The 60,948-nt window shown below is 37.3% G+C and overlaps 2 protein-coding genes across 3 annotated transcripts; one reads left to right on the top strand and one right to left on the bottom strand.

The window, feature by feature from the left end:
• Nucleotides 1-2,120: 2,120 nt before the first annotated feature.
• On the bottom strand, nt 2,121-5,507 carry Dnaaf6 (Dynein axonemal assembly factor 6). Its single transcript, XM_071585860.1, has 4 exons — nt 5,408-5,507; nt 5,064-5,263; nt 2,560-2,693; nt 2,121-2,244 (listed from the first exon to the last, which is right to left on the bottom strand). Exons 1-4 carry the CDS (start codon nt 5,505-5,507, stop codon nt 2,121-2,123), a joined length of 558 nt encoding a protein of 185 aa, XP_071441961.1.
• Nucleotides 5,508-5,837: 330 nt separating this feature from the next.
• On the top strand, nt 5,838-23,061 carry LysRS (Lysyl-tRNA synthetase). Of its 2 annotated transcripts, XM_071589421.1 has the most exons (11): nt 5,841-5,930; nt 6,228-6,426; nt 6,622-6,760; nt 7,088-7,268; nt 12,540-12,820; nt 14,723-14,968; nt 15,052-15,214; nt 16,404-16,699; nt 18,088-18,300; nt 20,210-20,353; nt 22,141-23,061. In XM_071589421.1, the coding sequence occupies exons 2-11, from the start codon at nt 6,296-6,298 to the stop codon at nt 22,276-22,278; spliced, it is 1,932 nt and encodes a 643-aa protein (XP_071445522.1). In that variant the 5' UTR covers nt 5,841-5,930; nt 6,228-6,295; the 3' UTR covers nt 22,279-23,061. The 2 variants fall into 2 exon arrangements, with proteins under 2 accessions (XP_071445530.1, XP_071445522.1); XM_071589429.1 differs by lacking the exon at nt 6,228-6,426 and having other exon boundaries at nt 5,838-5,930.
• Nucleotides 23,062-60,948: the final 37,887 nt, after the last annotated feature.

The following is a 60,948-nucleotide window of genomic DNA, read 5'->3' as shown; positions in this document are numbered from 1 at the left end:
TAAAGAATATTCCTCACCATTCGATTCAACACCAAAGACAAGAATAACAGCTCATTCGCCCGAGGCGGGAGTAAAACTGGGGCTAGGTAGATAATCTCGGTGTGAAGCCATATCGCTGAAAAATTTAAGTCCAGAGCTCTCAAGAGGCCGGAAGAGCCTAAGGCCTAGGGATACCATGGATCACTTGAGCCTTGCCGGCCGAGTCCTGGGTCGCCTTGGTCAAATTTCATAAAATTCTGGTCCCTACTTTTGAAGGATTTATATAATTGGTTTTGAATTTTGGAATTGCAAATACATGTCATGAGGGTCATTTTTTATTTTACGGGTAGTGACCTAACACCCCCTGCCACACGCCCCAGCGGCAGCATGCGGGGTATAATGTAAGATGTAGGGGCTTCAAGAGGAGGTAGAGGAGATCACGGGACGTCGGGAAAACCTTTAATTTTGATTATATTTTTCCGAGAAACACCCCGCTTTTTCCAGCCGCTCGCGCACCCGGCAGAAAATAATCTGGGCAAATTTCAGAAAAATTTTACAAAAGTTTAGGATTCCCTTCTACCTCCTGTTGAAGTTCCTATTGTTGCTCATAGGGGTATTAACATAACGTAAAAATTAGTGCACCATATGGCCAACAGATGGCAAAGGTATTCACTTGCTTGTCACTGTGAGACCACGTACTTTCGTTCCTTCAACAGTTCGAATGCCAAAATCCAACTTACTGTTATTTTATCACGCCTCTCACCGTTACGCATGCAAAGTGCCATGATTTTCACAAAACCCTTTCCTCACTGAAGAGGCAGTACTCAAGCTCAGATCGAGATGCAACTTTGAGTTCTGATAAAGATGTCACTCGTCTCTTGAAGGTTATCAGTGATCGCAGTACATGTAGAGATAGATCTCAAATATGTCTGGTTATGTTTATTAAAAATGTAACAATATGGGTGGTGGCAGTTCCTCTGGATGTTTAGATTTTATCTTTTTACGACCATATTCTTATAAGAACCGTAATTATTCCCTAAAAATCAATTCAGTGCATTTGCCATTAAAATTTGGCATTTTTAGTAGTTATTCCCAGTGAGCATATGAATACAATGGACATGGTTCCAGGGTTTTGTGAAACGATGAAAGAAGTAAAATGACTTTCTGTTCATTGAAGTGATTTTCTTTACTTCCCTCTTCATGAGTATCCTCAAATCAAATTCAGCTGTTTCACTTACGTATTGCAATCTATAATTTAAAATGGTAAGGAGAGTGCGAATGAGTAATCTTGAAACTGTATTGGAAGTAAAAGGGAAGGAGTACCAAGAAAACATAATAAATATCTAAATGGAGATAGAGAATGAGAAAGTTGATTTGAGCTTAAAAATGTGATAGAAAGAACAGCAAAGGAAATAAGAGGAATGTTTACACTCAGAGAATGAAGAAGCCATGGATAATATTTATACTCCCTGAGGTAATGTGATATTTTCCCCAAAATACATTAACTTTCACAATTGCCATGACTTCCTTTCCCAGGTTTTCCTGTTAAGCTTTTATTTCCTCATCTTGAGAGGAAAAGAAGTTATCTTCTGAATGCCTAAAGCCAAAAACAGGGATATATCTTCACTGGTGTCACTCAGTTCAAAAACTTAATCACTGGAGAAACGTCATATCTTACCAACGTCTGAGGATAGCATCATTGGCATTTTTCTGTAAATGAGTAGTAGGCATAGCTCATTCAATGTTAGAGCTTTGGCATGTGAAATTCAAGGAAAGGGAACAAGTTACTTTCCATCTGCCTTTTGCTGTTTCCAATACATATCAAATATCTAGAAAATGACAATTTTGATTTTTCTCTGGGAAAAGTATGCGAAGGCATCACCATGAATCCTTCATGGATCACCCAGGACCCTTCAGTACATAGGCAAAGCTCTACTGATAAGGTTATTATTTAGATATGCTGCTCACAAGGTAATTATTTCTATGGTATTTCATTGCATAAGGAAATTAAATCTTATTTTCACTTTGAATTCTCATATTAACTACAGTATACATTTAGTTAGGTGCTTAATGAAAATAATGAAGTATGCATCAGGATACAGCTGCTGAGATTGTTCACCAAAGCAACATACATCACTGCTTCAGAAATTAATGAAATCAAGTTCCCGGATGATCCTTAGTGTAATAGTGAGCATGGATTTCTCTTCATCCCACTTTGCACTTCCAGAATTTGGATCCACTTCATGAGGCAAAGGAAGGGCCAATCTGGAAACAGAATATTTAATAATTAAAGTCTTTAAAAAATCAGCTGCAATATTGTATGAGAAACAATGTGTAATTATATTTCTATGAAAATTCATTTTATCTGTACAACATACTGTTTGAATGCCTTACTGATATAATTTTTAATTTTCAGATATTCTATGACTCACATCTCAATAGTTTTATGGTGTTCATGGAAATGAAATGGATTTTTGGGAGGATTTTGATAAGCATTGCTGAAACTAAACGAAAATGCGAGCTCATCTGTCTGTGATGTCTTGGTTAACCAGTTAAGTAAAAAGAACTGGAGAGACTAACCTGTATAATGGAGATCGGATATCTATGCTAGTCGGCTGAACATTTAGAACAATTCTGTCACTTGATTCTCCTTTTAAGTCAACAGTCACAACCATGTCTTCACAGCTTGAGGACAGAGGGGTTTTGAACCCAACCTGTTAAAGTGACAAGCTTGTTTAAATATGAAACCCAAACAGTGACACTCAGTCATTGGTTCATTTTAGTTAGGTATTTACTTGTTCTAAAACACTAAACTCCCAGTAAAATCTTGATAATAGGTACATAGTATTTCAAAATTATGGTTGTCATTATTCTTACTTAACAATGGAAATATTTTGTGCATTTTTTTATCATGCACGTTGTCAACCTCTTTTTAATGATATAGGGAATATGAACTGTACCTTATGTGGATGTGTATAAGAAAACATCAAACCAATGGCGGCAAAAGGACCAACATCAATGCACACAAAATTGTTTAACAATCTACCTAACCATTTAAGTGAGATAAGAATTTCACTGTATATGAAGAATCTATATGCATATCTGGTGGATGAGTGCTATTATAGTATAAAAGAATATTAATGTGAAATTTAAGTGTATAATAGTTTCCTGTCATAACTCTATTTGGGAATAATGTGATCTATATCCCATTGATGTGTCCTAGGACACGTCAATGGGATATAGATCCTGTACCTATACCTGTCATGCATTCTCAGTACTGCACACTGAGTTTACTGAACAAATAACTACATTATATTATTTATAAAATCTAACTCTGTGCCACAAGTAAAAGAGTTTTCAAAGGAAGCAGATTAACATTTCATGAATATGGTATCAATAAGAATTTTAGAACATGAAAAAATATATTAGATTACCTACCTAACTACATGGTATAAATAATTAATATATGCAGTTTTGTTAAAAACAATGGAAAAAGTAAAGTTTGGTTAATTCCTATTGCCAATAAAATGAAGTTTAAAGGCTCCTATAATGTTATTTTGGTCAGCCAGAGATCATCAGAGAGACATGAGAGATTTTGAACCACTTTAATAATTAAGTCTAAGTTTGATAGGACAAGCCAGTAGATTATTGTTGTCTTGTGTAAACATTAAGGTTTCACATATTATGATAGGTATGATGTAAGAGACAGAGCTTATCATCCAAAATCATTTGTTTTAGTTGATGATCTATGATAGCAATAGGTAAAATACAGTTGCATATAGTCTTCAAGTGGCAAACACAAAGAAGGCACATTTACGGAAGGACTATGACTCAATGATGATGACAATAATAATAATGCTATTTATTTTTGGGTCTAGTTTCAAGATAACAAGGATGTACATTATATATTGTGTTACAGTTACAGCTGCTAATGGCTTAAATAGATGAAATATGTCTCACAAATTAAAAAAAAACAGAAAATAGAGCATTAATTCTAGTATTTTTTTAATGATGTAAGCAAGAGAAAAAACAAATATTTTATGACAAAATTATCACTACAATATTTAGAAACATAAAAAGATAAGTTAAACCAAAAGAGGAAGAGGTTAATTTTTTGTATTTATTATTTTCATTAGGCTTGGTAGTTTCCAATGTTTAAACTAACTTCAAATCCTACCAATGCAGTCATTTTGATACTTAAATTTACAAAATGTTAGGATTTCTAAAGAAATAAGTTTTTTAATGGCAAAAGCAAAAATAAATGATTTTTATTCAAATGCAAAGAATGTTGACATTGATATTGAATGAAAATATTCTGTAATGGGAATGCCCAAATGCATGTTTTGTTTTGTCCTGCCTTTTCAACATATTAGCTCAAAAATCATAAATATTACTATACTTTATATTGAGCATAAAAGTCTAAAGCAGTATACTACTCTGCAAGGAAGACAGGAATTTTAAAAACCAAATAAAGCAGGGCAATAAATAAAAATATATACTAAGTTGCCCTGTTATGCTCATTTCCAAGTTTTTAGTCAGTTTACTTGACTATTCAGAGATGTCATTAGGGAAGGCAGGGTTAGGAGACTGTCTCCCTTTTCCTGAGTTTATTTTTGCACTAGAAATGTATACTTATGTCATATTAACATCAAGTAGGGGCATTGAAATTACGATAAGAAGAAAAAACTATGCATTGAAACTGGATATGTATTACAAATTGTAATGTTCAGCTTTCAGAGGGATAGAGAGATGTGCCTAGCAATATACTAATTAATACCTTCCCTAAAATATATTTATCCTCACTCCTCATGCAAAAACCGAAATGACTCCTGTCAATTATAACTACTTTTACGAAATATGGAAACTTTTACATCAGATTAAAAACTCATTTTTTATGTGAAGGAATGGTGCATTTGATGAGGGTTGGAAAGCAGCATTCACATAGGCTCACCAAATTGACTTTTTTGTATTAAAAAAGGCATCGGCACGTACATATATCCTATATGCCATCTCAGGAATGTATCAATAAAGAAAAGCTCTAATATATTTTGGTACATAACTAAAATATCAACTCAATTGCTTACCTGAAGGTAAATATCCTCTGGGGTCACAGACTGTCGATATTTTATATCATATTCTGGTTTTTTGCGATGGTCATTATGTTCATCATATTGCATTTCAGCTACTTCTTCATCATCCCATATTTCTTTTGGATCTCTTTTTCTGTCTTTTTCTAATTCTTCTTCATTATTTGTTCTCTTGACCGGCCCAATATGGCCAGGACCTAAATTTAAATATTAGGTAAGTTATGTACCCATCTCATACCAAAAATAATTTGCAATATGATCAACTGTACTCTATATAATTTAGCATGTAGCCATAGCAATTTGCATTATATGCCATGAAATAGTTTCTAAGTATAACTTGCCAATTCTTGAATGACCAGCGGCTAGCAGCTCATCTTCACTGTCTGACTCATCTTCGGTTTTCAGTAGTTTTGTTAAACTTTTTATGGAATCGTAATCCATTCTCTATTTCCAAGGCCTGTCGTAATAAATACAAAATCTCTTACTTACTACTCGAAATAAGTATCTATGACAACTTATTGCACGTTGATGCGGCAGCACTAAGGTTACCATAGCGACCTCATTTTGAATTCACCCGCCAAGATTATTGCCAATTTTCACACATGTAGTTAACGTCTATAAATGAGAATAAAATAAAAATAAATAAATACATTTTAACATTTAATGTTATCAACCGCAAAAAAATATTATCTTCGGGGCTGAAATATTAAGTGTAAAAAGTGTAAATAAACATGAAGTGTCTTACTGCCAGCCTTTCCAACATTGCCTCAGCTAATTGTAGGGTGCACCACAAGTACGCCACGGAAACAAGATAGCCGGAGTGGATACGATGTCTGAAGTAGCGGGTGAGAAGTTATCGAAAAAGTATGTATATTTGATTTGTCCGAGTGCTAAATTTCTAAGACCAAGGCAGTATTTAAAATTGTTTGTTGTTAGCAGTGATCGTGCATGCACGGGCTACCATGTGGCAACTTCATGCTTGATCACACTTATTGAAGCGTATTGATTTTAGAATTTTTAAGAAGTTGCATTCCCAAGTTATTCAACAGATCCATTCTATACCTTTACACTTTCTTTCATCGAAATATGCTATTGGATTATTATCGGTCATGGTAGTTATTCCTGTGCCTGCCATTGCTCTGAGTAATGGCATGATTGCAGATCATTTTAGCCTTCTGAGGATGGCCGAGTGAGAAGTATGTGAAATTTCCTTCATATTGAAGGACATCATGCTGTCAATAGTGCGTGTAGTTGGCCAAAGTCATTTGTTGAAGTCTGTGCACTTAGCTCCATTCCTCAACGAAGGCTATGCTTTTGGATTTCGCTCCTATCGGCTCTCGGCCACCCTCCAAGGCAAGAGGTTCGTCTTTGTAGTGGAAATAAGTAGTATTATAGAATTGTAATAGATGACGTTAAATGTAAGAAGGCCATTATTTGTCCTACTTATTTCATAACTGAAGAACCCAAATGTTTGATAGAAAGTTATCACGAAAGCCATGGCCTTTATCTAATTATAATCTCAACTTCATTGAAATGGGTATTATGCCTCTTGCAGTGAGCTCAAGCGGCGGATGAAAGCTGAGCAGAAAGCCAAAGAAAAGGCTGAAAAAGAAAAGCAGGAAGGTGCTAAAAAAGAGTCAACGTCTTCGAAAAAGAAAAGTGATGTGGTCCAAGAAGAGGAAATTAGTCCCAATGTATGTTCCTTCTGTTTTTAGTCTGTAGTAGTATTTTTCCCCCACCGCCAAGATATTTTCAGATCGATTAAGTTTTGGAAACTTGAAAAATTTATTAACTCAGAAATGCATACTCCTAAGAGTTTTATTCACAAAAATTCATATCATATAAAAGCATCATCAATTTTAGTTTATGGTAGTTGTGCTTAAAGTAATATACTTCGATTTGAAAACCATCCTCTTTGATAGGATTAGCTTAACATGGTGCATATGGCAAAGTAAAAATTCTTTTCTAAAGTGGCAATTCCTATTGACGTCATGAAGTAAGCATTCACTTTATTACTACAGGAATATTTTAGGTTACGTACCCAAGCAATTACTCAGATGAAAAGTGTTGCGGGAAGTGAAGTGAACCCCCAGCCATATCCACACAAGTTCCATGTATCCATTTCTCTAGAAGACTTCATTGAAAGGTATAAAAGTTTACCCGAGGGGCAGATTATAGACGATGAAGAGGAGAGTATTGCAGGCAAGTATTAATAATACCAGACTTTTATTTTTCAGAAGTATATTGCTCTGTTAAGGCAGGCTTGAATATAGTCCTGGTCAATATCCTGTTAAAAGTGCAGTTATTTCCAAATTGTTACCATTTTGAGAGGAAACATATGTTTTGATAATTTAAAGGAATATATGGTGGTTTTCTTTGGTCATGTTTATTTTCCGTAATGAAATTAGTGGTGTATGCTGGAAATGCTTTAAATATGACCATACACCCATTATGAACTATTCTTAACTGGAACACCAAAGGTTCCTCCAAGATTATGGGACTGCGTACATGCCTAGCGATGAACTTGCTGTTCGTAATTTTACTTGAAAGTTACACTTTTTAATTTCAAACTGAACTGTTTATATCGATGGAATACATGTATTGTGCTAGTAAATTGTTGGTCGGGAATATAAACATCAATTCAGTATAACTTCTAAAGGAGACTTAGATAATTATCTGATTTGTGTAAGATATATCATGTTCATTTAACATGTATACTCTTGGTGTTGCTCCCCTTCAGGAAAGTTGAACCCAGAAAAAGCCCGATTTTAGGTTACTCCAGGAACATTACTCCTGTACTAAGTTCTCCATTTTCATTCTACACATAAACGCTTCCTCTGTCACTATTGTATGCCATGTCATATTTTCTCTTCTGTTCCTTAGACCTCTAATAAACCTTGTCCTGATTCTCTATAGCCATTCAGCCATGTCTTTATTGGTCTAAATTTTCTTTATTTATTTTGTTTGTTTTGCATCAGTCTGAAAACCAAACTTGGGCCTTTTAAGTCAAACTTTGAACAATTGTATAAAAATTTGATATGGTAACAAGGCTCTCTTGTATATGGTTTTGTATAAAAAGTATCAGGAAAAGTTGTGGAAAACTAGATTGATTTCAGATTTTGCTACAATGCCTCAAAATTCTCGATCCCTACTTGAGGTGCTTTATGGAGGGCACTTAAGCAGTGAGTACGCCATCCGTCGAATGGTACATTAAGCTGCGGACACCTTGCGCCTTTAGTGAGGAGTAGGCTAATGCCAGCATCAGGTTTCTCTCCACCCTTCATCCTTTCCTGTCCATTCCTAATGGTGCAAATGACCTCAGCTGTCTGTCGCCTCCCCTAGATACTACTACTACTCAAAATTCTTCAAAGTACATCCCCGGAGTGTCAAAGCACTTTGGCCAACAGCTTTTCCAGGACTCCTCATCCAAGGCTTCCTGATAGGTGGATCCCAGGAGGTCCTTATGTGTAAGCATACAAGCTCTTTGATGGCACCTTGGGTCCCATGGTGTTGTCCTTGGAGGAAGGATTTAACTTTTGGAAACAGGAAATATTCTGCTGGTGCAGAATTGGGACTGAAAGAGGGTTAGGGAATCGTTGTGGTGCCATTGCAGGTCTTTGCTTTTAGACACCTGACTCTGGTTTTGCTCGTCCATCCAGACCTTCGGGATGAATTAAGCGCAGATCTTTTGCATCGTCAAATTTTCTGTGATAATAGTGTGAACTGTCATCTTGTCAATGCCAATACAATCTGCGATCATGTGCCCACTCAACCGACCATTTGAATACAGCACTTCATGCACATGTCAGGAAACAATTGTTACTGATACTTTTTATGCAAACCTTGTACAACATTTGTTTTAATTATACAATTAGAATAGTGTTATCTCAATAGTTTTCATTATTTTTTACATCACTGTGAACATTAGCCCACCTTTGAAAGAAGCTCCTCAGTTAGGAAATCGACATATTAGTTAGGGCAAGGCAACAGTTAGTATCATATTACTTTGTTCCATTATTTCAGGACAGCAATATAACAGGAATTTTCTGGATTTTAAATTTACTCGAATGTGATTTTTCAATTGGAGAAATAACAAGACATTTCTCTGAATTCTGGCACTATTCAATTTTGAAATTTTGTTGTCAATTTCCATATTTTATATACTACCATTTTTCAATTGGGTAATTCTAAAATATTTTCAAGCAACTTCAATGTCCAAGATTATTTGTATTTTCTCCAGTCTATAACTACTGTGAAATTTCAAGGTATCAAATCCATGAAATTGAAAAAGTTATTTTGTTGATGTTTATGGCACAATTTCCTCTTATCTTTAATTGCAATTATAAATGACTAGTTCTTTTATATATTAGGGCATTTTATATCCATATAAGCTGAATAGATTCTACCCAAAGTAAATCAATAATCAATTAGACAATCAGAGAGCTTTTATTTTCCAATTTTTAGTGTTCACTATCTTTTCAACATTAATCAAGGAAATAATGTTTAACCTTATTCAATGAAAATGAAAAAAATTCATTTTAATCGAAGCTACTGTTTTGTATGGTTTGTTTACAGTTTTGATAGGAGTACATATAGTGTATGCACGCAGTTCTTTCAAACAGTATCTAACATGGAAATCACAAATGTTAAAACCGCCATAATATCATTGGCTTGTTATCTACTTGATGGTATTAAAACATTCCTCGATTTTACTAGATGCTCATCTGGACCTGCCCCCAAAATCAAGGGACACACAAGAATATCTGGCAATCTTTTAGAATGTTTTGTAGCAGTGATTATGTGTTCTAGTTTATTTACCTATAAATTAACTGTAACATGTCTTATTCTGTGTTTGAATAACCTGCTGGCAATGTTCAGGCTAGTACTTTTAAGTTCCCTCAATTCATAGTTTTTCCTTGTATTTCTCATAATAGAAAGAAACTTTCCTCAATTTAAAAAGGCATTCTGCTTTTTCTTATGAAGAAAGTGGTTCTCAGTATGAAGAAGACTATTTTAAAGAGGCTTACATACTACCTTGATCAAAAATTTCCCGGAATTTATTCAGAAAATTAAAAATACAAGTTTATTCATCTAAATCTATATTGTCCCCTTCAAAGTAATCCCCATCGACTGCAACACACTTATGCCAGCGCTTGATCCAATCCTCGAAACATTTTTTATATTCGGTTTTCGGTATGTCCATCAGTGCTTCCTGCGATTTTTCCATTACTTCCTCTCGGCTGCTAAAACGCGTTCCCCGTAATGGTTTTTTAACTCGATTGAACAGAAAGAAGTCACAGGGAGCCAAATCAGGTGAATTCGGTGGCTGTTGGATGGTATTTGTTGCATTTTTCGTCAAAAAATTACGAATAATGATAGCACTGCGCGACGGTGCGTTATCATGGTGCAAAATCCACGAGTTTTCTGCCCACATTTCTGGTCTCTTTCGGCGAATTGCTTCACGCAAACGTCTCATAACGCCCAAATAATACTCTTTGTTTACTGTCTGGCCTTCTGGCAAAAATTCATGATGCACTACACCGTTGTAATCCATGAAAACCGTCAGCATTGCCTTCTTTTTTGACTGAAAACGACGTGGTTTTTTTGGTCTCGGCTCATTTGGTGAACGCCATTCACTTGCCTGATGTCTGGATTGCGTGTCGTACTCATAAACCCACGTCTCGTCTCCAGTAATTATCCTTTTGATGAATGTGGGATCGGATTCAGTCTCGCAAATCATGTCTTTTGCGACGTCAACACGGTCTCTTTTTTGCATGAAATTGAGGTCTTTTGGCACCAACTTTGCTGCTACACGACGGAAACCCAAATCATTAACCACAATGTCTTGGGCGGATCCATAGGCAATGTTCAAGTCCTCCGCTATTTCTCTGATGGTTAATTTGCGGTTATTGACCAACATTTCTTTTACTTTATCAATTTTTTCACCGACTTTCGATGTCGATGGTCTGCCACTGCGTTCATCATCTTCGATTGACTCACGACCACTTCTGAACCGCTCGTGCCACTGGTAAACGAGCGTTTTTTTTAGAGAATCGTTGCCGAAACACTTTTCCAACATTTCCAACGTCCGTGCGCCACTAAATCCGTTTTTTACGCAAAATTTAATACAAGTTCGTTGTTGCAAATTTAAATCCATTTCTGCAATTGTAAAAAATCGCCAACACACACAGAGATAGATGTACTCTTGGCTACGTAACTTTTGCAAATGTCAAGTTATGACACTAAGATTTAAAGGGAATATCAACAACAGATGTACCAATTTAACAAAAAAAAACAGAACTCAAATCGGAACGATGGGAGCGCCACACGGTGGTTATTCCGGGAACTTTTTGATCAAGGTAGTATTTATTTTAGTTTCAATGAACTTATGGGCTATTTTAGTGTTCGTATATAAAAAAATAATCTAGAAAGATTTCAGATTTGCTTTGAAAAACCTGGAGATGTCGTGGCTTTTGTTCTGGAGTTGTATGTGAATGATTTTAATTTCCATTTATTCAATGGCAGATTTCGGTAGACATTTCTGGTGTTTTAACATCTAGTGCATCATGTAATGCTTTTAAAAAGTGATACACAAATTACTATAGTAGATAGAGGTTTTTGAATTGTGGCTGTGAAGGATGAAAAAGGTGAAATAGAAATGAAAACAAACAAGGAAAGAACAAGGGTTGGCAGAAATCGAAAGGGGGCAGGAAGTGTAGATGCAGAGCTTTCTGATTGGCGATGAGATACTGAAGGCTGATACACAGGGAACATCAGGCAGGCAAGAAAGGGGTAGAAGTAGGATAGGCATGTTGATGGAATTAAGGGAGAAATAAGTATGTGGAATTGAAGGAAGGCTTATTGTAGTGTCAGATGTCGGGTTAGGTTTTGTTATGAGAAGCAGGGAATGTATCATTTTTCAGTTTTGTGTCATCCAAAACCTATGTTACTTGATAGAAAACCAAGAACAAATGGACTATCTTGCCATCTATCAATAATCCACCTGCGAATTTTTTCATTTGAAACCCTTTTCTTATGAAAAATTTGCTAGCGTTTAATGCAAGTCCTCATTCACAACTCTAAACTAGAATGTAATATTGAATTGAGATGTATATTAATGGATGAATGAAGCAGCTGAATTTATTTGTCAAACTAACATAATGGCCAATTTTGAATGCTTCCTTTTGCAAACGTTGAATCACATTGTCATGATTTTTATACAAAATTTGGTGTGCATGAAGAAGCCCAGATTTGGTTCCCAATTTGACAAATGGATGTGCTGAGGCTATAGATATATAAGAAAATGGATTGTAATTTGTAATTTTATCAAATAGGTGGGGAATATTCACCCCTTTGCTTGTCCAAGACAGTACTATTGTCACTCATACTCCCCAAATCAACCTGACGCTCTCTTCACAATTTACTTCTCCATGCTTTTTATTTGGTTTATTGACATGACAATTCCATTTTTAGGTCGCATTCATGCCATCCGGGAGTCAGGATCAAAGCTAATCTTCCTTGATGTTCGTGGGGAAGGTGTGAAACTGCAAGTGATGGCTAATGCACGATTATATGAATCAGAGGAGCTGTTTATATCTGATCTGGGCAGGCTACGACGGGGGGATGTAATTGGAGCTGTTGGGAGACCAGGAAAAACTCAAAAAGGAGAACTTTCAATCATTCCAACCAGGGTGGTCATGCTTTCTCCTTGTTTGCGCATGCTACCCCATCTACACTTTGGACTAAAGGATAAGGTTAGTATTTTAATATGCCACTCATCATTACAGGAGTCAACAAGGAAAGATTTAATCTCAAATTTTAGTTCATGCTGGAAATTTAGTCAAAGTATGTGGTCTAATGTGTGCTTTATGTATACATTCTGTTCTCACATTCTCCCAGCAGATCCTCATTTGCCTTGCTTGTTTTCTTATTTAGTAAACAAGGCTGCGATATTGATTTACCACTCTAGTCTTAAATTGTATAGGCAGTGTACAGTTGGTAGCAGTGAGGAATTATATTAATACAGTTTATTCAATTTTCATTGCACTAGATAGGCCTTTCTGTCAAAATAATACTTGCATGTATATACACTTTCCCAAACCCTCTACCTTCTTAAGTCATCAGTGCATTCGCCTGGAAAAATCGCTCAATGTGCATATGTATCGGTGATTTTTACATTATATATATATTTGGAAACCTCTTGTGTTGGTCAGGGGTGTCACAGTCATTACTGTAATAATAATATATCAAATTAAAAATTGGCAATATTATCCTCCTAAATAAAATTTATTAATTGGCATTAATAAATTTTATTTTGTGGAAAATATTGCCAATTTAAGTATGATATTCCACCATATCACGCCTGAAACATCTTGTATAGGACACTTCAGTGGGATAGAGATCTCGTTGAATGTAAATACAGTGGAACCTCGCTTAATGAACACCTTGCATAGTGAGTAATTTGGATAATTCTCGAAAAAAACTTGCTTAACATGAGACTCCGCTTAATAATTGGCGAGGAGAGGGGAATTCCTTGATTCATTGTACTCTTGCTACTGCATTTTATCCCTAGTGCTCTTTCTGCCAAAATCTTTGGGTTGTTAGTGGTTACACAATTTTCCAAACTTGTGTTCTTACATATTATTAGTAATTTTTTGTCCAAAGTTAAATAATATTTTGTGCATAGTTATAAAATTGATCCTGAAGAAAAATTCATAAAAAGAAAGACATAAAGAGAATTAAAAAAACTAACAATGGAAAGAAATCATTTTAGTCCACTTTTATTGAACTGAGTATTTATTTTAATGATCTTGTTTCAAAATGAAAAATCTAAAGTTTCACGATTTGGAAAATAATGGTTAATAAGCATAAATAATGAAATTCTTGTGGCATATATGAGGTGAAATACTTGGACAAAATAAAGGAAGCAAATATTTGCTGAATAATCCTTTGATAGAAATTTTAACCCATTTATACAATTAATCCAAAATATAAGCTTAAAAGTTTTGCCTTGGTGTATATGATTCACAGGCATGCTCAAACCAGTATATAGTAGTTTATCTTTAATGACAATACTAATATTTTGAAAAAATCTCATTCATATAAAACTTATATTTGTTGCAGGGAATGTTTGGAAAATTAATAGGTCCGGAGACCAAAAAGTTTTATGTAGTTGTTATTGAATTTAAGGATGTCTTGTACTTTAGTTAGATTATGAATCTAATGCACATTGTGTCTAGCTAGTTGTTCCTGACAATTGCTTACTGATAATCTAAATACCCCGATGATGATCATTGCAATTGTCTCATTTAATTAGCAAGTTTGCACATTATTTGTGTCACTTAAGAACCAGGTACTAAATGACAAAGGACAAGTGGTAGTTTTTTAAAATATTTGTTAGTCCCATTATTATTTTTACAATTGTCTTATAGAAACTTCTCCAAATGACCAAATAAGAGCACTTTTCCAATAGAAAAATTTTATTACTGACCAGATCAAAGTTCTACAGCATTTCCAGGTTATTACGAGGAGATTATGTAGCACATCAAAACATGGATCATTTATATGCTCCACTTCAACAAATTTATGCCTAAATGTTAAACAGTGGTGCTCCATAGGTGGTGAATTTTAGCTCATTAGAATTTTTTTCCTTGCAGGAGACCAGATTTCGACAGCGATACCTTGATTTAATGCTGAATGAGAAGGTCAGAAAGACTTTTGAAATTCGGTCCCGGGTTGTTTCTTATGTGCGGCAGTTTTTTGATAAGCTGGGGTTCTTGGAAGTGGAGACTCCAATGATGAATACTATTGCCGGAGGAGCTACAGCTAAACCTTTTATTACCCACCATCATGAGCTGGGAATGGATTTATTCATGCGTATTGCTCCAGAACTGTATCTGAAGGTAATTTAATTTCGTTTGTATGTAGTTTTTGGTTAAATTATGCTGTGGGGACCAGTATGAAACATGTTTAATTTCCATTACAGATGCTTGTTGTTGGTGGGCTTGACCGAGTGTATGAAATCGGAAGGCAGTTTAGGAACGAGGGAATTGATCTAACCCACAATCCAGAGTTCACGACGTGTGAGTTCTACATGGCTTATGCTGATTACAATGATCTTATCAAGCTTACAGAGACCATGTTATCAGGTAACTAATTGCCAAATCTTACTTAAAGGTATATGGAAGGTGGCATATCATTCAAATTTTTAAAATTTCTGAAAAAAATCCAATAAGAAGCTGGCAAAAATTTTGAATGAATCAAATTTTATAACTTTTGGGCTAACAATTCTTGAGCAATCTTCAATGTCTTTCACTGTTTTGTTTATTTCACTTATTGACTTGTATTACCTGGCATTTTAATCCCATCAAGCGGGTGTAATGTGATCCTTTCCATTCATGAAACCCATAATTTTCTTCTATATCTTGTTCAACTCAAAAGTTAAGATTCTTAAGTGCAGATTCCTAAATACTCTACCCGAATTCAAGGTAAGGTTTGAAATAATGTGAAACGTCAACACCCCTTAATGTTTATTTTAAATACATTCCCACCATTATTTTTGCGGACTCGAATTTTCTTGAATGGAGGTCCTTAGTTGCTCCTCATGTAAATTGCTCCCATGGTTGCATTTGATGTCAGTGTCTCCAAAGCACTTTTCTTGTAATGGCACACTTTCAAACTGGTGATAAACCTTAATATTTTTTCTGACGGTATGAATAAATCATTCCCTATTTAGGGTTAGAGTATACGTTCATGCAACTTTTTTAAAATGATTTTTTAGCGTCACAAAGCGTTAACTCAGGCAGTGGGATTCATAGTCTTCTTTAAGCAGCAATGAAGTGTATAACATAAATTTTCAACATCAGCATAAACCTCTTCTATCAGGAAAATGCAGATTGAATAAGTTGTAATTGCGTGAGGATTGGACACTGAACCCTGACTCACTCGTACATCTTCACAGAAGAGAAGATGCAACCTTATGGTGACAATTACCATCAGCTTTTACTGTGACATTATTTGTTGGATTGTAATGAGAGGTCAGGATAGATGCAAAGAACTGTAATTAGAATATGCTCTACCAAATGACCTTGATTATCTAAACAAATGAATAGAGGTCTTAAATGCAACTGGACTACTGGGGTATATAGCTGCCACAGTTTGAAATTTAGTTGGTTGATTTGATGATGATGATATTAAGACCATATTATTTATTCCATAATTAACATAATTAGGATTAAAGTTCGAGTGGTGCAAAATCATTGTATTTGATGCCCCCTTAAAAGTTGACCCTACTATTACTATAATCTCAGTCATCCATTTGGTTTTTCTTCATATTAGGAATGGTTTGGAGTTTATTTGGCACATATAAGATTGAGTATCACCCAGATGGACCTGAAGGGAAGGCAGTTGAAATTGATTTCACCCCTCCTTTCCGAAGAATTTCGATGTTTCCTGCTCTGGAACAGGCACTGGCTAAGGCTAGTGGTGGCAGCAGTAATGGGAAGGAATTGCTTCCCAGCCCATCCAAATTGACCTCAGATCCTGCCGGCTCAGTGAAAATATTATCTGCTCTCTGTGAAAAGCATGGCATAGAATGTCCACCTCCTAGGACCCCTGCCAGGCTTTTGGACAAGGTAAATAATCTTACGGCATCATTGGTACAGTATCAAATAGCTATATATTTCATTAAAGTACATTTACAAATGTTCTCATTGAAGGATTATTTAGGCACTCTAACTCAGTTTAATTTAATTTCAACGTAAAGATATTGGTTGCTTTAACTTGTTTAATTGTCATATGTACCTGTATTTCATCTGACAGATGTAAAAAAAATTTTCGTCATGATAAAATTCAATAGTCGTGTTCAATTAAAACGTGAACATCCATGTTTTCATAATAACCTGCATGCTGATTGGGTAATGTACTGAGGGCTGACTCCTTGACGTGTATGCATTTTGATATTTGCTCTATGCATATAACTAATTTATTCTTTCAGTGTAGCTTAGGAAATGTCAGTTATATTAAATGCCCTTTCACAAGTAATTACAAAAATGGTGTTTGGCTACGGCTAGGATGCTGATACTTATATTATATTATTCTTTGATGCCATGTTTACTTAAAGGCAGGACTAATTGCCATGAAACAAGCAATTTTGAAAATTTAAATAATTCATTGACCTATAGAATGTTAAGGCCTAATTTAGGATGCAATTTCTTATTCTAAGCCTGCTTTGATTTGTGTACCCCCCAGTACCTTCCTATGGCCATTCATTGTAAATCTTATGAAATTTTATGAAATCGAGAGGGTATGATTTTTGGAGAGGTAAAAGTCAGGTCTGACCATATTTCAAATTCTTAATCTTTGACAATAAGCATAGCCAAGTAGGTGTGAGGAAGTGCTTAAAAGGTCTACCATTCTAAGTCATATCTAGATAATATTTGATGTGCTAAATTCTGTGCGTGTGTGCCAAAACTCCAATTGGAAAAATGATTTTTGAAATTTGTTTCCATTATTTGTCTGTCTATTTTACCCCTAATTTTCCTGAATTAATACCCAATACATTGTTTTATGGCATTAATAATGCTCATTCATATACTGTAAATAATTTCTTGAAAGCTGATCTTTTTGCTCTAGAAAACCTTACAAATTTTGGCATTCCGCTTAGTGTTAATGTGGCAACATTAATTTCATCTTTTTTTGGGTGCTCCTGAGAAAATCTGTTATCATCTTACTATTAATCTAAATTTAATATCAATTTCGCAATGGTACTAGTTATAAAATGTTTTATTTTATGAATTTAAAGGGAATAATTGAAATTTTTGACTCGGTAATGTTTTCATTACAAATATTTCCAGTAGATAAATTTAATATATGCTTAACTATGGAACAATTCATGATTGGATTGGGCAAAAATTTTGAAAAACTGGCTGAAACAAAACTGTTTCTCATTAAAATCACTTGCAAGTGACTAGTTATGATTTTTTGTTTGGTGTCCTCGTGAATAAGTCATTGTCTATTACAGCTGGTGGGACACTTTCTTGAAGAAAAATGCATCAGTCCAACATTTATCTGTGATCACCCGCAAGCTATGAGCCCTCTGGCTAAGTGGCATCGGTCCATACCTGGTCTCACAGAGAGATTTGAACTCTTTGTTATGTGCAGAGAAGTTGCCAATGCTTATACGGAATTGAATGACCCGGTTGAGCAGAGGAGGCGTTTTGAACAGCAAGCTAAGGTTAGTATCATCTGATGATGATGATGCTGGTCCATGTGCATCAATTTATTTCTCTGTTTCAGCCATAAGATAATAATGATGGATGACACCACAAGTCGGTGAACAAGAAGTTTCATTTGTTTGGCCTTTACATATTATGGAAAATATTTTGTTGTAAGATTAGTATTCCTTGGTGGTTTTTCCACTCTTTCATAATTGCTGCAAGATATCACAGCAAAGGTTTTATGTATGTTTAATTTAAAAAATCTATGTTCAAAAAGGGAAAGTATGTGTAAGACTGCTTTTGTAATGCAGTAAATAGTCATTTATTTTCTGTTTTTACTTAAATGAATATAGAGTTGAGTAATGAATTGTCGCATGAGATGTGTATATTAACCCAAAATAATTTGCTACTTAGAGGTATGTGTGCAATGATATTTTACTTACTTCAGATTAGCAATTCAAGAAAAATAATAATTTATGGTGAATTATATGATGGAACAGCTGTTGGAATTTAATAAGTTGGTATTACTGTCTGCATTATTTGATCTTATTAGTTTCATTTCCTTGGTGCCATTTTCAAGTATATTTACATGTTCAACCAGGTATGGATCACAATTGCTATTGCCACAGGGCAGAATGACCTACTGATAGGTCCTATTGTCCTTATATTCATGTTTGATGTTTGAATGGAGCCATTCTGTTAGATGAAATGACTTTTCCCCCTCCAGTTAGGTAGTTAAATTTTTGTATTTCTATTTCAATTATAAGATAATTGCATTATTGATCTAGATATTATGAAATGAGGATGGGTGAAATTCATTAAATTTTGGGTTGTGTGCGTCTTTTATAGGGTAAAAATAGTATTGCAGTAAAATTATTGCATAATTTTTATCCAAATTCATATTGTAATGGAATCATAATTCTAACTATGTGTTTTCTGAATACATTCTAATCGAAATTGTTGTTTCTTGCAATCTGGGCAGTATGGTGCATCTTTTTTGCATTACTCTGGAATTTGCATCAATCTGCATTGTCATTTTTCTCCTTATAATGTTTGATAGATTTCATTATTAGGCCATTTCTTCATTTAAAATAATTTGTAGGCTATAAGATAGTAAAGGATATTAGGAAAATATTTTAAAAAATAAAATTTTTATAACTATTAGACTGCTACCTGAAACACGGCACAACCCTTTTTTGCCATTATGCTGTTTCCTAAGGCGTGTAAAAGACAATTGCATGCCTGGTTGAATGTGCTACTTTTTTGTAGGTTATTTGTCATCCCCTTCACACAGTGAAGATAGCTCTGATTTCTGATTTTGATTGCATTTGATTTGTAAGTTACTGACATAAACATATGATGAAGAACTGTTGATTGGTCATGTCACTGTCATTTGAAAGGCTAGCACATGTAAATATTTTGGGAGCTAATGTTATTACCATGATTAGGTAGATTTTTCTAAAATATTACATACTGCTTGATGATTTAAAGTTTAACCTACAGTTTAAACATGTGCCTGTGAAAATGTTGTCACGTTTTCGTTTAAATATTATTTAATTACATTAAAGGGATACAATCAAATGCACTTTGATTTTCTGTGTGTGTGTATAACTTAGCATAAGCTATTGATATAATTTTTCTTAATCATATTAAATTTTAGCAAAGTTGGCTTTGTTTTTTTAAGGTCTTTTTCAGCATTTGTCTACCTTATAAGTGTTTACTGTAATTCACTTGCCTTGATGAACAGGATTGAAAAAAGTATCTCTGGTGTCTAAATTTCTAGAATGTCTTGAAATCCTTTTGAAAGGTTCAATGCTCTTATATTTTTGCTCCCTCTTTATCTACATGTTTGTGTTTACTTTTAATTTTAGACTGCATGCACTCAGTAGACTTGTAAAATAACCTAAATATTTGTATTTTTTACAGGACAAAGCTGCTGGGGATGATGAAGCTCAAGTAGTTGATGAGAACTTTGTCACAGCTCTTGAGTATGGATTGCCTCCAACTGCAGGATGGGGAATGGGAATCGATAGGCTGACTATGCTCTTAACGGACACAAACAACATTAAGGTCTGTATGGGCTATGAATATTTGAGAAGTGGAATAATGTTTTGATTTAAGAATTTTTTTAGTTTAAATAATGGGATAAAGTTGTATAAAATTTATAATAGTGTTGATATTGTAATTCATGGGATAATATCTGGTTGATGTAGTGGCTGAAATTTCCAGAGGTATCGTAATCCCAATTTTGGCAAAATGGGGAAATAACTTTGAGTAGGCTTATTCTGACAATATTTCTCTCCACCCTTCCCCCATTCTCAGAAAATCTGCAGCCACCTCCTCTGTTGACAATTGCTGAAATTCAAAGACCTTAAAAGAAATCACATAAATTAGTAGTATGTTAAATCTATGGCTGAAAAGTGAGCTACTCGTTCTTCACCATTAGGTGTATAACCAAAGTTGTTGGAAAAGAGTTGAGAGAAAGTGAGATCCATCTGTTGTGCTTTTATTCTATAGACATTGGATGGTTCAGAAAACAATGGGAATTTTTTGGAGACATCAGGACAGGATGATTATATTGATAATAATAATCTATGAAACCACTCCTGGTTTAATAGTTTATTCACAGCTATCATACTGAAGATTGCTGATGTCCTTTCAGCTCTGCCCATCTTATTTCACCACCTGTTTTTCTATGAGCCATAAATATTGTTAAATACCTTGAACAGGATACATGTAATATCACATTGCAGCCATAACTTCATTGAGACCTTAATTAGATTATTATCGGTATTCTACTTTAGAAGGTAGGTTTTGGATGAGCACAGCTGGAAAAACAATAAATTTCATGGTCTCTCATAAAACACCAAAATTTGGCAACTGATACTATGATAAAAAACCCTTCCAAAATTCCATACCTCCTTCTTCCCTTCATTCCATCCAACTTGCCTATCCTGTTCTTACCCTCTCTACCATCTTCCTCACTTGCTTAATGTTCTCCCATCTTTCGCAGTCTTCAACATTTCCATTGCCAATCAAAATTCTGTGAATTTGTTTTTCTTGCATCCTTTGCATTTCTGCCAACAATCGTCTCTCCTCTACCATGCATAGCACAGCTCGTTTGTGTTACTTTCTGTCCTTTTCACCTTCTCCATCCTTCGTCACACATGTTTTTAAAGCCTCCAAACTATCCTTATGAACCTGTTTCTAAACCTTATAAAACCATACTCCATCTCAAAGTTTTAAAATGTCTTCTTCACTAAAACATCCTTACCCAATGTTTCTGTCATTTAAGTAAGATATTGAATGATCATTTTTTTTACCCATAATTGTGTTTGGAAGAGTTTCTTGTTCAAGCTAGCTGCAATGTTGGTATTCCTACAGTGAATAGTTTTATGCCAGCATTTGAATATTATGTATCATGTTTGGGCGGTGGTAATTGCATTGCAATTGAATCATTTTTGCACCGAAATTTTTAATAAGTGTCTTGTACATCTTTTGGAAGAAAATTCACTTCAAATTATCTGTAACTCTCCTCAGAAACATAAATGACATTAACTGTAAGGAAGACCCCAAGTTCCTTTTTGATACAATTTTGAGCTGCATCTTCTTTCCGGTTTATTTGCCATTATTGTTTTACTTCTAGTCAAAATGTTAGGAAATAAGTGTGTGGTATAAAAAAATGCACCCCTAAATGATGAAATACTTGTTCATTTTAAGAGTGTATTCAATGCAGAAAAAAATGCTCTCCTTTAAAAAGTATTTTTAATAAATAAATGTAAATAACAAAATGTATAAAGGAATGAACAACTGTGTTACTTCCTGTTTCTTTCTATACTTCCTATTTGATGTTCTAGGAGGTGCTGTTGTTCCCTGCCATGAAACCAGAAGATGGTCATAAGCCAAAGGATGATACTAAAGAATCTGAGGTCGCTACAGAAAATCCTAAAGAAGTTTCAGCTGAAATAAATGGATCAGCATCTCCTCCCAAGTAAAAGCCAACTCCTGATGTTGATAGCCAAGTGCACCATCAATGTTTGTGCTTTGTTACAAACATTGAATGGAGTGTGTGATTTTTTTCTAGATGGAAGGGGGGTACTTTCTCATGAGTCGGATGAGTGATAATGATTTCCAGTGTTGTTTGTGAGGTTGATTAATTTATAACACTAGTGGAATATGATAGAATATTTTGTACTGAAGTTGGTGCATGGAATTCCCCAAATTTGCAGAGCTCAAGGAAAATATATGCATCATGCTGTTCATTTATCTCATGTAACCTTTTTTGAGATGGCCCTTACATTTGAAAAAAGCAAAGAATGGTTATATGCTAATTGGTTCAGAGAGACCGAACAAATTTGTATAGTGGAGCAGTGATGGACTGAAGGTGCAGGAGGGACTATTGAATTGTGCATTAAACATTACTACAAATTTTGGCAGAGATGCATATGAAAATATGAAATTTATTTGCGGAGTTGTGTGTTGGCTCAAGTTTAAATGGCAGTTTTTACCTATGGACTATTTAAATGATTAAATATTACCACTGGTATCAATTTAATAGTTATTTAAAATTTCCTACTGGTTTTATTAAAATCAGGACTGTGAAAATGTTTTACGGAAACCATTTAACAAGAGAACTAGTAACCATTTACCATTATGATTTATTTAAAAGAATATGTATTGAAATTTGATCTATTTTATGAACATTTCATGTTCAGTAAAATGCAATCGTGAGAGTGATTAATTATTGAAAAACATCAATAAAGATGAATGCTGGCTCATACACCATGAAATTGGTTCTTTCTTGCTTCCTGACTAAAGTACATTAATTCTTGGATTTTAATTCTGTAATGGTGGTAGAGAAAAAGTAGGCTGATAATGAAAGTGTAATTTGGGTGCAATTTTTTTTTAGGTTTCACATGTTGAATTTCTATTGATTATACTTTAACTGTGAGTTGCGGTAGTCCAGGGGGCAGAGCATTGGACTGCTGACCGTAGGGGCCTGGGTTCGATTCCGGCAAGGCACTCTGGGCACCTGCAGCTCCACCCAAGCTATGTGATTTTTGGGTACCAGATCTTCCTGGGAAACCATAACCGGCACAGGGAAAGGAGCTGGCCCCCCTACCCTGATGTGTGAATTTCACACGCCGTCGGGCTTAGTACTGGGTGAACTCTACCATCACCTACCAAACCAACCTTCGGGTTGATTACTGTGTTTATGGTTATGGTTTATACTTGAACTGTGACTCAGTTGAAAATAGCTTGACATTTTCAAAGGTTTTCTGAAAAGCTATTGGCCTCACCCATAGGTGGCATCAGTATTAGCATGATTTTTTTTCTCATTTTGGCACAACTGTGAGTACACACTGTGAAATTGCAAGCCAGCCATTCCATCCAGCAGTTTGCTGTAGGCGGTCGTTTGAATCACCCCTGTGTTGTTAGAAATGAAAAGAATAGAATATCTTGCTGTGATAATTGGAATTGAAGTTAGGTCACACCCTTACAAATATTAAAGAAATCTTAAATTAATAGTGATGGGGATCTATCGTATCAGTAGTGCAAAAATATTTGTGAAAACTAAGATTAAATATATAACTAGTGCATTATTTTATTTTTAATAAATAGGAGGTGAATATAAATAGTGTGTAAGCTCGTATAGTCTGGCTGATAATTAATGGTGATGGGTAACAAGCATCCTATTATCACTGTGATGATGTGATATCATTTTCCCCTCATATTGTTTTAATTGCTTATATTGTGCCTACCTTCATATTTTTTATGAGGCTGCCTACCCTATTGTGTGCCTCCCAGTTGACATTTTATGATTTACTTCCTTTCATGCATCCATTTGTTTGTCCAGTGCTTAGTGAAGTATGAACATGATCCACATATCCCTGATCAGGAGTTAGACCACAGTGTGCTCCTCCAGTTTCCACCAAAGTTGTTATCTTTCAATAACACATGGAGTAAGCTCTCTTCCGATACACTCAAAAGGCCAATTCCTTCAATTATTATATCCCATCTTACTTCCTCTTATGCAAAGGTACAATTATTTTATGTTTCCCATAAGTTGGGACAGCTAAAATTTGCAAACATAAATTACACAGTTCATAGAAGTAAGTCTGTAATTTGTATCCACGTTTCAGGATTTTTCATCAGTGATTTTGGGCCAGATTCTTGTTGGCTCCGCATCTGAGGAATCTCCCATCAGAGGAATTGGAAAGCTATGCTTGAGTTTTCCTGGGAGCACACAAACTGATGTATCATACCTTACTGAAAGGGTCCCTCCCACTAGCAGGCAAAGTGTGCCGTATAGGTTGCCAGTTAACACCTATCATTTTCATTACCAAACAGACGGTTTGAGCTGCGTGGAGGTATGAGTTTCTGGAGAGAATTCAGCAAAGCTTTTGCTTTTTTGACCTGAGGCCCTGAGGAAAAAAATTGGGAAGAAGTCAAAATGTAAATATAAGATTTTGAGTGTTTTTTTTTCTGTATTGACTTATTTTCAACTGATCAAGAGTGGTGGATTTGTTAGCTTAATAGGCGGAGATTTCAGCAATTTATTGAGGAGAGGGTTCAAATACTAAGTGATGACCATGAGTATTTTCATTTAAATCAAAGTTTTCTGGTACCTACTACAACTTTTTGATAAACCGGAGGGTTGGTAACATCCAAGTCATGTTATTTTTTACCACAAATTTCTGCTAAATCAAAGTCATTGCAAGGAAAGGAATTGCCCTTCTGTCATCAGTTTGATTATCGCACCCCTTGAGGCCTGGTGGTTTGACGTAAACACTGCCTGCAATTTTTCTAAACAATTTCAAGGTTGATTGCTGTGAAAGCAGGCGGGTGACTATGTATGATGTCGCAGGTTGCCAAGGACTCGGCCTCGAGGTCACACAACCAACCACACTTGAAGAGTGCGCAAACCATCATTCTTTGGATCAGCCAGGAATTGCCTTTATGGCTGCAGTGACCCAAGCGGAATTAATGATATCTTATCAGTTACGAGAGGAATTTTAGTCAAAAAGATGGTTCCTAAATATTTATCAGTATTGTGTACCCCAGTTAAATCATATTCTTAGACTTTGAGGGAATAGTAATGATTTAATTTTAAATATCACGCCAGTGATATTACATATGACATATAGTATTCACAATCTATTCGCTCATACATAGGCTGAAATAAGTTGTTGATCAATGAATGGAATATCATCCATTGCTAGGCCTTGAATGTCTCAAAAAATTAAACACACTGACAAAGTCACTGATTGAATGAAATTGTTGCCGGAAATTCATTCAAACTGCAATTTGGTTTTTCGACATAAGTATCTCAGGGGCCGGTGTTCGAAGCTTAAGATTGGAGGGGAGCCTTCGCGTGGTTAGGGCGAGCTGTCGGAATTCGACAGCTCGGCTTCGATGGAACTATATTTGTCTCAATAGTAAGCTATAAAATCAAGACAGGAAAGCGAAACTACATTGTGTTCCCTTTTAGCCTGCGACGATTTAATATCTGTTATAGATGCTATGTGGAAATGAATTGTATTTTACTGGCATTATGCTTTCCAAATGACGGAATTGCGCTTTTATTCAATCAAAATAAGAATGCAACTCCCAAAAAATGATAATTTAGATACATGCTATATAGAATAGATACTTAAGAGAAAATTCGTCAGTGGGATAAGTTGAATCGCAGCATACTACCGTTCATGGAAACGAATAAGCTTATGATTCATGAAACATTTGTTGTGCACAATTTTTGCCCATCATATCATTAATTTGAGCCTGAAAAAAACATCGAAATATGGGAGTTGCGAGAAGAAAAATTATATATAAGCGGCAAAAGTTTATATACTAATTATTTATATGAATCCTAGAGGACATGGTCATAATGTGTGTTGTGGGTCAATTCTGTGCAAATGCGAACGTTGCCTCTAAAGTTCTATCTCTCCCCTCCAGACGTTCCGCAAAATGAATCTCCCCGTTCACCCCAGCCACTTCCCCATATTATAAATCCAACCAGCGGCCGAAGAGAGCAGAATTACGGCCCATACACTTGTGAGGTGGAGGAAAATGCGCACGCTTCCTAGAGCGTGATCTCGGACCAACTTCGTTGAGGGTTTGCGACAGTAGACTGGGGTAAACATCTCGGCAAGTTCACCGATTCCGAGAAGAGAAAGTGAAGCAGAGGGACGATCACGATAGCGTGTTACCATTTTATATAAATGTGCATATTTGTGAAAGCCGGCAACATGCGATATCGAGCAGGGAAATTTACCATGGTGCGCAAGGTTGCGAATTCCCACGGCTTGTTAATTGTGAGACGAATTATTTGCCTAAGGTCCTTCCCATGTGTCATTTGAGAGACTTTCTTTGTCTGTTTGCTGGCCAACTTCTGATGCTTAAAGTATCCATATACGTCCATACCAGGTGTATGAATATAGCAGTAAATACGGTTACTGGTGACAGTGAATTTTGCCGTATTTTATGAAAAAAAATTGAGTCTCGGGCGTCACTTCGAGGACTTAATTGATGTTATGACGCGAGGAACACGATTTGTAAATTGAACAGGATTTGACTTGTTTTGTTCTTACAATATCGTAAGAAATAAAATCTGCCAGGACGTTAGCATTGATAGGAAGGTGAATTCCTAAAAAATACCGCTGGTAGATTTTTATTAACATAGTTATTTTTAATATAGGTAATTTATTATTTAATCTTCACACAATTTTCGGAAATTTTTATAAGATTTGAACGTAGTATAGAAGTTATGTTTAGAAAGATGTTATGCACTGCAATATATTTAAAGGTTTTCTTTTATCTAATTAATAAATGATAAGTAATTTTAAATTTCCTGCTTTGTACATCTGTGCACGTGAGTGGATATTTTAAACAAAAGTGGCGCCGTGCGAATAACACTTATTCCCACTGTCAATGTATGAACCTTCGTACACACACTCGCGCGTTCCCACGAGACGTTTATCTCGTTCGTAATCACTCCAATCATCACACTCACTTGAGTGGCTCATTTAATTGAACGCAGGATCAAGCTCCCGAAGAGATAAACCACGATCAGAACAAGAGAATTAGTTTAAAAAAATGTCTAGCCTCTTGCCTATTGTTATCCGTTCGATTCAACACGCCTAAATTTGTCATTTGTTCGTTATTTTCTTTTAACACCCTATGTGATCTTATTCAGTGGATAGTGGAGAGGAAAACTGCACCGAATATTGTTAATTCTACTGCGTTGGCGATGATGGCTTTTTGATTAGCCATTGATTCGATGCGTGAAAAAGTAAACACTTCTAAGAGTTTGAGAACTTTTTAATCCATGATTTCGGGACATGGTTGAGTTTGAAGTAATTTCTCTTTATGTTATAATCAAAGGATTGTTAACATCTACGCGGCTGTTTAAAGGTTTGCCGACGTTTATGTTTATCTTATCTCTTGAAACGGACTTCTACTATGGTTGACATTTAATATTTGTAGATAGTCCACGATAGTGATGTGCAAATGTTACAGAAGACTACAGTTAAGAAACACATTTTTGCAAAGGGATCATTAAGTCAGTGACAACTTTCCTTCCTAAATGCGTCTTAATTTTACCTTCAAGTTGATGGTTTCAACAAGTACCATTTTATTTTACTTCAAATTCGAAAATGTAGAAAATTATTTTTCTCAAGTTAAATTCAGGCAGAAGTACTGTCATCATTACAAAAATGAGTAAACTTTTATTGGCTAGGGTTTAACTAATATAACTGCTAGTTAAATATCTTTAGTATCAATTAATCAATATTGGTTCTCTAAATAAAAATCAGTTCCTGGGCCATGTAGACATTTTATAAGGAAACAGTATATTGTAAATCAGTAAATAAAAGATAAAAATGTAAATGCATTTGTTGCACAGTAGCTTTGATGCTGAAGTTAATTCTCTTTAACCTATTTTTTTGAAATTATGATGATTTTTTAATCACCATAGGCCATTGCAGCATGGTTTCGTCACAAAGCAAAAAAATGTACATAAAATTTCTTGTTATACATAACATGATAAAACTTTATTTACCTTGCATAGGGATATTTAACGAAACCACAGTTTGACTTTTCTTTACAAAAAGCACACAACAATCCACTGAGTTCAAAGGATTAATAAAAAGGTATGCTTTAAGAATAGACTTGAAAGTATTTAAGGGATTCTTTCAAATTTGGAGGAAGCAGGTTAAAAAATTGACTCCTTGAAGGTATGGTCCCACACCACTCAAATTAGACGATCTTGACTCAATGTGTATGGCAAGCTTAGTACTTGTATCATGATGATGGATATTTAGGATTTGTTTGTTTACATGCATGTTATCCTAAACAAATAAGATAAGATCGTCTATATAAAGAGCAGCCAGTGTCAAAAATTTGCAGATGATGAAACTGGGGCCCGGAGGAGTGTCTGGAAGGTAAGTTTAAGATAGCTCTAAGGACCTGTTTCTGAACTTGACAAATATTTTGGCTATAACTTGAGCCACCCCAGAAATTAACGCCATGTGATAATCGACATTGAAAATTGGAATGATAAAGAAAATTTAGGATATTTAAGCTAGTACTAATAAACAAATATCTTAGCTGAAAGAGAGTTTTATAAAGTTTAGATTTTAAGTTAACTATATATTTATTCATGTATTTTGCATTAGTCCGAAAACAGCTCTTTGGCCTTTATATCAGACTTAAAACAATGATATAACAATATTATAAGGGCCACGTTAAGGATAATTCAATTTGAACACCCTAGGAATTAATGCTGTTGGTGATGCTGGTGCTTAAAATACCATATTTTTTTAATTTCCCTAGCAAAATTTCATTATTTACAGTGTCAAAAGCCTCATGATCAAGGCATATCCCCTGGGGTAGTACATTTGTAATGAATTCATGGAGTGCTGTAGACATTGATTTACCTTTCTTAAAACCATGTATTTGATTGGAAAAAATTGTTTTTCTAGGAAATTTACTACACGTTTTAGCATAACCTTCACAAGAATTTTAGAAGAAACCGGAATTAAACGTACTGGTCTGTAGTTACCGACATTGTTTACATCGCCCTTTTTGTCTAGTGGTATAACTTTGCTTTACTTCAGGCATGATGGAGAAATACCTTCTCACAAAGACATTGCGGATATACACATGGGGTTTAGCAATTTAAAGGATAGAAAATGTAATTACTTCTTCAGGTAAGTCATCTCTCCCTGAACAAAACTTATTGCAAAGAGTATGGCCTATTAATAGTGGACCATTTATTAAAACATTACCTTTAAGATAATTTCCTATATATATATTGTAGTTTTTACAAATTTTATGTATTTTCTAAATTCTTATAAGAATGAATTAGACTTTTTATGCGATAACATTTTGGAATCTAGCCTCTTAGTAGTAGTAGTATTTAGTGGAGGCGACCGACAGCCGAGGTCATTTGTGCCATAGGGGATGGACAGGAAAGGATGAAGGGAGGAGTGAAACCCGGGGTCGGCATTAGCCTACTCTTTGTGGAAGGCACCAAGGGGTCCGCAGCTTAACGTCCCATCCGACGGATGGTGTACTCACTCAAAGTGCCCTCCACAAAGCACCTCAAGTAGGGATCAAGATACCTCTGAAAAATATTCAACATCGCCGGAATTTGAACCTGGGCCCTCTGCGTGGGAAGCCAGTACGTTAGCCCTTGCACCATCTCGATCCCCTCTAGCCTCTTCTTAATACATCATTGTGTATATTTATACATTATGTCATCTATAAAACTATAAGTATACTTTCTTAATGCACTCCTAGCTTTATGACCTGAGCATTCTCCTAGGGTAGGAATTATATTGTGTGAATTTTTGGAGCAGTTACATATAAAATTTGGTCAAAAGTTGCATTTTAATTGCCATTCTTCTGAAATAAGTAGTGGCAGAGGGTAGGACAACTTGAAGCTTCTAATTGGCCCATGATAAATAATCCCAATGCACATTTTTATATTGGCTCAATATAAAATATCATAAAAAATCTGATCATACTGTTATAGAAGTTCAAAAATGAATTTTCCCTTGTAATTTATTTATGTATCCTGCAAGCCACTGCTAGCATGTCTGGCAGAAGGTGAATAAACGCTAGACTAATTTTGACCCTTATTTAACCCGAATATGACTCAACCATGGTCAGATGATGTTACTCTGATCCCTTATTGTTTATGGAATAATGACATCTTAAATCTATCCGTTCTACCCTTAATCTCTCTTAATTTTATTGACATGGAATCTCCTACCATAGCATAATACATTTTCAATATCACTGCTACAGAGACTTCCTTACAATTTATGCATAGGATTTAATCTGTAATTTAACCTTCTCTCCGTGAGTGATTCCTGGCCTAGCTCCTCTAATATTTTGGATACACTACTAAGTTTATCATAACAACGTGTTACAAAGCTAGCTCCTCTTCGCTGCATGCAATCCAATTCGGCAATCAATTCAACTTCATAAGGATCCCATGTACCAGTACCATATTCTAAATGAGGCTTAACCACTGAAATATAATATTTCTCTTTGGACTTTTCATCACATTTACCTCGAACTTTTCTAATAAATTCTAATTTTTTGTTAGCTCGTCCAGATATTCCCCATATGTGTTTCACCTAGCAGAGGTCGTGAGTCAGGGTAAAGCCTATGTATTTTATTAAGTACACATTCAATTTTGGTGTTCCCAATACAGTAGGTATTCCGGAGGGAATTGCAGTTTTTCCAAAAATTCATCACAATGCACTTTTTTAAAGTTTAATTCTAATTGACAAAGGTTGCACCAGCATTGCATAGCATTTAGGTCATCTGATAAAGCTGCTGTTTCCTCAGGATTACGGATATCACAGTAAACAATTGCATCATCTGCAAATAAACATAACTTGTGACTACTGAGTCAGTTGTTAGCATAAAGTAGGAATAAAAGAGGTCCAATGGCACTTGTCTGGGGAGCACCTGAAGTTCCTTCTATAGCAATTGAACTAACTCTGTCTATCACTACTTTTTGTACCTGATCATTCTAAAAGTCTTTTATCCAACCCCTTCATATTTTTATCAAAGTCGTATGTTTCTAGCTTTGTAAGTTTACTGTGAGGTACTTTGTCGAAGGCTTCCTAAAAATCTAGAAAAATGGCATCCACTGCAACATTGCTCTCTCCCAGAGTAAGAATATCATGAACAAAAAGTGCTAGTTAAATCTTGGGGGATCTACTCTTTCGGAAACCATGCTGATTTTTCATTAATAACTTCTGATTATTGAGGTGTCACATGACCAAACTGGCAACTATATGATGCATATATTTATGATACCTACTCTATTTTCTTTAAAGTATAACATTTAAGATAATTTTATGAAGACTAGTATGTGCTTTTGCCTTTTCCAGACTACCTGCCAAATGCAAGAAGAAATAAAGTCATGACTGATGGTGGCTTGCTGACTAATTTACACATGTGAAATGAGCCAGCATAAGAAAAGCAATCTCCTTATTTGGATTTCTGAGGTAATCTTTGCCCTTTTATGCTGAGTGGAAACATTTCCAAGGAGGAAGGCTGTCACCAAATGGTGGGTAAAACATTGAATTGTGATTCTAAAAACGCTACTACGAAAGGCTAGATGGCATGTGAATCATGTTGTAAATTATTAGTCTGGTAATTTCAAAAATTTATATTTACCAGTAATTAACCAACCCGACTTGAAGACCGTAACAGTCTTTCTCAATGTCCAATAGGAAGTGCAACAAAATATGGTCATCTAAAAGGATGAACTTATTACAGTTGCAGGAATATTGTATTCCTATAAAACACTAAAAAATTCTCTTTGTAAAAGTTTGCCTTGGTAACTGAACTAATGCACCGCCAGATTTTGATGAATCTGAGAATGAATCTTGGTGAAAACATGATTTTTTACCTTGTGAAATTTCTGCATTTCAGATAACACCATTGGAAAACTCGATTTAAGAATCAGTTATCCCTTAGCATTTCAAATTCTCCGTAGATGGGCAAATAATTCTTCTGAAAGATCTTATGAAAACATTATTCATTAAAAATACAATTTTCAGTTAATTTCAGGCTTTGGATTTATATGTTCAAAATCATTATATGGTTATCTGGGGAAAATTCAAAGAGGGTTTATGAAGAGCTTGTTTTAACAAAAAGGCACATGCATAGGTTTTAAGTCAAATATATGATTTCAAAAAAGGCTTATAGAAGAGAATCTGAAAGAAGGAATATAGGAAAAGTATATTGATGAAGGGGTAGAGCGTTGGACTACTGACTGAGGGCCTGGGTTCAATTCCCAGGCAAGCCTCTCTGGGTCTATTTTTTCAGCAGCTAAACCCAAGGTCTGATTTTTTCAGGTACCAAATCTTCCTGGAAAACCATGACTGGTGCAGGGAAAATAACTCGCCCTCCTACCCTGATGTGCGAATTTTGCCTGCTGTTGGGTTTAGTACTGGGTGAACTCTACCATCACCTACCAAACCGACCTTCGGGTTGATTTCTATTTATGGTTATCAATGAAGGAATATATTATTAGAATTTATAACGAGGCACAAATGAAGAGAATTTCAAAGGAGTATATGAAGAGAATATTAAAGAAGATATACAAGAGCGGAATTACAAAGAAGGCATATATGAAGAGGATTTCACAGAAGACATATATGAAGAGGATTTCACAGAAGACATATATGAAGAGGATTTCACAGAAGGCATATATGAAGAGGAATTTGAAGAAGGTATATGTGAAGAGGAATTTAAAGAAGGCATATATGAAGAGGATTCCACAGAAGGCATATATGAAGAGGATTTCACTGAAGGCATATACGAAGAGGATTTCACTGAAGGCATATATGAAGAGGAATTTAAAGAAGGCATATATGAAGAGGATTCCACAGAAGGCATATATGAAGAGGATTTCACAGAAGACATATATGAAGAGGATTTCACTGAAGGCATATATGAAGAGGATTTCACTGAAGGCATATATGAAGAGGAATTTAAAGAAGGCATATATGAAGAGGATTCCACAGAAGGCATATATGAAGAGGATTTCACAGAAGACATATATGAAGAGGATTTCACTGAAGGCATATATGAAGAGGATTTCACTGAAGGCATATATGAAGAGGAATTTAAAGAAGGCATATATGAAGAGGATTCCACAGAAGGCATATATGAAGAGGATTTCACAGAAGACATATATGAAGAGGATTTCACTGAAGGCATATATGAAGAGGATTTCACTGAAGGCATATATGAAGAGGAATTTAAAGAAGGCATATATGAAGAGGATTTCACTGAAGGCAAACATGAAGAGGATTACAATGAAAATATGTGTGAATTGTTTGTAAAATAATGGGACAAATGAAGAGGATCTCTAAGAATGCACCATGCTAAAGTATCTCTATATGGAGGGTTTTTAAGGAAGCTATGTTTGAAGAGTAATTCAATGATTGCATATCTGAAATGTCATCTTGAGAAAATCCCTTCTAAGACTTCATTTGCATATGTATATTCTTAATTTTTGCATGTATAGTATATATATATACACACACACATATATAGTATACATATGTATATTCTTAGTTTATCGCAGTAGCAAGTTTTTGAGATTTTAATTTTATGTTCATGTGATTCATTTACTTGGCTCTGTGATGGTCTTTGATATATACTTGCCTAATATTGAACATTGTTTGGTATCATTCAAAGTGAGGTTGGAAAAACATTTGTTGTAATTGGAAGCCGAACTAATTTTTATATCAATCTAAGAAACAAGTGTTTCTATATCTCCTGCAATATCCTGTGGCTGTAAGTTTCTAATTATTTTCTCATACTTACATATTGTTCATAATGTTAATAATGTTCCAATGATTTACCTCAGTGTAAACATTGTCAATGACATTTCTGTATGGTTTAATAATATATTTTTGTAAGTATATCTGAGCTAATTTTATCACTTATATTATGTCATGGTACTTGTTAAAAATTGATTTCAGATAAAAATCTGATTTATTAATGCTTTTCTGCCATTATACGAGTATTTGCCTTCCTAAAATGTTAAGATATGAGGTAATGTGTTATGTTCATGTAAAGTTAATTTTTATTCCATTTATTACAAAAGTTTTTCTGATTTAAATAAGGTGAGAAATAAGTGATTACTTACATACATACACATATGCCTAACTCTTAATATTGCACTTAATGGAATGACATAATGCTTAGATCTCCAAAATGATGTGTTTAATGTAATTTTCAAATGAACTAGTATTGTAATATCTGTTGTGTACTGCTTACTTACTGTAAAATCTACATCTAGTAATGTGGAGGAAATTAGCTGCATCAACCTACAAGAGTTTATGGCAGTCATCAGAAATTAAACAAAACTTAAATTTGTATGTTTGACTTTATGGTGAACTTATTATATTATGACCTACTGTCTCCAACTTTTCCTTGAAGTGTAATTGTTTAATATCAACCTCTGTAATAATTCAATCTTTTGTTCAACCACTGAATGCATTACATTACAATGCCACCAAATAAATACTGTGTACACCAAATATGTTTTACTCGGTAAAGGGTTTAGTCTTGCTTGCCAGATAATTTAGTAGTTGTGAAGTGTGTGCTTTTGTATATTTTTTGGCAATTTTCATGAACTGAGAAACTTTTCTATCTATTTTGTTCAAATACTATATCATTGCTCTCAGGGATGGGTTATAAATACAACTGCACATTGTGAGATGAATTTAATGAGAAATAGAATAATTCTTACCCTCTTTCATCTATATATTTTCTAACTAATTGCCTTAAAAGTATATGCTAGCTTATTCATAGCTGGACCACATGTGCTGCATATCATCTGCAAGGTAAGCCTGATTTGATTGAAGACATCAGAACACCAATAGACTCATCTCCTCCATCATTGTAAGTATTTCATTGCAAGTTTGCTTATGTTACTCACTCACTCGCTCTTTGTTAATTATATAATATCAATTGGTACCACTTTTGATGTTTTTCTAAAATAATGGCCTAATGAAATTTACTGTCAATGTTCTATTGTAATGGGACTTGTGTATTTTGATTTGAAAAATTGAACGAAAACAAAAGAGAACATTAAAAAAGATAAATTAGAATAATGAAATTATAAAACATTATGCAGAGTAGTCTTAAGTGGCACAGACTTTAATAACATTTGGAAAGAATATTTTCTAGGATAAGGTAAATAGTTGTCTTAATAGATATTATCATCTTTGTGAACATCCATTTCAGCACGGAGTTCATTTTTCTTATTGAATTTGTTATTACTTATTCAATCTGAATTTAAATTCTTACAAGCACATAAACAGTGCAGTGTCGCTCACATTTCTCTCATTTTCTGATTGTCATAGTCTTGTTCCCCAATCCTTTTACAGGTAATTAAGGTATGTATTTGTCATAAGACTGTCTCTCAAATGTTTACATTATTGTGAGTAGTGCTATGCAATAGCTGCAATTCAGGTAGGTGATTCTGGATGGAAATGATAAAAAATGAATAAGTAGCTACGTTAAGTGATCCAATTCTTACCCACAAGGAAATACCATGTACTTCCTGTATTTGATAGTGTGTTACCTGCACCTTTTTTCCAGAATTCATCATCATCTTCAAAAGGCTGAGCCTTGTCATTGTAGCCATTGGTCTCTCTCCATTGTTGTTCTTTTCTGTACATAGTATGTTGTTACTCTCATATTACTTTTTATGTCATCCATAAATTTCTTTCTTGCCTTTCTTCTTCCTTTTTTTCCTATTATTTTCCCCTCCATTATATTTTCCAGGAGTTTATGTCTGAGAACATGCCAAAATTTAATTTTCCTCTTCTCCACCTCTTTTATTAAATTCCTTTCATCTTTACTTTATCTCCATACTTCTATGTAGCTTTTCTTGTCAGTCCATTTTGTTCTTGTTATTCCTCTCCAATTCTTCATTTCCATTGTTTCGAACCAAGCTTTTCCCTATTTCCCAACATCAAAGTTTTGCATCCATATAAATACTCCAAATAAACATATTTCCAAAGGTTTTTCTAATTTCCAATTTCATGTGTTTGTTTCCTAATAGATTCTTTTATTTTCATATGCCTTCTTCACCAAGGCTATCCTGTTTTCACTGCAGAGGTGCATCCATGTTCTCTTTTAATTACACTCCCATGGTAGCAGTCGCAGCACTATTCTAATTGGCTCATCAGTGATTCCCCTATCATTAAATTTACAGGAGGTTCTGTCCTGTCTCTATAATATATCATAGGTTTGGTTTTCTTCGCATTTATTTTTAGTTTCCATGTTTTCAAAGCTGTGGATAGGGTTTTGAGCATTCTATTCCTATCTTTGACTGATTCTGCCAGGGTCACAATATCTTCTGGAAACCTAATGTAGTGTATCTTCCTTCCATTTATATTAATACCATTTGTTTTCTCCTTGATTGTCTTATAGCCTCTTCAATATATGAGTTAAATAGATATGGCAAAAGTGGACATCCTTGTCTTACTCCTTTTCTAATCTTTGCTTCTATCTCACATCCTTTTACTTCTACAAAAGTGTTTTCCTTATAGTAGAGCTGAAATATTAGCTTCCTCTCTTTGTAGTCAATTCTTTTTCTCCTCATAGTTTCAAACATAAATTTCCAATCTACAGTATCAAAGGCTTTTTCCAAATCTTTGGAGGCAAGGAAAACGTTCCTGTTCATTTCTAGCCTTCTCTCTAGGATGAAGAGCAATGCCAGTATAACGTCTCTTGTTCCTTTACCTTCCTGGAAGCAAAATTGATCTTCTTCTACATTTTCCTCCTTTCTTTTTGATTCTTTTCCCCATCGTACGTACAAGAACCTTGAAAGCATGTGACAGAATAGTGATTGTTCTGTAGTTCATGCATTTAATTGCTTTCCCTGCTTTTGGTATCAAAATAATTTTGCTTTTAACAAAGTCTTCAGGTATCTCGCCATTTTTATAACATTCATGCACTATTTTTAAGTCTTTCTTTTATTTTATTTTGAAGGCTTTTAATTTCTCAGTTGGTACATTATCCATACCGATAATTTTTCTAGCGTTTAGGTTTTAGAGGGCATGCTCAAATTCTCTCCTTATGATTGGGGGCCCACTTTCTGTTCCTACTTTTTCTCTACCTTCAATATTATTTTCTCCTATAGCTATACCTTTGCCATGGTGTAACTCCTCCATATGTTCTTTCCATCATTCACACACTTCTTCATTATCTACTAACAACCTTCTCTCCATTATTAATCACTGTTGACCTTATTCTTGGTTGATAATGTAGGGCTATGATTTTCCAATAGGCTAGATCTTGTTTGCCTAATTGTTCTTCTATTTCCTTCACCCTTATATGTCCTCCCCTTCTTTTCTTCTCTACATTTGTCTCATCTTATTCTTTACTCTCATACATTCTTCAACATCATTCTGGGCTCTTAGCTTATTTGTCTTCTCAATTAGGTTTAAAATTTCCTCTGTCATCAAAGGTTTCCAAGCTTCAAGCTTCTTCCTACCCAGGACTTGATCCATCTCTTCTTCTATTCCCTGTTTCATTTCATTATACTTTATACTATCTTCCCAGTTCTCAGCTATTTCATTTTACTTCTCTTCAAACTTCCACCTTGTTTCTTCCTCCTTCAGTTTTTTCAGTGGTCATTTATTCTTAACTAGTCCTCTAATTTTTCTGAGCTTTAGGTTGCACTTTGTCATAACTAATTTATGATCACTGTCAACATCCGGACCTGGGTAACTGTGGCTGGATTTTATTTGATTCCTAAACCATTCTTCAATGATGATGTAATCTGATACCTTTTAATTTTCCAGGTTCTCTCCAAGTGTTCCTTCTTCTAAATGGTACTTAAAACAATGTATTTGGGTCGGCCAGGTTGTGTTGAGGGCAGAATTCAAGCAGCCGTTCTCCTCTAATGTTAATGTTTTCTGGACCAAATTTCCCTGTAGTATTCATGTTATTGTTAGATCCCACAACAGTATTAAAATTTCCCATTATAATTGTATTATCATTGTCTTTTGTCATCCTAATCAACTCATTAATATCCCTGTACATTCTTAAAATGTCATCATCTTCTGAAATTGATGTTGGGAAGTATGCTTGTATAATCACCAAATCATTAGGTATGCTTAATAATTTAATCATCATTAGTCTGCCATTTACCATAAATGAGCTAGATATTTGTTTTGTCCCCTTGGAATGTAGAATTAGTGCAACCAATTATTTCCCCTCTTCTCACCTCTGATATATATTAGGTATTATACTTTGAAAGCATCATTACTGCATTTTCAATTACCAATACACCCGGTTTCACATATCACCAGTATATATATATGTAATGTCTTGCCTTTCTTTATTTATTCTAATTTACCTGACTGCGGTAATGTTCTCACATTACAGGATCCTATTATGATACTTTCCTTCCTCTTTTTGTTGCTGGATGATAACCTGAGAAGCCCTGTTCCTGCTGGATCTTGGGTTCCGAAGCCCATGATCAGTAATATTCCTTTGTATACAATCCACGATCTGTTTTCTATGGCTGCACAAATATAAGATATCCATGAGGATCCTTAATGGAGTGGTTTCTCTTTACCCATTACATCAATGATGGTGCCATGTATTTGGCTTTTCTGAAATGTAATTTCTAAAAGGAACTATAACATAAGTTGTTGGGTTGTCGCTATGAGCAGTATTGCCTGTTATAACAAATAGGTGGTGTTGGTTATTGCATGTCCTTGAACAGTGACTATGACAATCATAGTTGAACCTTTACTGGGAAATAGTGCTCTCTGAATGCAAGTTGACATTAAATATATATATATATATATATATATATATTTATTAATTCCATCTAACATTTTTCGACAAAACTCCTGGCAGTAGAGACAGCATTCCAGGCATGGAGGGCACATTCTCAGAAAGCAACAACCTTCCATTTTGAAATCCCTTTATTTTTTCATGTATCATTCACCAATGTGGATGTGGTCACACTATAGTGCTTTGGATACATGCCTGTCTAATAGCATCAAAATTTTCTCATTCTCAACCTCTTTTTGTAGGGCAAATGCCTGTATTTTTTAACTTAAAATATGCTGGCAAAGGTAGTAATCGTAGCCAATATGCAATATTCTCATGCAGTATTTGGACATTATAAAATTCTGCAAAAAACTGACAATAATTGAAGAATAACAGTGAAAATGTAAGTTTTGTCCTAGTTTGTAAGCAACTGCCAGAGAATTTTATAGACTTGGATTCTCACCTAAGGATGAGGTGGTAATTAGGCTGGAAATGCATCAATAATGTGTAATGATTCTGGATTTAGAGAAATCTTTGCATGAATATACAGTACAATGCATATTACAAAGAGGACCAGCATGCAAAAGTGTTACTACTTCAAAACTTAAAAAGAAATTCTTCCTTATCTTCCTTAAGATTCGCAAAAATGTGTGAGAAAAATACACTTCAAAATCAAAGGTACTGGGTAGCAAAAACAATTGTTTCTATTGTCTAATCCACGATATAAAATGTGTATAGGGACCACGAACTGATTTTAATTTAAAGACTCGTGATTAATTCAAACCAAGGTTATGAAAATGGCAATCAGCGTAATTTATGCTTAAATAATGAATAAATCTTATTGAATTTTATCAGTAGCAAAATAATTTGCTGAGATTAAAATCACCAACTGAAGTTAAGATGAATAAAGAATGGAAAGTTCTAAATGCATTAACTGTTCCAGTGTATAAGTATCCGAGTAAATTTGTTAGGAGTAAACATTTGCACATCATTACCGTACAATCTGCACATTTAAAATAAGAAATGTCAACAATAGCAGAATATCCGTTTCAAAAGACGTACGCACGCAAGAATATAATGCTTAGGTGCTTTTCTGTTAGAGATCTTTAGATTATAACGCATTAAGAGTCCACGCAGCAGAATTTACCAAATGCTAAGCAATTTTGTCTCCGACACCCACAGAATGATATTCCAAAACTTTATAAAGAAATTAAACGACGAACAAATGACAATGTGAAAGCGTGTTGGAAAAAAAAGAAAATAAACAAGACATTTATTTAAATAAGCGCATCTTTGTCGTACCTACTCATCGGAAGAAAAATATCAGGTTTTAAAAATACCACGAGCTTAAGCAGCTGCCAACCGGCGCTTAGATGAGCGAATGAAAATTGATCACGATTGACATATGAAATATAAATTACGAGAGTGTAAACATTAACTCATTAACTATCTGTTCTTGCCACTCAGTTTCTGTATATTAAAGCAACCAACGAAACATTTTAGCAAATATGGTCGTCATGTGCGCCCATGATCCATACCAAAAAGTATTTGGCGATGACAATCAATCTTTTTATAACTTTCAAAATGATTTGAAATTGCGATTAGTCAAAAAATGAAATGCAAATCAATGTAATGCACCAATTATTTGAAAATATTGGAAATGCAACCGATCTGGTGAGGCTGTAGGCATTTGGGAGATACAGATAAGACGGCATAGCATAGACGGGCGACGACGTCAACCGTCACTGTGTAATAAATACATTGTTATATAACCTTTCATTTCATGAAATATTTCATATACCAGGAACGAATATTAAGAAGAATGTAATATATCACGTGGTGCAAAGGAATAATCGCAAATCATGCGGCTAATATTAACTGATACACGAAAATGATGAAGTGCGGCGACAGCAAAAAGTAGCGGAGGCAACCGTAAACGCTGAATATCCGGCGTTACAGGAACTTGGTATCCGGCGAACATAATATGCCAGGAGGTATCCTCGTAGAAGGTTCCACTTACCTCACACTCCTGCCACCGCGGGAAAATTCTCCCCACCTCGCCCACGTCCGGTGGTGCCCCATTGGCAGAAAAAACTGGGAGGCGGAGTTGACAGAAAATATAAAAGGGCATCAGCCAATGAAATTATATATCCCCCTTCTCATTCCGGAGAGCGGAAAAAATTATGATAGGCCAGTTTTCCCTGAGGAGGGTCGAGGACACACCCACTTGACCAAAGGGGCCAATAGGCCGCCTGGGACTGGTGGAGTGGTGTGAGGTAATTTCCGCAGTATCAGGAGCAGGAGTCAAGTGGACTTCTATATGAATGTATGAGGATACCTCCTCGCGTATTATGTTTGCCGGATACAAATCTCAGAAAATCTCGGTTTTCAACATTCTTCAACGTTTCAACGCCTTCGCCCTCCCAGCTTCCCAGTGTTCTTTCGTATTTATCGCCGAATTTTTAAATATTCTTCTGATCTTTTGGATTTTTATCCCTTTAATTTTCAATGCGAGAACTATTGTTTTGTAACGAGTTTTAATGAACGATGCTTTATTTATATTTTTCTGAATCTCTCCTCAAAATCCAATAGTTTCTCATTCAAGACAATTATTACCCATGGATTACGATGTTTAAAAAATATTTTTAAAGTCGTAATTCGATATCCTAATGATGAATTTTCTTTGAAAGATTGTTTGCGAAAGAAAATTTTCCGCTTGAACTCGACCTGTAGGAGCTTAAGTTACACACTTAAGACCATATTTTCGTAATGTATAATTAACACTAAATGAAATACAATGTGTTAGGACTTGCATTTTAAAGCAAATTTTATACGAGAGTTTATTTATAAAATATTCTTAAAGCGAATGATTTCAAATTAATGAGAAGTTAAAACTTATAATTAACTTTTTATTTCACGAAATATACCAAGGATGAATATTATGAAAGATGTAATCTATCATTTAATATCAAAGAATAATTGCACATCTAGCGGTTAATATGAACTTAAACACGAAAAGGACAGGTCGACGACGGCAACAAAAAGCAGCGGAGCGCCGCAAACGCTGAATATCCGGCGTTTCGGAAACTTGGTATCCGGCAAACATAATATGACAGGAGGTATCCTCGTAGAAGGTCCCACTTAACTCACACTCCTGCCACCGCGGGAAAATTCTCCACGTCTGGTGGTACCCCATTGGCCGAAAAAACTGGGAGGCGGAGTTGACAGAAAATATAAAAGGGCATCAGCCAATGCAAGTATATCTTCCCCTCCTCATTTGGGATAGCGGAAAAAAATATGATTGGCCAGTTTTCCCTGAGGAGGGTCGAGGACCCACCTACTTGACCAAAGGGCCAATAGGCCGCCTGGGACTGGTGGAGTGGTGTGAGGCAATTCCCTCAGTGGTCAAGTGGAGCCAGTCGCTAGTTAAGTGGAGCCTTCTACGAGGATACCTCCTAGCGTATTATATTCGCCGGATACAAATCTCGGAAAACTCGGAATTTTAGCGGTTTCCTTCGTCTGTATCACAGAATTGGAGATTATTCTTTTAAATTTATATTGTAGAGAGTATATATGTCAACTTTCCGAACAATCTGATGAAATGTAATGCTCTATGTGACTTTTTAGGTTATTTAATAACATTTTCTTTTCATTTTCCCCCATCGTTTGAAAATATAAAGAGGGAGTAGTTGTTAGTTATTCTCTTATCACCACATAATTGTTTCTGAGACCCTACACAAAATTCATTTGCTTAATCCAAACATTTTAACGTTAGGCTTGGGATCAGCTAAATGTTTATCCTACAATTAGTACTTGTCGTTGCTTTTTCATTTTTGCTGGTTTTATTACTTCGTGGGTTTACGTAGTGAAACAGTGACTCCTTTCTCAAAGGTTTTAACGGACAAAATATGGCTACCCAGTTGTATTCATTCTGATAGCTATATTTTTACGAAATGCTTACACTCTCCAAACAGCCGGAAATGTTGACTATACCAGGAAAATTTGTCATTGTCCCTGACAGTACTCAACTCAAGTGACAGGGCTCAACTATGCGCGCAAGCCTTTCCACCACGTCAAGATCGTAAGGCCCCCCCGATCATCTTTTCGCTGACAGGCTGTGAAAATTATTTATAAATACACTCTACATTTTTATATCTTTAAATAGTTGCACACATTCACCATTTCACTCATATATTTAGATGCGGGGTGGCTGGATAATTTTACATGTAAATGTAGTCAGGTAAAGAATAATTGGAATTAATATAGTTAGCATATTTCAATAAATTGAAATGATGCCTATAAAAAGAACCGATAAAGCTTTGTGTGTTGTCTGTCTGATAAAGTTTTGTTAATAACAGGAATATACTTATCGTTTTATCAGTAGCCAATTCTCAGGAACCCGTACTTCTGTTGCGGTACGTTCCAATTCTCGCTTCAAGCTCCGTGAAGTGCTAGCGCATATGATTACCGTTCTCTTCCTGCATCATCGTTTCGAAGCATTTGGTGCACCCTTAAACCGCTTAAGCCTTTGGGCTAGAGTGCTTGGCGCGATTAATGCGACTGTACATGCTTGTTGCAGGGCCGCGTCAGGAGAGATTCGATGAGAGTTGACGCCGTTGACGGGACAATCGGAGAGGAAACGAAGCGTATCGACGTGCATGAAGCGAAAATGGGAATGCACCTCTGTATCTCACTGCATGGCAAAACCCGGCCCGATTAACAGTCGTGCTGGAAGCGAACGAGTCAGGTCTGAGGAAGTTCCACCAAGTCAAGTCTGCAGCTCGTGGAAAGGGGACACCGGGGTTATGAGTTTAAATTTACATTGATTCATTAATTTATTTAAGGTGTTCAACCAGGCGACGGGGACAGTTGAGACATTTTGGAACAAATAAAAACATATACCAGAGAGATTTCATTGAAAATTGAGACTTATTTGAATGAGTAAATAAAAATAATATTAATTTGCCAAGAGAGGGGCAAGCCGTATTTAAGACATAGTTACAATCACGTGTGTGAATACGAATGTGTGAATCATATAAGGAAATACACAAAAAAAATGAATTTTCGTAAACATGTAACGATTTATGGGCTGTAAAGATTATGAATATTACGAGGGAATTAATTTTTTATGAACAATATAAACTTTTATACAAATATTGATTTTTTATTTACAAAAAGTTGATTCTATGATTTCATACATGACTCTCCTATTTCATGAATCTCCTATGACTTAATTTGAGCGTACAGTTGTATAACTATATTTATGCTATACATTGAATATAATTTTGTCGCCTGGAAAAGGTTTCAATAAATTATTGTTTTTTGTATTCGATTGTTTCTGGCTCAACTTTGTGGAAGTTCATGTTCACTAAGTGAATATCTCTCCTCTCCTTGAACCCCCCCTGAATGAACCCCCTCTCTCACCCACCCCTTCCCCCACATGAATGGTATGTACGAACCTTCTGAGAAGAACTCTTCACGTCAGCTTGCATTCGTTAAATGAAGAACACAATGTATTTTTCCAGTTCTTTATTTTATCTGTTTTCTATCTTGACGCATATGTATATTGACTAGTGATGTAATATTACCTTTTATCATATTGATAACAAAATAATCAAAGGTATCATTAGTCATTTGTGGTATTTTGGTGCATATACTGAACTGTGGGTATTCCGTAATCTTTGTTTTGATCAATGGAGCCAATATCCTGAAATAATATCAAGATGAGAGTCGCGTAAAATTTTTGCTTGTAAGGTCTTACCTTTTGTTTATGTATATAGTAATATCTTATGGTTATGGGATTCATCGGAAGGATGGAACTTAAGTATTTCGCAGAAAATTCCCATCCAATTCCTCGGCATCCTTGGGTAATCTTTGTCTCCGTGCAGCTGCATTTGGAGTGCCGGTAAACAATTAAATCATTTGTAGCCAATGATTATGGGACGTGTAATCTTCATGTAAGGACATGAAGTAAGAAGTGAGCTGATTATTTTTAATTAATATCCAGTTATAGATTAATTAGTAAAATTTTATGGTTTCTATAGCCTGATTGGGGTAAATAAGAGTGAAATACTGAATATTTTCAAGCATCAATTAATCTTAATAACATGAGTTTTAGATAATATTTTTTTTTGATTAATTTACGACAGTAAATATTTTTAGTAATAATGATCATTTTTTCATTACTTCTAGCTGTAAACATTTTAAAAATCCTACAGTTTTATGACATATTAATGATTTCAATGCCTTTATATCCTCGGATTATTTTAGAAACAATTATTTGTAGATTATAAATTTAATTGTACCAGTTTTGCATAATTTCGTTCAGTTTTTATAACTATACCTTTGGTAAGTATCCTCTGTCTCTGAACACAGATGATGTTCAAGTTTCTATACGATCTGTTAAGGCTGAATAAAAGGGCACTTTCATCACATCTTTCCCATTTGGTGCTATTAAATATTATAGCATTATCGTCTGCGAAGATTGATTGAAATGAGAGCGGAGCCACCTTATTGAAACTCAGTTGGTGGAATAAGGATATTTACATGGTGGTAACGAGATGTATCTTCACTACATCATCTCTACCTCTCATCATTTAATTTCAAGTTTAATCGTCGGGCATTAGTCCAAATATTTTCGTCGTTATTTCAAGAGATTGCGAGAGCCTTGCATTTCCTGAAAGTACGTCACACAGTGCTAATCCCAGTGAGAGAGTGTCGTGCGGGGGAATGCATGTCGGTTTCCTGCGTTGTGGATTAGACTAGAATTTACTACCCGAAGAGGTTCAAAACGTTATGGACATGGGTGTTCTCCGAATTATGGGTGGTAATGAGGTGGCACATGCATACAGGCCACTTAATTGCCGTATCGAACATACAAGTAACCTTCTCTCTCCCCACGAACATGTTCAACGCGTGAACGTACTTGAGAAGACTCGAGGGATATTGCAGTTATGAGCTCATGTGTGCTAAATTAGTCGTTACATTTTGTATGAGAGATGAATGCATGTTTTAATCATTTTTCTCTGCGAGAGTAACTTCATTACATACTGAGATGTTCCCACATTAATGATAAAGGTGAATAATTACATCGTTAGTTGTTGAGTTTACATTTTCAAATTTTAATGCAAGTATCCCCCACAAGAAGCATTGAAGCAGTCTCGGATGCCTTCTCCACCGCAATCCATTGAGAGACGCCCTTGATGAAGAGTGTCATCCCTGGCACTCGCTCGCTGGGCTGAGCGTGGTAGTGCATTTTCCTGTCGCGTGTTGCTCCCTGGTGGTGTTGATGAGTTTGATAGAGGTCCGGCGGACCTCCAAACCAAACCACCTTCCAAGGAAGCCTCCAAAGGCGTCGATCAGGTTCTGGACCTCCGAGCCGCCGTAGATTACGATGGGAGGGGGCTTCGCTTTCTTCCCCAATGGCGAGCAGTCCGCTGCGTGTGACCCTCTGTAAGTACATTTAAAAAGTTTGGTGAAATCAATATTTAATTTGATACTGAATTTTTTTGTTCGTATAAGATAATTTTTGTTCAGGACTATTATGTGGAAATTTCTTAAATCTTCATAAACTTCGTAGCGTTTGGTTCCGATGAAAGCGCTATGGAAAATTTATAGCCGGCAATTTATTTGCAAAAAGTATTCCATTCAAAGGTAGATTCATCTGTGAAGAAACGAAAGTACATGGTCTCACAGTGAAAAGCCAGAAATTGGGTGAGTAAACGCCTCTGCCATCTGTTCGCCATATTTTGAACTAATTTTTGCAAATAATATTACCCACGTGAGCAACAAGAGAGATTTCAATAGTAGGTAGGGGGGATCGCGGGTCGTCGGTAAAACCTTTCATTTATTTATTTTTTTCTGAAATTTGCCCAGATTTTTCCGCCGGGCGGGCTGGCGGCTGGAAAAATCGGGAACATTTTCTCGGAAAAATATAATCAAGATTAAAGGTTTTCCCGACGTCCATCGATCTCCTATTGAAGTCCCTAAAGACATATATTTGAATTTTACCAATTCGAAAAAAAATCGTTTTATCCTTGAAAATTCGGGACCAGAATTTTACGGAATTTGACTGAGGCGAGCCAGGAGTTGGCCGGTAAGGCTCTGGCGATCTATCCCTCGCTCTGGCTTCCCTGGGCCAAAGGCTCTCCCCGACCTCTTGAGAGTGCTGGACTTTTTCAGCGATATGACTTCACCGAGATAATCTGCCAAGTGCGAGTTTTCGTCCCGCCTAAAATTCAATACTCCAGGGTCACCAAATTCACTCACCGCGAGCCAATTGCATTCATTTTACTGGGCTCGCGCGAGAGGGTCGCATTTGAACTTCAATCGCTCTCATCCGCTCGATGGGAGAGCGCGTTTCCATGCACGCCATGCCTATCTCCCCGGACCTTGATGAGAGGCGGGTGTATTGGGGGAAGCAAACACGTCGAGGGGTCTACTAAATTATTTTGTCGCTAGGCCGACACATAATATTTGCTTATCTTCTAGCCTAAGGGTGTTGTTTGGCTGGCCGCAAGTACCCCTTCTCTCGCAACACTTCATTCGAGTTTGTTCCTCGCGTACAAAAAGTTTAGGATAAGTCGTGGAAGCTATAGTTCCTTAATAATTAGTCCCGGGGTAATTATTGACGAACACTTTAATAAATCTAATTCATTAAAGTGTTCGTCAATAATTACCCCGCAAGGAAGTTTACAAGCCAAGATGTTGATTGAGGAAGGGCATATTCCATATTTATCTAGTTGGGAAATTCATAAATTTTCATGAAATTCTAAATGAAAATTTTCTTCTTAAAACATATGACATTTATTATATAAAATCCAAGTTCAACTATCACGATTTATGCAATATTTCAAATTCTATCTTCAGGAGAATTTTATTTTACTCTTACATCGGTACGGGTTAAAAACTTTTAAAAGATCAGCTTTTAAGACACATTTCATTAAGAGACCCTTCAACAAATGCTATACTATGTTGGGCGAAGGTAATTACTCTAACCAGCTTTACATCAACATATAAGGATTTTATAATTTCATGTTTTCCACAAAATTTGTCTCTATTTATATGGAAAATATTTTTAAAAACGAGTTCTATGAAATCGGTAAACTATAAACTACTAGCGAATCCCACGAACACACAGTAACAAACACAAGAGATATAATTGTTTGTCTTTATTCTATATATATATATAATAAATAAACTTTATTTATAATTAAAATTATATATATATATATAAACCATAAACACAGTAATCAACCCGAAGGTCGGTTTGGTAGGTGATGACAGAGTTCACCCAGTACTAAGCCCGACGGCGTGTGAAATGCACACATCAGGGTAGGGGGCAGTTCCTTTCCCTGTACCGGTTCTGGTTTCCCAGGAAGATCTGATACCCGAAAATTCACATAGCTTGCGTGGAGCTGCAGGTGCCCAGAGTGCCTTGCCCGGGAATCGAACCCGGGGCCCTCCAGTCAGTAGTCCAACACTCTACCCCCGGGATATATATATATATATATACTACCTTGATCAAAAATTTCCCGGAATTTATTCAGAAAATTAAAAATACAAGTTTATTCATCTAAATCTATATTGTCCCCTTCAAAGTAATCCCCATCGACTGCAACACACTTATGCCAGCGCTTGATCCAATCCTCGAAACATTTTTTATATTCGGTTTTCGGTATGTCCATCAGTGCTTCCTGCGATTTTTCCATTACTTCCTCTCGGCTGCTAAAACGCGTTCCCCGTAATGGTTTTTTAACTCGATTGAACAGAAAGAAGTCACAGGGAGCCAAATCAGGTGAATTCGGTGGCTGTTGGATGGTATTTGTTGCATTTTTCGTCAAAAAATTACGAATAATGATAGCACTGTGCGACGGTGCGTTATCATGGTGCAAAATCCACGAGTTTTCTGCCCACATTTCTGGTCTCTTTCGGCGAATTGCTTCACGCAAACGTCTCATAACGCCCAAATAATACTCTTTGTTTACTGTCTGGCCTTCTGGCAAAAATTCATGATGCACTACACCGTTGTAATCCATGAAAACCGTCAGCATTGCCTTCTTTTTTGACTGAAAACGACGTGGTTTTTTTGGTCTCGGCTCATTTGGTGAACGCCATTCACTTGCCTGATGTCTGGATTGCGTGTCGTACTCATAAACCCACGTCTCGTCTCCAGTAATGATCCTTTTGATGAATGTGGGATCGGATTCAGCCTCGCAAATCATGTCTTTTGCGACGTCAACACGGTCTCTTTTTTGCATGAAATTGAGGTCTTTTGGCACCAACTTTGCTGCTACACGACGGAAACCCAAATCATTAACCACAATGTCTTGGGCGGATCCATAGGCAATGTTCAAGTCCTCCGCTATTTCTCTGATGGTTAATTTGCGGTTATTGACCAACATTTCTTTTACTTTATCAATTTTTTCACCGACTTTCGATGTCGATGGTCTGCCACTGCGTTCATCATCTTCGATTGACTCACGACCACTTCTGAACCGCTCGTGCCACTGGTAAACGACCGTTTTTTTTAGAGAATCGTTGCCGAAACACTTTTCCAACATTTCCAACGTCCGTCCTCGTCTTCTTTTTTGCCAAAACGTTCCCTCTTGACGCTTGGCTTGCAGCTGCCCGATGATTTAATCATTCAGCTGCTGTGTTTGCGGCTTCTTAGCCCGTCGATGAAGGAAGGTCCAATCAACTCCTTTTCCTTTTCAATGGTGGTTGGTCGTCGTCCCGTCCCGTTGCTGCTCTTGGGCGTTTGTGCCTTTCCCAGGAGACAGGTTTTAAGCCGCCGATCGACCGCAAGTGCTCTTCTTTTTTGCCTTCAAGCTCCTCGTAAAAGGCCGTCGCGCGAGTCTTGATGACATCTCCAATGGGCGCAGTTTCAGTTAAGGCGTGGAGAATTTCTGCGGCATAGTTCCAGCCAAGCCCAAGTACACTGTTGAGTGCCCCTCTTTCCGTTACCTCCAAGTGGTGGAAGGCCGTCTGAGTCATTCTGCCACTCCATGCCGGTGAAGCGTACATCAAGATTGGGCGAATTGCCGCCACGTACAGATACGTCTTTGTCTTGATAGAGAGGGACGGTGAACGCAGCAGCGGCGAGAGTTGTAGTCGTCTTCCTCTTGCCTTCCTGGTGGCAGCGAGGGCGTGACTTTTGAATGTCAGTCTTTTATCCAGTATCACGCCTAGATAGGTCACCTCTTCCTTCCATGGCGCCTCCTCGGTGCCCACGAGGATTTCTCCTGGTTCTCGCAGTCCTCCAGGTGAAAAAAGAATCGTCTGTGTCTTTGCGCTGTTGACGCTGATTCGCCACAGGGCGTACCACTCCAGCAGTTTGTCTACTGCTCGCTGTAGGTATGTTGCCGCCATGTGTGCTCTCCGCGAAGTGGTCACTATTGCTGCGTCATCCGCATACAGGGCAACCATGGTATGTCGTCCAAGGTCTACCGGGAGGTCCGCCGTATATAGATTAAAAAGTATCGGTCCGAGCACCGATCCTTGCGGCACACCTGCGTGGACCTGTTTCGGCTGTGACAGCGCGCGTCCCCAGGCGACACGGAAAGTCCTTCCTGTCAGGTATGATGTTAGCAAGCGGCGCTGCCAATTTGGAAACCGCTGTATTGCAAGTTTTCGCCTGAGACCAGCGTGCCATACCCGGTCGAAGGCTTTCCTGATGTCAAAGAACGCCGCCGTTGAGCAGCATCGCCGATTGAATCCGGCCGTCACCTGTTCCACGAGACGGACGAGCTGGTGTGTGGTGGAGTGTTCCTCTCGAAAACCGTACTGTGATGCCGGCAAGATTGAGTAGGCCGCGATGTGCTTCAGGAGATGTGGCAGCAGTACCCTCTCAAGCAGCTTTCCCAGGGTCGCTAGCAGGGCGATCGGGCGGTAGTTCTCTACGTTCCTAGCGGACTTCGGCGGCTTCGGCAATAGGATGACTTTTGCCGATTTCCAGATGGCCGGAAAATGTCCCATGGAGAAGCAGGCCGTAAAGAGCGTAATCAGGTGAGTTGCGAGCGAGACAGGCATCTGTCGAAGGGCCTCGTTCGGGATGTTGTCCTCTCCTGGTGCTTTCTTGCAGCGTAGTCGTCCAAGGGCTGCTCTCAGGTCGTTTTCGGTAACCTTCGTTACCGTCATGGTGCCCTCCTCCGTTTTTCATCCTCTTCAGGAAAGTCGCTAGGATCATCCGGTACCAGTGGATCCGGAGTCGACGTGAAAGTGGCCTCCAGCGTAGTTGCTGCAAATTCAGCCTTTTCGTCTTCCGTGATAAGAGGGCCACCAGGTGAGTCGATCGGTGGGTCGATCCGAATGCTGTGGCGAAGAGAAGCTGCCATTCTCCAGATGCTCCCATCTTCGGTTCGGAGGGAAGCAACCTTCCTTTCCCACGTCGTCTGCCTGTGGTCCTGGATGAGCTGCCTCACTTCGGCTCGTTTTCTTCTAAACCGTGCCCCATCCGCGGGACATTTGGTTCTTTGAAATCGTCGTCGAAGCCGATTTCTTTCGCGGATGCGGCGAAGGATGGAATGAGGCAGCGTCAGATGTCCAGAAGGGCGGATCAGTTTTATTGGCACGGTGTTCTGTAATGCTTGGTCCACGCCAGCTGTTATGACAGAAGCATATTCGTCCAGCATAGCTTGTGACGTCAGTGATGGCGGCTGTTCCGGTAAAATGTCGGACAGGATCTGCCTGTACCCTGTCCAGTCTGTTTTGTCCAGGCATCGCACCGGCCGTGGGGGAAGTAACGTTGGGCAGCATCCCAGATAGGCGCAGACTGGGTAGTGGTCGCTGTCCAACGTCGGTGTCGCCACGAGAGAAAGCGAACTCGTGAGCCTACGGTGCAGCGCAATATCTAAGACGTCTTCGCTCCTGCCGTGATGCTGATGCGTTGGCCCATGTGGACCCGCGACGCGTACTCCGTTGTTCTGAGCCCATGTGAGCAGCGCTTCACCCCGAGGGTTCGGTGTAATTGAATGCCATGCAGCATTCTTTGCATTTAGATCCCCGAGAAAAAGCGACGGCCGTGACCCGGAGAAGATGACTTCGAAATCCTGTGTGGCTAGAGGTCGTTTTGGGGGGAGATAGAGTGACCCCACTGTGAGAGAGCCGATCGAAGTATCTACTTCAATGGCTGTCGCCTCTAGATGCAGTCGAGCTGGTAGGTCAATTTTTCTCGCAGCCAGGTCAAGCGAAACGAGGACCGCCGTGCCCCCTCCTCTTGTTTGCCGGTCATCCCGGTAAACTGCATAGCCTGGAACGCCGTATGAAGTTCCAGGACGGAGATGAGTCTCCTGCAGACAGACGATTGAGATTCTTGCCTTCCGTAGAAAGGCAAGCAATTCAGGGGTCTTTCGCTTCAATGCGCCGCCGACATTCCATGTGGCTAGGATGATAGATTTATTTAATTCTCGCCTATGGTCCATTTTGGTTTGGGAAAATAGTGGTAAGGGCGACAGTTAAAGCTTGCAGCTGTTGTTGCAATAGCGCAGCAGAGGACGTCAATGCTTCCAGGATGGAAGAGAGGGATGTAGCCAAAGTTGGAGTCGGCATCTGCGAGTCTGCAGCCCGCCTCTTCTGGAGAAGAGGAATTTTTATTTCTTCTGCTGTCTCCCTGGCGACCGGAGCCGGCGTCGAGAGTGGAGGAAAGTCAAGATGCTTGCACATGGTCAGACGTTGGGTTGCGTTGGTTGGGTCTCCCGGCTTCGACGCGTTGAAGGTACCAAGCGTCTTCTGTTGAGGAGAAGGCAGCTCTGTTTCAGCGGCGGTGTTCTTCGCCCCCTGGGTTGGTGCGCCTTTCCTCCGGAGGCTAGCCATCTTCATCTCCTTCTGTTTGGCGTAGACAGGGCAGGTCCTGAAAAATGCAGGATGGTTTCCTCCGCAGTTACAGCAACAAGTCTTCTTCCTTTCCGTATCCGGACATTGGATGCCTTCATGTGCACCAGCACACTTGTAGCATCGCGGGGCTGCCGTGCAGTTGGAAGATGCGTGTCCGAATCGGGTGCACCGGTAACACATTTGTGGCTCCCTGTGCTGATATTTTGCCACCCTGACACGGGAATTGCCGATGTATCTTATGGCAAGCATTTCTTTTGTTTGCCATTCAGGGTTTTCCTTGACAACGACAAGGAAGAAGGTTCCCTGCCGCACCAGATGCACTCGTTCCACCGGAATCCCCATGGCGTCCATATCTTCTTTCAGTAGCTCAACTGGGTAGGTGCACGGAAGTCCACGAACCGCGTAGAAATTGGCTCGTAGGGATTTCGGGCCCCAGGTCGAGAATTGTGCATTTGACTGCACCAACAGCTGCTTTATGGCCGCATAATCAGCCGCAGTCTTTAGTTGAAGTCTCGTCGAGTCGGTTGTATGGATTGCAGTAAAGGACTTGTCCGTTGCCTTGGATCGGACAAGTTTCAGCAAGGCCGCGTGGTCTACTACATCGTATATGATGAGTGCCGGGGGGCGTGGTTCCTTTTTTCGGCTTGCCGGGGATCCAGATGGTGCAGATGAATTTTCAGCCTCCATCGCCACGGGAGCAGAAGAGTTGTCCGTGTCCGGATCCGTGACGAGCGGTGAGAATTTATTACTCGTACTTACCGGGCGCTTATTAGTTGCTTCTTCAATGGAAAGGAATGGTGCGCTACGCTTCCCGGCTCCTCTGGGATCCTTGACGTGTCGCCAGTCGTCGTTGAATTTCGCGGCAGGGGCAGACGGCCCGTTCTGATGCATGGAAACGTCCATATTTAGAGCGCCGGCAGTATGAACAGGGTTTGAAGAAGTATTTTCCAGCTGCTGGTCGAGAGGAGTCCTTATAGTGTCCGCTGGCAGCGGCACGATGTCCATATTGGGCGCCACCGGCGCCTTGCTTCGCTGTCCCTCGATTATTTAATGATGTCAGCAACCAGGGTTAGAAGTATCCAGTAGAATATTCCAAGGGAGGCGTACGTCGAAATTTCTGTAGGTATATCCAGGTCTGATGGTCTATCCTCCGTCTCCAACGTTCCGAATCCAGGTGATCAGGTCTCCCAATTCTCCCTCCAACCTCCAACAGGTCTCCAACCAGTTCAGGTCCCCCATTCTCCAACGTCCGTGCGCCACTAAATCCGTTTTTTACGCAAAATTTAATACAAGTTCGTTGTTGCAAATTTAAATCCATTTCTGCAATTGTAAAAAATCGCCAACACACACAGAGATAGATGTACTCTTGGCTACGTAACTTTTGCAAATGTCAAATTATGACACTAAGATTTAAAGGGAATATCAACAACAGATGTACCAATTTAACAAAAAAAACAGAACTCAAATCGGAACGATGGGAGCGGCACACGGTGGTTATTCCGGGAACTTTTTGATCAAGGTAGTATATATATTTTAATGTATATTTGTATATATACATTCAAACACTCAGCCAAGAATAGCAGGAGAACCATTGAAATATCGTAGAAGTTTCGCATTGTGATATCGTATCGTCGATTTTAAAGATATTTGGTTTTTTGGATTCGTCGAAGCCCAGAATTGTAGAATACCCATTGAAGTATCGTAGGATTATCGAATCGTAATATCGTATCATAATTCTGTATCGTAAAATATCGTATCGTTTCGCTTCATCGAAGAAATTTCAGCGTCGATAGCAAGGGGACGTGGTTCCCGGTCATCCGGATGTGCGTTCTACTGATGCTGTTTACCATATTTATACAGTTCACCCGAAGAATGCTGAACGCTTCTATTTGCGATTGTTATTGGTGAATGTTCGAGGGCCAATATCGTTCGAATCACTACGATCTGTTAATGGTAAAGTGGACCCAACATTTCGTACTGCATGTGAAGAGCTCAATTTGCTTGAAAACGATAATCATCGGGACACGACAATGGCTGGAGCAACTATTTCTGCATCTCCAAGTCAGATACGCAAATTATTTGCTATCATCCATTCGACATGCTTCCCATCCAATCCACGTGACCTGTGGAACAAATACAAAGATAACACGTCATAAGATATTTTACATCGAATTCGGGTAAGTTCAAGAAATCTCGATGCTGAGGTAAATTAGGAGATGCATAACCAGACTTTGCTGTTGATTGAAGACATTTGTTACCTCGTGTGCGGTAGTTTATTAGCGAAGTTAGGAATGCCGCACAAGATCGTGGAATGAAAGACGCGTTTAATCGAGAATTGGAACGTGTTCGTGAATATGATCGCCATGAATTTGACCAATCAGTTCAAACGAATATACCCCAGCTGAACCCGCAACAGAAGGAAGAATATGATGCATTAATGAAGGCAATTGATGATGGAAATGGTGGCTTATCTTTCCTGGATGCCCCTGGTGGAACTGGGAAGACATTCCTCATACCATCGCTTGTGAACACTGTTAGTGTGAATCGGACTTTGAAGTTCCTTCTTCTGGCATAGCGGTCAACTTGTTGGAAGGATGCCGTAAGGCTCATTCAGTGTTAAAGTTGCCGTTAAACCTACTATTCGGACCAAATGACATGTAACGTTTCGAAACAGTCCGCAATGGCAAAAATTTTAGTAGCATCCAAAATCATTATGTGGAACGAATGCACGATGGCGCACGAACATACATTGGCAGCACTTGACCGAACATTGAAAGATCTGCGCAATGACTCGAGATGCTTTGGTGGCGCAATGATTTTACTGTCTGACGATTTCCGCCAAACACTCCCGGTCATTCCAATATCGACTGCTGCCGATGAAATAAATGCTTGCCTCAAATCATCAAATCCGTGGCACAATGTGAAGAAACTTCAACTGACTACAAACATGAGAGTTGAATTGCTAACCGATCCATCTGCAGACGATTTCTCCAAGAAATTGTTGACTATCGGTAATGGCCGTGTTCCTGTCGACGAATCGAGCGGATTGATTTCATTTCCTCGAATTTTTGCAATTTCGTTTCATCAAAAGATGAGTTCATCAACACAGTGTTCTCGATCATCATTGATAACCACAAAAATCACAAATGGTTGCGCGAGCGAGAAAATTCGGCGGCTGAGGACAAAGATATTGATGACTTAAACTTCGTAATTCAGAATCAAATCGTTGGTACTCTGCATTCATTCAAATCTATTGACTCTAGATTGAATAGCTCTGGGTCTACAGGCATTCAGCCTAGTATGAGAGTCATAAAAGCAAAGAAAATTGTTGCTTTCAACATGAATTTCTATAATATCAAAATAATTACAAAAAACTAATTAACTAACTGTTGTTGGAAAAAACTAACCCAAAAAGATCAGGATGCGTATTACACCGGTGATCTTATGGGCTGAGACAGTATGTATCATTCTACTTAACCAATTGAAGGAAAGGAAATGTTAAAGCCAGATATTGCGAAAACCTATTTAATCAACAAGCAGGCCATGTTTTACTTTACTTCCATCAGTAACTTTGGAAACTCGAAAGATTTTGCAAATTAAGCGGAAATAATAAATACAATGGACTACTACGTCCAATAGTTGATAAAAAAGGACAAATAATAATGTTTGTACAGGTAAGTTGCAAGATACAAGATATTTCCTTTTGAAACCCTAAAAAATGAATTACTTAGCAAATGCATTCCTTAAATTGGCTCCGTGTATGTTGGCCGCATGTAGTTGGTAACTTCTCAAAGATAAATAATGTCGGAAAAGAATTATCTTGTCCTTTCATCATTTCCAACATCTCCATACTAAATTTAATACTTATTTTTATTCGCTAGAAATTCTCCCTAGCAGAATTTTATATCATTAGTGAAGCTTTACGGAGCAGCGTAAAATGTGAAATCAATAGGGAATGTGATGATATTCCTCCGAACGCCTTTACTTTCCATCCCCAATCGATTCCAACGAACTCTTAAAACCATCCATCTCCCATTTTCCCACCACCACGTCAGCTGATTTTTATTTATCACAGTGATTCCAGAAGCATTTAGTATAACCGTGCATCTAACCGGAAACTAGATACCGAAAGAACAAACTTCGCAAGAATGAATAATATGCTTAATACTAGATCAAAGAAACGAAAAAACATCAGCGATATTTCCGTAAAATTCTAAAAAAACCGATAACCAATCGTTATCTACGACTTTTACTTGCCGTTTCAAACCTATAACTCAGATCCACGCCAAATGAACAAGGTTCCCATTAGTGTCTCTCCTGGCCTACAGTATTATATTAGAGAAATCTTGGCCATTTTATAAGGAAAAAATACGAATCCGGATCGCAACCGGTCTAAATGAATTAATAAATGAAAGTTAACTGCAATTCCGCCATTATGGTGGTGTTTAATTTTCACTGAGTTAAGTAGAATTGAACAGAGTGAAAGGTTGTATAGAAAACCCGACATTAGCATGAATTTGCTTATGAAGTGAGGCAAGGAGTCAATGGTTTAACTTCCCATCTTGAGGACTAATCACCGCTTTAAAGATCTACCCACAGACGGTGTCTAAATATCAATCGGAAGCCCCTTAAAAACCTACTACCCACAGGATTCGAACCAATCCTCTGAGGCTGAAAATAGATCCAAATTAAGGCATTAAAAGTATAAAAGTGCAAACGTAACATTCCATACGATTTGATTTAAGATGAAGCAAAAAAGAACATCTATTTTCGAAGGCCAGTTCAAACATTACCTAGAGCTAGATTATGAAATCTCAATTTGACCCTATTCCTCAAGTTAGACCAGGTCTCAATCCACTCACAAATCTTGAATTCTTGACGCCTCGCGGAAAGAGAATCTAGGTTCCATTCTTACCGGACTCCGGATCGTTCGGCGTAGTAGGTAGGTACCTTAAACATTCTGTTCGGATAAAGTACCCTCGCCGGAATCGAGGACTAATCCATTCTGCCACCTCATGGTGGGTCCAATCCAACTGGTTCTTTTCTGCCATCGCTGTCCTTTCCTCCGCTCCCGTTTCCTTCGTCGCTACTTCTTACTTCATCACTCCAATATTCAGTATCCGCATCCAGCTATAGAATTGGTGGAAAATAAATTTAAAATGAGCCATATGAATCAATTGAATGAAAGGTCACCGTTCGGAAATGACTTGGACGATTGATAAAGCGTAATACTTCACTGACAATTCGAGAAACGTCTCCCAACGAGCACTTGCAAAGCATGAAACCCCCAAATCGCGTTCCCCAGAAAGTCAGCCTGTTTGAGTGAGGCATGTGGAGGGGAAGAAAGTAAAGGGAGGGAAGGAGGGAATGGGGCGAGAGGGAGTGATGTAGCGGTCGGGGCAAGGTTGGCAGGGAGGTTAGGAACGGCGGGGGAGAGGAGAGCGTCCGAGGATGGGTTTGACTTGGTGCCCCGCGGAAGTTCACGCACTCCGTATTCCACTAGCACTTTTCGAAGGGAGGTCCTCTTTCACCATTCAGAAAGAAGGCTTTTCTGCACATCACTCACACTTTTAATTTAGGCAATCGCGTCAAAAATTAGCTCACTGTAAAGTTGTCTTTCAAAATGTATAATCGGTCGCCTTAGTAAGAATTTAAATGGCACAGAGAATCGAGTTAATGGAACTTCCGCTTTCTGCCTGAAGGAATCAAAGATGCTATGCGACACCTAGTATCCCGGGGATTATGATTGACGTAGATTGGAGGCTTTTGGAATGTGAGTGTGGAAAAGGTTGGAGAAGGCGAAGTTGATAGAAAAGAAAACAATTGAGGAATTTCTAGCTACGGTGGGGGAAGAGAGGAGATTGTTGGGAGAAATCATAAGGAGGCAGGGAAAGTGGATGCAAAGCATATTGATCGGCGGTAGGACGTTGAACATTGTGATAGAGGGGAGAATATTAGGCAAACGAGGAAAGGGCAGGAATAGGATAGAGATGAAGGAAGGAAGGAATGAAGGAAGTAGATAGAGATGAAGAGGGGCTTTTTGCAGAGTAAGATGTTGGATTATGTTTTATTAGGAGAGACACAATATTTATTTGGTGGTTGTGTCCACCCAAAGCGTACCTTAACCGGTGGATTATCCAATAAAAACAAACCTGGAGGATAAACCGTTCCAGAATTAAAACCTGGATGATGCCCTTTTACACCCCAGAACTTGGTGACTTTATCTATTTGCAAGGAAACATCAAGCATCATTGGGAAAGGACTTCCTCGAACTACGTGGAATACTATGAATTGCACGCGTTACAGGATTTAGAACGAATATTGTCACCTCAAACCGGACAAAAACGAGTACTGGTGTGGTTTTTCATGCCTACGCAGATGAAAGTACCTCGGAATATACCTAAAATAAATCGTGCATTTGTATATCATACACAGTTCCTTTCAATTAATCAAATATTGCAATTTGACAATGAGTATTTTATAATGTAGTGGCTTCTCCTAATGATTACCGAGCTTGAAATATTCAGCCATAACATATAATTTAGTAAACCATGCTATTCATATAAACGTATGTTTAATGCGTTTAATGAGCACGGATATCATACATATAGTGCCTTCACCTGTATAGTGCCTTCTTTGGTAGGAGAGAGTTTTCTTAAAATGTACGACATGAGCAGCAAGACAGAAGGCAGACAGGGCAAATTTAGAAATGCAAATACTGCTTGCGATGAACACAATGGGCGAGTAAGAATGGGAGGGAATATTCAAAACGAAAACCTCAACTCTAATTAAAGACTTTTAATTTTGCAGAGAATCTCAAAAAAATTGCCAATCATTTAAGGACCGAGTGGGGGTTGAGAGTTGAATTAAGATCAATTTTGTTGAAAGGGGTAAAAAGAGAGAAATATTAACAGCGCGATGCTTTCTCAGCCGCGGGAGGAACTTAAAAATCCACATAATCGCTCTAAGATTTGGAGCAAGTCAAATTATTCGCATTCAGTTTTTCACCTTCATCGTTCTCTTTACCTCTTGTTCCTTAAAAAATTACATTTCACGTATAGAAATGAACATTTCATTAATTTTTCTTTTATGTTTCAAAATGCATTTTCCTTAGTGGAGAAATGAGTTTTGTAGATCTTTTCTTGGGCTATATTTTTCTTCTTTTCTTCCCAATCATTTGATACCTCATCTTGTATTTAGAATGAATACCTTTCTTCCGAGTCTAAATAGCGTGAAAGAGTGGTTTCTCTCTTTTTACAGTGGTCATGTACGTACAAGTACCTTGTATGTGATGGGGGTGTCTAGCATAATTCGCACATGTAATTTCCGGAAAGTTTCAGTTGTTCCCGATTTTTTTAAAGAATTCCCGATTAATAACAAACCGTTAACTAAAAGTATCATGAGTCACTCGTTTCGTCTCTTCCCCAACCAGGATTAGGCTCTTCCGTGAAATCCACTCTGACCACGTGGAGCTCACCCGAAAAGCGATTAAAATTGAATGAACACGAAATTTAAAAATGGGAAGCAATACCATATCCGCTTTATTTTCTTTTATCGTTCATTACTTCGTGGATCGAGATTTTAAAACATCTTATAACGACTTCTCTATAATAACGCAATATAATAGTGAGCGTAAACATGCGTTTTATATCACTGCACATGGGTTTGTGAATAGTATTGCTCGAACGTAAATGAAGACTTTCTCTCATTAGAAATCTTGATTTTAATAACTTGGCTAAGGAGTACTCTAAGAGGTGTGTAAAGCTGCCGTAACCATGTGCTAACTATTTTGATAAAACATAATCTAAATCTCAAAACATAAATGTGCTTTTTTACGATTTAATAACTGTAAAAGTGGAATTAACGTAAATTATCCACTGACCACTATTTTACCATCATAAATTGTAATTGTTTGTATTTGAAGTGTGGCCCAAGGAAATTACTCTTCTGCTAATTTGGTCCATAAATCCAAAAGATCGGACAACATT

This window comes from Hetaerina americana, unplaced genomic scaffold (assembly GCF_022747635.1).
Source record: "Hetaerina americana unplaced genomic scaffold, ioHetAmer1.1.p SCAF_1, whole genome shotgun sequence".
Taxonomy (NCBI): Eukaryota; Metazoa; Arthropoda; class Insecta; order Odonata; family Calopterygidae; genus Hetaerina; species Hetaerina americana.
Note: the sequence above shows the minus strand (reverse complement) of the source record. Positions and strands in the feature narration are given on the sequence as shown.

What these genes read in the sequence shown, in the direction of transcription:
- Dnaaf6 (XM_071585860.1), bottom strand. Translation starts at nt 5,507, where the DNA reads ATGGATTACGATTCCATAAAAAGTTTAACAAAACTACTGAAAACCGAA. An exon ending in CGCTGGTCATTCAAGAATTG is followed by an intron (nt 5,264 to 5,407) that starts GCAAGTTATACT and finishes ATTTAAATTTAG; the next exon opens with GTCCTGGCCATATTGGGCCG. An exon ending in ATCCGATCTCCATTATACAG is followed by an intron (nt 2,245 to 2,559) that starts GTTAGTCTCTCC and finishes TTCTGTTTCCAG; the next exon opens with ATTGGCCCTTCCTTTGCCTC.
- LysRS (XM_071589421.1), top strand. Translation starts at nt 6,296, where the DNA reads ATGCTGTCAATAGTGCGTGTAGTTGGCCAAAGTCATTTGTTGAAGTCT. An exon ending in AAGAGGAAATTAGTCCCAAT is followed by an intron (nt 6,761 to 7,087) that starts GTATGTTCCTTC and finishes TTATTACTACAG; the next exon opens with GAATATTTTAGGTTACGTAC. An exon ending in TGAAGAGGAGAGTATTGCAG is followed by an intron (nt 7,269 to 12,539) that starts GCAAGTATTAAT and finishes TTCCATTTTTAG; the next exon opens with GTCGCATTCATGCCATCCGG.